The 68215-nt window shown below is 45.9% G+C and overlaps 3 protein-coding genes and 1 long non-coding RNA gene across 5 annotated transcripts; all 4 read left to right on the top strand.

Annotated features, from left to right (window-relative positions):
• Positions 1 to 19225: 19225 nt before the first annotated feature.
• LOC144136737 (neprilysin-1-like) lies at positions 19226 to 23926 on the top strand. Its single transcript, XM_077669313.1, has one exon. The coding sequence runs from the start codon at positions 19492 to 19494 to the stop codon at positions 23011 to 23013; it is 3522 nt and encodes a 1173-aa protein (XP_077525439.1). The 5' UTR covers positions 19226 to 19491; the 3' UTR covers positions 23014 to 23926.
• Positions 23927 to 25868: 1942 nt separating this feature from the next.
• LOC144136738 (sarcoplasmic calcium-binding proteins I, III, and IV-like) lies at positions 25869 to 49975 on the top strand. Of its 2 annotated transcripts, none has more exons than XM_077669315.1 (7): positions 25869 to 26082; positions 32541 to 32929; positions 34935 to 34987; positions 41142 to 41279; positions 44121 to 44232; positions 48513 to 48610; positions 49606 to 49975. In XM_077669315.1, the coding sequence occupies exons 2-7, from the start codon at positions 32833 to 32835 to the stop codon at positions 49723 to 49725; spliced, it is 618 nt and encodes a 205-aa protein (XP_077525441.1). In that variant the 5' UTR covers positions 25869 to 26082; positions 32541 to 32832; the 3' UTR covers positions 49726 to 49975. The 2 variants fall into 2 exon arrangements, with proteins under 2 accessions (XP_077525441.1, XP_077525440.1); XM_077669314.1 differs by lacking the exon at positions 25869 to 26082 and adding an exon at positions 31638 to 31793.
• Positions 49976 to 57887: 7912 nt separating this feature from the next.
• Positions 57888 to 59216, top strand: LOC144094682 (uncharacterized). Its single transcript, XR_013306542.1, has 2 exons — positions 57888 to 58081; positions 59026 to 59216. It is a non-coding gene; the product is annotated as an uncharacterized LOC144094682 (long non-coding RNA).
• Positions 59217 to 63982: 4766 nt separating this feature from the next.
• LOC144095236 (uncharacterized) lies at positions 63983 to 67340 on the top strand. The gene is made up of 2 exons (XM_077629022.1): positions 63983 to 64384; positions 67131 to 67340. The coding sequence occupies exons 1-2, from the start codon at positions 63995 to 63997 to the stop codon at positions 67338 to 67340; spliced, it is 600 nt and encodes a 199-aa protein (XP_077485148.1). The 5' UTR covers positions 63983 to 63994.
• Positions 67341 to 68215: the final 875 nt, after the last annotated feature.

Raw genomic sequence — 68215 nt, forward strand, 5'->3', positions numbered from 1 at the left:
AAGCGATGATTTTCCATGACTAACTGCCCCGTTGGTACCAACCGTTTTTATACATTTAGGTATAGTATGCTTCCTTGCAAAGCAGATGAGTGATATTACAAAACAAATAATGTTTATTTCAATTTTATTCACAACTAAACTTCAATGGGAACTTAATACATATTTCGTTTTTATCAGCCTTCTCTCCCGTAAAAGTTCGGTATTTGGTGATTCGTAAGCTACGGCAAAGTACTCCTCAAAAATTATTACATTTCTACCGGCTTTAAATGTGTTCTAGTGAGACTGCACATTAGATTAGCGTGAAGAAATCGATGTGGCCATTATTAAGACATTATTAAGGCCTTAGGTTACCTTCAACGCGAGTAATTAGAGCGACGTTTCTAACAGACCATGATTTAGTCAACAGTCGCATGATTTTGTGAACACATTAACAGTCGCATGATTTTGTGAACACATTATGGCGGAGAACACGACAACAGAGCACGTTGAATTATTAGGCATATCTATTCATTGTAAGTCGTATAAGTCATTGAGGTCATGAAGCATTTCTTCCAGTTTTTATCTGAGCTAGCTACGTTTGTTTTCATTTCGTTTGAAACAGCACCAGAGGAAGCTGAAGTGACGTCGTTTTTTTTTTATTGTATGTAGTATGTGTTTATGTTGTGTGCTTCATTCTTTTACGAGGTTGTAAGGAGAAACACCCCTAGCAGAAAGAAAGAACGCGGTGCGCTGAACGTCAAGACACATAAAATGTGAATGTGGGAAGAGGAAAGTTAACCCACATATAGGCCGTGTTCTTAGATCGCTTATATAAAGCCATCGAAATATGCAATCTTTTAGGTTTGGTGTAATATGGCTCGTCCTTTTTTGGTGGGATTTCCAGTAATTTTCAGCATTCCTCGCCGGAATCCAAAAACTCCTTAACCTACTGGCTTCTAAGCAGCCTCAATTTCCATCTGAATGAACCATTTCACGCTTATAAAGTATAATAGTCCAGGAAGTTTTTATTACTGTAATAACTTTTTTTACGACGACCGCCTTTGCGAAAAGAGATTTTTCGCACCTTTCGCTTGGATAGTTATAGTAAACAGTGGCACTTACCAAGTCAACATTTAGGGCTTACTTTGGGCTTACTGCCAGCCATGTCTGCTGGTTGAGGCTACTTTATGCTCACTGCACAATAGTAATTTTTATACTATCATTTTTATAATTTTTTAGGCACTGATGCGAAGTGCTCGTAAGCAGTGCTTATAAAGCATCGAAACCAAAACCGTGATCTTCACTTTTCGCAGGGGCACAATATAAGGCATGCAATCTCAACAATTCCTTCCTGATTTCCAAGAATGCATGCAATGGAGATGCTGATTTGTGCTCCTATGGTTCCTTTTTTCTTGCGTCTGGTACCTGTCTCTGGCTTATTCGCCAGCCTTGTTTCGCAATCACACGCTCCCAAATGGCTGCCGTTACTGGAGACGTTCTTTGTTTAGCTGCATTAAACTTCGCGAGCCGGCGTTTCGGGCCTGACCCATTGTACAGCGAATGTGCTCGAGCCTGCGCGGGCATCTCCTATACCAGCGGGCGATTCTGCAGACGCCTCTGTTCTAGAGCACCGTGGCGGGTGGCCGGCTAGCCCGCGCCATTAAGGTGCGCCTAATTAGCTCAGACAAAAACCAGGCTCAGACAGAAACTGCCGCGCCCACGGTGCGAGCCCGGCTTATTTGCGTCATGCAGGTCATTTGTCAGCACGTCCAGGACGACCTCCGACTATAAGGGCCCCTCCTCCCTCCACTCGCGGCTAAGCCCGCGCTTATAAAAATGATTGGGGACGTCAGAAATTCTGGCGAGGCAGTAACTTTTGTTCCGCGAACTTAACCTTCTCGAGAAAGGGTCATTCATCCCAGGCAAATGGAGTGAAGCATATGGCTATACAGAGCTGCAAGAAACTGGAGACGAAGTTTGATACGTTGAGGTCAATGTTCTTTCGTAAATGGGGTGCAAGAACGACTGAAAAAAAAAACAGCCTGCGGTTTCCAACTGATCGTATTAAGGAGAAAGCTGCCGTTACAGATCTCCTTAATACGAAACAAGGCAAGTGCAGCAATAGCGCCCTGCTTTTGACACACGTTGTGCTAGCTCACAGGTAAGAATGCCTGGAGGGTTATTTTTGTACGTCGTGCGCAGCGGGTCATGAGACATTACGTTTTCTGGAGAAGAATTTGCTTGTTGTTTTTATTTGCCCTGTGAAAGGCCGCTAGAATTTTCGGGGCAGCATTATCACCATTGCGTTGAGCGCTCGGCGAGTTTGAGAGGAGACAAGTGCAGCAGGCAGCAAGGCAGGTGTGGGGAAGAGAATAAGAATTTTCGCGGGGTAAAAGGGGCCGCAGTTGAGGTTTCGTGGGGTAAAGGGGGCCGCAGTTGAGCAGGGCGGGGTTAACTGGAGAACAGCGGGAGAAGAATTCATTTTGCAGGACACGTGTAAGGAATGGTACTGATTATGATAATGATGATGATGATTATGATAATGATTACTATGAAGGTACTGAATATTGCTAGAAATTCTCCAGAACGCAACAGTAGGGCTTAGACAAAGAACGGCGATGTCGCTCCTGACGATTGTGCTTACCATTTTGCGGATGTGTTGAAAAGTTGCAGTTTCCTAAGAGTTGCGAAGAAAGCTACCGTAATGGCCCTCTGGAAGTCATACCACAACGCTGTCTAAACCGAGCTTCAGATTTCCCAGCAGCGCGCCGTTTCTGCTGTTAATTCTAGAGAACTTTCCCCATAAGTGGAACAACTAATAGTAATTATTTAACCACTTTTGCTCTCACGCATGATTAAGGAAATCCTGGCCAGTGAGGCAATGCCACGGGGCGGAGTAATAGTGCGGGATAATGCCTGACACTGATTTTCTTGCTGATAGCCTCGGCGAGGGAAATGTGACAGCAGCGTTGGCGGCACGCTTTGCTGTTCACATAACGTGACAGATGTCCTGCCTGTGGCCTTAGCGATAGATTTGGCGGTATATCAGTTGAGCTAACTGGGGAGGCAGCTTCCGTAACGGAGTGCAGCTGGGGTATGGCAAACAGCTTTTCGTGTTTTGATTGTTGCCCTGTGAGGGGTTCTGTCGGCTTTTTTTTCTGGTTAACGGCTTGTGGAATGCACAATTTTCAAGCAGTGATTACCTTCAGGCCTGGCGTCCACAAGCAAAACAAGTGCAGCTGCACACCAATTTGGGAAAACAATCTTATCCTGGCAAATCACTCCGACCTGCTGACAAGAGAGGTAGTCGGAGCCTTCCACATAGCAAAGAGCGGCCAACCTTGAGCCTGTGTTTAAGCAAACCTTCGACTGAGCTATGGGCTAGTAAAGTTTAATTTCTCGAAAACGCTTTCGGATAGTAATGCTCTTCTCCATTTATACGTTTTTTAAGCGCCTTGGCTTGTTTTCGTTATTCATAATGTGCGTTTCTCTTTTGTTCACCCCTCATGATTTTATTTGAAGTATATATGTGTTGGTTTTGTCTGGTAAAGATTGTTGGGAGGCAGCGCTATCCTTTATGTATCCTAATTATTTGTAATGAGAATATGTTAGTGCTGAGGTCTTGGAAAATGAACTGATTTTCACGGTTAATTTCTTGTTCCTTGAATAAAGAAAGATGGCGGCACGAGTTTTCTGCTCTGCAGCCGTTTTACGTGTGAAAATAGAGATTCGAGCAATGTTTTTTTCTTTGCCTGCTTGGCCTTCACAAGGGCAAGAATGTTGTTGTGGATCGTGACATGAATTGTATTCCAGTTTTGTGCCTTCCTGCGGGTGAAAACGCCACCTTCTACATAATAAAATTGCAATAATGGAGTAATTACTTCCTTATTACAAGTCTTTCCCACCTCCTGGGATGCCCCTAAACATTTGACCAGAATAAAATTGTTTTAACGCTTTTTACGCATATAACATAGGGGATATTCGCTGTTGCCGACCAGAGAAAAGTTGTGAGCCAACAGTTTACACTTGTGTCTCGTTTGCTGCGAAGGCAGGCGCATTACATCGTGTCATTCAGATATTTCTAATATATATGTCTATAGCGCTAAAAACGGGATGCATATGAAACCATTGAAGCTTAGGAAAGCTATAATTTCCTGTGCTAACCCATACTCCGTGACCACTTTTCTTGGAAATGGAGGCAAGGCTACTGAGCCTAAACACGACATCTCTTCCTACGCATTGCACGTAGCTTCGGTTACAGTTATTACTTTCTTCTTAAAGCATAGTGTACGGCTTATAAAGGCATACTATGTGAATTTTCACTGTTAAAGGGCCACGAAATTTTCTTTCATTAAAACGAGTTGTTTAGTCGCGTCTGGTTCCAGGAAGCTTCCATAGATGGCGCCAGCTGCTCCAGTAACTGAACGAGAAATAGTGCAGAGAGCGGCGAAGAAGAGCTGCCGCTGAGTGTGGCATTAACAATTTCTCACGTGTGGATGGTGGATGGATAAAAGGTAGGAGTGCATGCCCTTTAAAACGCGGTGATGGCAGTTGCCATCATTCTCAGCTTTTTTTTTCCTTTATTTTTGTTTAACTGTGTTGTAAGTTATTAAATTTCGCCATTTTCTTTAAATATGTCTTCCTACACTTTTAACCTTATGTCACCCCTCTGTTCTTGAGCCACCACAGCTCCAATCGCTTTTTGCTAATTTCCACCGCAGATTTATTTACATGAGTATTGTTACCTCTAAACCCTAGGGCCTGAGGAATAGTGACTGTGCCTGCATCGACACCGGGATGGATACCATTACATTTTAGTATTGTTATATTGTTTTTACAGTACTACCACACACAGCACATGGGGCATCTTCTCCGTTAAATTTCTTTTTATAGCTGCGCGTTCTCAGACATCCTGACCTAGCTTCTAAGAGTAGGGCACTGCCTCTTGAGTTATCATAAAACGCTTCCTTCCTCATCTGCTGTTTCCAGTATCGATATAGTTCTACACTATGCTTCTTTTCCATTGAATTTATCCTATTTTTGCCTTCTGCGCTTTTAACCTCTCGTTTAATGCTCTTTCATTTTCCGTCCTCGTGTCTGCCATACTTACTAGTTAGCTTTCTAGTTCTTTTCCGTCACTGTGAGTCAACGCTCCTTCTGTATAGGTATTTAAATACCTTAGCTGCCCACCTGTTATCGTCCAATTTCGTCAGGCGTTCTTAGTATAGTATCTTACTCTGAGTTTCCCGTGCTTCGAACGATGCCCAGCCTATATCACCCTGTACTGCCTCGTTTGTGGTTTTCCCATGGCCACCTAATGCTAATCTTCCAACAGCTCTGCGATTTGCTTCTAATCTCGACTGAACTTCTACCTTTAAGCACAGAACCGCACTCCCAAAATAGGCCCCGACACCATTATTCCTTTCCAAATACCTCTCAGTACTTCATACCTGTTGTACCACCACACTGCCTTATATGTTTCATTATGCCGGCATCTCTTCGCCCTTTTGCTATGAGAGACTGCTCGTGCTTCTCCGTGTACATATGCCCTTTGTTTACCCATACCCCGAGATATTTGTATTCAGCCACTCGGGGTAATTCATGGCCGTGTATTGTAAGCTCCTGATCAGTTGTGCCGTAAAAAACCATCACACCGGACTTAGCTGCGTTAAAAGCTGAAACCTAGACTATTTCCTTCATCTCCACAGTAATTAATCAGTTTGCAAATCTTCCTGGATATCTGCTAACAGTACAATATCGTCCGCATGCATTAAACCCGGTAGTTGTTGAAGCTTTCTGCCTAATAATATGCGACAGATTATAACCTATACTGCTTCTCTGTAGCCTTCTTTCCGTACTTATCATATAAAGCATGAACAGCAGCGGTGATAGAGGACAACCTTGCCTTAATTCTTTGTGTACCTCGACAATTGTCGTGCTCCTAATTCCTTCCCGTGATATTTCACATTTATTTCCTTGATATATTTCCTGTAGCAAATCAATTACCTCATGACCGATGCCTTCATCTTTTAATATGTTCCACAGGAGTTCCCTGTTCACGTTGTAGTATGCACCGCTGATGTCCAGGAAGGCTAAATACAGAGGTCTGTTTTCCGGCTTAGCTATTTCTATGCACTGGGTAAGCACGAACAGGCTATCATCTAAGCGCCTACCACTTTCTGAACCCGTTCTGAAGTTCTCCGAGTATTCTATTACTTTCTACTCATGACTGCATTTTTATTTTCACCGCCTGCATCGCCAGCCTGTATGTAACTAATGTTATCGCAATCAGTCGGAAGGATTTTATGTTCGGCTCGTCGCCTTTCTCTCTATAAATCAAATTCATTTTACTCTGTTTCCAGCTGTGCGGAATTTGCTTATTTTTTTATGAATGCCTCCACTGCTTTTATTAGTGTTTCCTTGACTCTTGGGCCAAGTTCATTAATTAACTTGATTGTAATTTCGTCTATCCCTGCGGACGTATATTTTGGAATATTTGCTTCCGCCTTTTTCCAGTTAAGATTGGTCAGTTCTAAGCTGTTTTCTATTGTTCTGTCCGGTGTTTCTCTCTCAATTGAGGCGATTACCCTATCGTCTTTCCTAAATGACTCAGCTATAACTGACGCAATGTAGGTCACAGCGTCATCTCCCTCTAAACATTTTTCCTCGGCATCCTGAATCTGTTCCTGCTTTCTGTGATTCGCTTTACCCAGCCAGCTTATATGGTTCCAGAATTTTCTTGACCCCCCTTTAGTTGCATCGCGAACTTCAGCTAGCCAGCGATCAGAGGACTGCTTTATTTTAGTCTAGACGAGGACCTGCACTTGCTGTTTGTTCTGTCGAAAAGATTCCAATTTTTGGCCTTTTTCCTCTTCAGATAACTTCGCCTTCTTTGCTACTCTGTGTTCCCGTGATGCCAACCGTCGTTGTTCGATGGCCTCCCTAATTTCCTCATGGTCCAAAGAGACCTAGTGAGCCACGCATGCCGGATGGCTAGTCACAGTGGTGCCTTGGACTAGGGGCACCAACCACGCTCAGCCTAGAAGACATCGGCAATCTTCGGGCAAGCAGCAAGACTCCTTTATTAGAGCAATAAAGTTTATTCACTCACTCCCTAATTTCCTTATTCCACTAACTTCGTGGCTTCCTATGTCCTCTCCAGCGGTTTACACCTTTTACTTCTTTTATTTCTGTACTAATGAGTAGTTCTAACGTAGTAGTTCTAACGTGTGTAGGCCGCCCTCTAGCGCCGTCTGTTTACATGTTTGCAATAATTGAATTAATGAGGAATACATTTACTTGCGTGGGCTATGAGTCAGCTGTAGCGTTACGCTCCGGATTAATTTCGACCGCCTGGCGTTCCATAAAGTACGCCGAAACATTTTTCTTCGTGCACACAATGCTGAGAAAACCGAACGAAAATGGAATATAAAAGGATTGAGATAGTTAAAGGAGAAAGCACGAATTACAGGTAGGGGGGTCGACGAGTTTCGTTGCAGGTAAACACACATGTTGGGCAAACAGGCATCGTTCGTTATCATTGAGGGGATGTGCGCAGGTGTTTTATGCGGTAACACACACCCGAGCAAAAGTCGGCGGCCGCCTTCCGGCGTTGTCGAGAAAAAAATTCTGATTAGCTGGTGAGAAATGGCGTCATCGGTGACGTCACCAGAGAGGAGAAGTCTCATTGGCTGGAGGCACAGGACATTGCGGGACCGAAGAATGTCCATTGGCACAGCGAAGTGACGTCACCAGACCACGTGCATCTGTGTGAAGCATCCACATCGAGAGCTCTGGAAAAGGAAGCTGAGTCTCACCAGCCCCACCAGTACCTTTCAGGGAAGGCATCAACAGCTTCGAGTGCTGTGGCATTGCTAATAGATACTGGATTTAAATATCCCTGTATTTTTGGTATTTCGCCTGCATAGCAACGCAGCTGGAACGGCGGAAAACGAAGCAGCCAAGTCGCCGAACGCCCTAGTCAACTGATCTCCCGCCACGCCGGGTTGTTTCCATTAAACGCTCCGTCTACAAAACCCCGGGAAGACGAAAGGCACATGTTGCTACTCAGAGCCTTGCGTTGAGTACAATGCACGCAGAACAGAAGAGGAGGAGATTTTGGACCTGCTTCTGTGTTTTCCGATGCCGACGCGGGCTCTCATCGCAGTTTCCAGGACGCCTCCCAGAGCGCCCCAGCACCGCTCGCCCGGAAAGATACGTCATTCACGTTTTCTGTCAGCCCGAGCCAGAAATTTCCCCCGAGGTTTCTCTAACGCGGGACGCTGCGGAGAGAGCGGCGACGGAGTGCTCCGCAGAAAGCAGGGATGACGCTCTTCATACTTTCCTCGCCCTGATAGGCGATGCAAACATTGGCTTATTCTTGGTGGGCTTTCCCCCCTTTCAAAACTACTACTAAGGACAAAAAAAAATTGCTATTTTCAATCTTCTGCGCTGTCACACTTTTTCCGCAAAGAGAGAATTCGAGACTCTTCCCAGTTATTAGGATTGCTTTTTTTTTATTTTGAAACTGCTACTTTTTCTTTTACGCTTTTTAGCACCTGACTGCTCGGTAGGTTAAAGAGCAAGGGAGTGAACCTGGGGACGCTTCAGCGTTGTGAGGGTGTCTTCTACAAGTATTCAGGGAAGTTTGAAGGGCCTTATCATTTGCTGCAGTCTTGAGGAGCAGACACGACGATTTCTTTTTCCTTTTGTAGCGATAGCTACATTACGGTAGCATTTCGAGCCTTCAGCGTGGCGGCGCCGTGGTTGCGCCGCCACGCTGTCACGTGGTTGGTCACGTTGTGCGGAGCAGCTGCCGGCGGCGCGGCGCCGTGGTTTATCACGTGGTTCGTCACGTGCTCGATCACGTGACCAAGTTCCACTTGGCCAGCTGCAGCTATCGCGTCACTCCAGGTTTAACCAAAGCTAAACCACCGCCAATTTTTGTTTTTTGATGTCCATTGGCAAGGCGCTCCTACCACCACCTTAAGCGGATGCTAAAGGCGCAAATGGGCTGCTGGGCCCATAAAGTGGCTTTAAATTTAAAAAATCATTTGGTCAACGTTATCACTTTTTTAAAATCTTCGATGTGGACGCGTTATAGCGGCCACACGTTACTCAGGTGAATCGCGTCACTCAGGTAAACTTGAATGACGAAAAACGAAAAAAAAAACACAGTAGTCGGTTGGTCCTGGAAGAAGAGGGAGATGAAGAAAGCAGGAAAAATGAAGATAGTCTCATTAAAATGCCCGAGCAGCTAAGAAGAGGAAGAAGATATGCTCGATACAGTAGATAGGTTTTTTTTTTATTCGAGAAGTGTACCATGAGGCATAAGTTGAAAAGGGGGAAGGAATGCACGGGATTGAAAGTTAAAAGAAGGAGTGAAGAACCGTTGCGCTGAGGTATTCGCAGAGGCTGTTAATGAAACGGTTGTTCATTGTCCACTTCACGAAGTCACTTTCGCGATTCAACCGCAGGCCCACCTCCCTGAGGAGCCGTTTTCTGATAGCAGCCGTCGCTGGGCACGTCCACAACAAGTGCCACACATCACATATGTCCGGTGCAGCGCTACAGTGAGGGCACCTGTCAGGTAGTGGCAGATCTTTGGCACGCCACCGATGACGGACAGATGGTGTCAGAGCCGCCCCTGCCCGAATCCGGCGCACGGATACCTCCTCCTGCCGAGTAAGACTACGGGGGAGAGGGTGCGAACACGGAGGAATTAGAGCGCGTGTTCGCTGGCGCAGAACTTCGGAATCGGAAACGTGGGACAGGAACGGATCTGGGGGAAGAGGGGAAGGTGGCGGATCGTCTAATGTATGAAGGTGAGTCATAGCATCCGCTTGAATGTTATGTGGATCCTGGGCATGGCCGCGAATCCAGTGTATGCGCACAGGACATGGATACTTTGCGCAGAGCACATGAATAGATTGGGAAATCTGGAACGTTCATCGAACAGCCTTAAGCTGTGTAAGGGCGGCGCGGGAGTCGGTGTAAATGTGAACTGTATTGAATGTTGTAACGAGCGGAAGAGAAGCAATGGCATTGTAAATGGCTTGAAGTTCCAATGCCAGGGGAGTGCACGTATCCGCAGTATACGTCGCGCGAGAGTTGAGATGCGGATGAGATGGACTATACACAGCAGTATCTCCCCTCTCTGCAGAATGAGATGCATCCGTGTATAATATGCACCCTTCAGGCAGATACGCTGCTGATACCGACGGGGAAGCAGTGGGGCGATTGTCAGTGAGCTGGCAATAGGACCACGGTGGAAGTGTCTTTAAACGATGAAGTTTGAGAGACTGTTTTCCAGCTCTATTTGCCACCCGTTGGTCGATGATTTCACTGAGTGTATTAAGTTGGGCGAGCTCCTGTAGCACAGGTATGGGTGTTAAACGAGGCAGATATGCTATGACGCGCATAGCCTCACGATTGATAGCTTCAAGGGAGTCCCATTGTCTGCGGGTGAGACGTTGAAATTGAGCCTGATATACTATCCGTGGCTGAAGGATAGAGCGCACAAGCTGGCGGGCCGTATGAGCACGTGCGCCACCAGAGCGCATAGCTATGCGACGAATCAGACCTAGAGTAGCGTGAGCCGATTTACGGGTGGCTGTCAGCCACGGGGTGCCAGTCCCAGATGTATGGAGGAGAAGACCAAGAATACGAACAGTTTCTACCTGAGGAATCAGAGAATTATGTACCGTAAAATTTAAAGGGGGAGCTTTCCGTAAGGCGGCTTTATTTCCAATTCGAATGAAACATGATTTAGTAGGAGAGAGTGTTAGACCCAGAGGTGGGAGGCGAGATGTCAATACATCCAGCGCGTGTTGAAGGACCGACTGATGAATAGACGCATCTGGATGACAGCACCACAAGGTGATATCATCGGCATATGCAAGCACGCGGATAGAAGGGATGGTCTCTAGGGCTCGAACAAGAGGAATTAAAGCCACATTAAATAAGGTGGGGGCGAGAACGGAGCCCTGCGGCACTCCTCTATTGGAAGTGAAATTACCAAAGGGCTTTCCGTGGACACGCACGCTGAAGGTTCGATTTTCTAAAAAGGCGTGAATGGAGAGGAGGAACCGGTGAGGGAGACCAAGAGTTTGAAGGGAGGCAAGAATGGCAGAGTGAAGGATGTTATCATGTGCCTTTGTTATGTCTGTAGCGATTACGGTTCGTACAAGGTGACTCTGTGGAGAGTGGTCAAGCACGTCAGCAGCCAAAGTAGCAAGGCCGTCCTCCGTTCCAATTTGTGGGCGGAAACCAATTTGGGAATCTGGGTAACAATCATGGGATTCCAGCCATCATGATAAGCGTGCGGCTAGAATGTTTTCATAAAGCTTGCAGATGGTAGGAGTAAGGGAAATTGGACGAAGGGCCGAGAGAGATACTGGAGGCTGGCCTGACTTGGGTATAGGAACCACAATAGAATGCTTCCAGTCTCCCGGCATGACACCAGAAAGCCACACTTCGTTAAAAGTATCAAGTAGGGTTTCCAAAGCCCTCCCTTCCAAGTTACGGAATAATGAGTTAGGTATGCCGTCGTGCCCGGGAGTAGTAGTAGTTTTTAAACGGTCAATGGAGGCCAGCAGCTCTGCCATGGTGAGGTCAGAAGTAATCCCATCGGGGGGCTCTGTTACCGATAAGTCAGGTGGAGACGTAGCGGTGCAGTCATGGTTTGGAAAAAATTGACGGGCCGCTTGTTGTGCAAATGTGTCCTCATCCACATTTAGCGCGAGGCGAATGCTCTCTGTGTAATCTGCAACCTGAGAAGGGCGCTCCATGGCGTAGATAGGTTCCATGTTCTGTGCTGAACTGGAAACAATGATCATATCTCGTTGTCCTGCCGGTGCTTCGCCTGTTTACTGAGGCGCCTGCTAGGACACCTGTTTCAGCAGTTCGCTATAAGTTTGTCTACTAGGATTTTACTTTCTCTTAATGCTTGTACTGTTGGGCACAGAAACAGGATTGTGCTCTCCGCTGTTCAATGCTTTCTTTCAGACACGAAACGGATCCCATCTTGAAGTCTATCTGAGTTTCAACTTTTGGCTTGTCATGCACAAAATTCACTCGTAGTCAAACCATCCAAAACTCTATTCATACAGTCATCTTCTCATTCTCAGTCGCCCATCTCACAACTGCTGATTCGTTCTTAATTTTACTCTCTAAAACCTGCTTTTTTTTTCTCCTTGAAAAACGTTTTTGAGCACCTGCCAGTCGTCGCCTGTGTCTTGGCCGATCCCCCGCAGTGGGTACGCGCCATTTTTCTCTTAGGGTCTACAACAGCGGCAACAATGATGGGAGCTGCAGCTATAAAACTATATGCTAACAATAGTTCTCTTTTAAATGGCAATGCTGGTCGTACAGTTTCTCTTTAAGATGCACCTCCAGGGCACCCTGTAATTATTGAACATTTCAAACGCCTCTGGAATATGGACAGCCAGCTTTCATTTTGCCTACGCAAGAAAAAACTTTGAATATAAACTCGAATACAAACCTTGAAAAATAATTTGTGTGGTTAGGTTTCTAAGGTGCCTTACTGCGACTATCTTTAAGAAATTTTTTGTGGTCCTGTTTTTTAGGTGCCTTACTACCGCCGTAAAATTGTGTAAAGCATCCCCCCGATTTCCTGTTACCGAAGCGTCAAATAGTGTCTGTTGTGTGATTTAAAATTACTCTTGTTTAAACTGCAGCCGCAGACACCCGCTCGCTCACTTAGTTAATCTTACTGCCCACGTTAGCCACCACAACACCGCAGGTCACCCCCTTTGCATCAATCACGCCAAACTATCTCGCTTTCCTCCTTTAACCCCATGGCACATGTCCGAACGTCTTCCGAATCAATCCACCTTGAAGCGAATATTTGGCAAAATACGTACTTTCAATTCATCTGCATTGCTGTATGCCACTTTACTTTGGAGTGATCTTACCGATGCCATTGTCTCCAGATCTGATTGTGAGGTCTTTTATGAGCGCTTGTACGTCCATTTTGCTGCATAAAATGGCATTTTATTGAGATATCAGTAGTAGACTCATTTCTTCAAATTACTGAGTCAGCGTGTGAACACAAGGACTGAAGCCTTCACCCTAGGAAGCGTCACCTTCCACCCAATCACCACCCGCCAGAAGCCCGCCATTACAGCGTACCTCTTACCCAGAGGTTGGCATTTGAACTAAAAAAACTGGACCTCACGTCAACCTCAAAAAGAATGTGCCGACCTCACTTAACCTCAACCTCATCAGTTGAGGTTGAGGTCTCCATAGACGCCCTCGCCTCACTTTTCCTGAGGCCACTGCTGACCTCACTCAACCTCACGTGTTGCTCAAATTGTGAGGTCTAGGTCGGCTACTCGACCTCAGAAAGCAAACGAAAAACAAAACGAAAAGCGATTAAGAAATTTTTCAGTTAAAAACAATTCTGAGAATCCTGTGAGGCCGGAAAACCAAAATGATGATGGTATTATTTAATAAGGTGTGTACAGGCACTATTGATGTGCACGGAATAGGAGAAGCTTATAACCTGGGATGAACCCTCATTGAGTGGCCTGCGGGCAGGGGTGTCCCATACACGGTTACCACCAGTACATCGGTGAGTACTTTATATGTGTCAATATTCGACAACCTGCTTCGTGTATACTTGTTCGTATTGGAAGCCTCTCGCTCATTCACGCACGAACCGGCAAATGACAAACACAGCCCTTCTACACCATCTACCAGAAATTGGGAGCAGGGAGGAAGTATTCACGATACTCTTTTCAGACTTGAGAATAGTTACCGAATATAAAGAAACTGGCCGCCGATGTACTTTTCAATGCGACGGTTATGCAGGCGCATATCAGTATATTTCGATTTTTTAGCTCCATCCGGCATAGCGAGTATTCTCTTTTCAGTCCTCTGTACGCTGCCTTCGAAAACGCTTAACAACCTGCGACTGTAGTACACCAACAGAGGCACGTTGTATTTATGTCTGTATAGAAGCGAGCGGCTTCTTTTATTAATGCGATAGCATTAGATGGCTCACTTTCAAGCTCATATCCGCAAAAGTGTGTCCGCAAGAAACGGCGCCACGCGACGTCACGAGCCGATGAGTCACGTGACGAAGGTGATGACGGCACATAATTAATAATGCTAATTAATATGACTAGGTAAAGCTAAGACTAATTAGTATAATTAGTGATGCCATCGGGCGAGTGTGACGTCATACTAGGTCATGTGACAGCGATCTAATGTGCCATCAAACCTAGTCACGTGACGACGATGCAATATGACATCACACCTACTTACGTGACAACGATGTAATTTCTCCTCATACCAAGCCCCCATCCACTCCCCTTCCACCCCCATTTCAAGATCATATGAATGCCACATTACTACACATGCGCGCATGACGCGTTACAAAGAGTGCCCACAACCCGGTTCACATTAATGACATTCGGGTTGCCCAGCAGGTAAACGAGCCAGTTCTCATGTCTGACATACTGCAAAGATCATGCAACGACACTTGCCTTTGACTACCGAGACGATGGCGATGATGATGATGCTAACAGCGTATTCTTATGAGGCCGGGGAAGTCTGATATACCGCTATCAAATTAAAAGTTACCAGAATATTGATTAAATATTGTACCCAGCAACCAACGCAATTATTGTGCGGGAAAATAGGAATACCTGCCACTAATAATTAAGGATGATGACGTTGACGTTCCTGGGAGGTCAAGACCCTCCCCTAATTTCACCACTTCCCTCCAGGAGGCGATGGTAATGGTTTTGATATCCTGGGAATTCTCCGATGACTCGGTGAACCCGCGGCATTTTGAAAGAACGGTATAGATTACGTCTTAGAACACTGTGCCAACTATTAAAATCACACGGGTCAAAATAACTGGCCTTGAGTGAGCAGCGTGAACCGCTCTCTCTGTTAAAAGCACCATGGCTCTCCGCTCAAATTTCCCCGCAGCGGAATCTCTTTCCGAGCCCCGCCCTCTCCCCCCCCCCCCCCCCCCCCCCCCGGGGGAAAAAAAACGCCTAAGCACCCATACGCCTGAACACAATTCTGGGTACCATTTCGTCAACCAGTCTGAGACAAGTTGCTTTAAGTCAATCACTTGCTTTCCTTCAAAGCTGAACTAATCAATGGTACGCCAGCATCTTCGACGCTTTTTACCCACGAGCACCGCGCGAGCATTCTGCGAAGCCGTTTAGGAGAACGATGAGTCTCTGCAAAATAGATGAAGAAAAGATAACGTATAGGGCCTGGTCGTCTGCAAGGCAGGCCGCCAACCTAACTGATCCCATACGAGAAAAGAAAAAAAAAGAGAATGATTAGAAACATACATAACAAAAATCGCACACTAAAAACAGAAGTGAACAACGGTGTGCCCCATTAAACGTCATATTAGAAGGTTTGGAACAGCGACTCAGCAGCCCAGCGCGAGCATGTAATCCGTCCCATTCACACATCTTCATTAAAAAAGAAAGTAAAAGAATTAAGCTACCATATCACCATACATTCATTATAGTTTTGAATTTTTTCGCCGCTCTAACACCGCTATGCTGGTGCGTTCGCCTCGTGTTGCGGTGTTTCGGCATAATAAGCGAATTTTCCAGAAGGAACAAGGAACCGAAGACCAAAAGAGAGGTTATTTGAAAGAATAAAAAAGTTAAATTATATTGACATCTGCTTGCATTCCTAAACGGGAATTTAGAGAATTAGTCTCAGATTCGAAAGGTGGAAGTCACCTATCAAGAGCGTCGACGGTGTTATACAGGTTTTTTCTGGCTTCGTACTTTTTTAATCAAATCAGCAGGTGTCCTTGTTAGGAACCACCTGAATCACATTCTCTCGCCTGTGCCGACTACCCCCGTTTCTGATAAGTCAGTTTGCAACGTACACCAGGAACCTCTTTATTCGACTGCAAGGCAAGAGCCATGACTTCAGCGCCGGCAACGAACATGAACACGAAGCAGTCTTGCTTGGGGCCATCCGCGCTGCGACGAATTTATTGCGTGCTTGTTGGACTGAACCTATTTGTTTGCGGCGTCAAGCAAAGCTACCGCGGGTCAACGTGAGTTACGTGCATTGCGCGCTCCCGGGAGTTAAAGCCGACCGGCATGCAGCCGGGTGCTACGCCAGCGGGGCAAGGGGGAGGGAGAGTGGCGTGCTGTGACAGTAACCCTCCTTCCGGGAAGACCAGAGGGGTGCGTCTTCCTGTAGGCTCGGTCTGAACGGACATTACGGCGCAGCACCGGAGGCTAAGAAGGAACTGTGGCATCCGGTTGTCCAAACAGGGGAAACCGAACACCAAGCGTCACTGCACAAAGACTGCGGTGATGCGCTGCAACTCGTCGGAGTAAGACGTGGCAACTGCAAAAAGTCTCGACCTCAAAATTTCGACCTGACTGAATGACGACCTCAATGAACCTCAAACTCACGCGTGAGGTTGAGGTATGATTTGATGACCTCACTCACAGAATTTCGAGCCGTCGCCTACCTCACCTCAACCTCAACTCACGACGTGAGGTTGAGGTCATTTTGAGGTTGAGTTCGACCTCATGAGGTCGAAACCTCATCAGGTTGCCCACCTCTGCTCTTACCTCAGTGCGCAGAAAATAAGCAACAAACCTTTAACAGAGAGCTGTGCAAGGATTGGCTAGCAATTCAGAGACAGGAAACCATAGAATTATCTGGCGGATAGCGCCACTCGTGGGGCAAGGATTGTTTTCTTTATATTTCTCTTTTTAAAAATGAAGCGACGCAAGGTTTAACTTCCCTCTCCTGTAAGCCCCAGCAAGCCTCAGCCTGTGAGCTTACTCACGCTAGGCTAAGGCGATGCCGACCCCATATCAGAGATCTCTCCCGTATTCCCCGCTCATGATGACCAGGGGTCGTCTTCTCGCTTCAGCTCTTCGTGTCTGCTTGAGAGCGAGCGAAGTATCAATCTGGATTAAGGAGGGCAGCCTCTACAACACTGTGCACAACTACGAGGAATTGACCACCCGTGTGCGCACGTCCATTTCCGTCCCCGTTGCACAAGATAATACAAGAAGAAATGTGGCCCAAGGTGCCGCCCCGACCAGGGCTCTAATCCAGAGGGCCCAGAGTTTTGAGCTTATCTAGAATGGCGCAGTGGTCTACTAGCGCTCCGGTCATTTCTGCCGTAGCTGCGTGTTGAGGATCATGGTTTTTGGGCAGCTGACTGAGTGAATCCTCCTGGCCTCAGTGCTCTTGCGTACGTGTAAAATTTTTAGAATCTTCATTTCTTTTGAGGCTTTTCTCTGTAGTACGCACATTTGCGTCCGATTGTAAAGCGTGACCCGACCCGAGCAATCCCCAAATTGTGTGCTCCGCATCCATCTTCTCTCTGCAGTAGCTTCTATTTTTGTCTTTCACTTTTTTTTTCGCGGTGTCCGAAATATTTCTAGCCAAATCTCAAATTGCGAAGCGACCCCGTCCGTAACTTTTGGCTACTTTGAGGTCTGAGCTGTGTGCTGTTCGTTGAAAATTTTTGATTGTTTGAATACTAAGCTAGAAAACAAGCTCTGAGTTTTTCCTTCTGGTTTGATTTTTGATGCTAGGTACACTGAGAAAATCTGTTTTTATGTAAATGTACTGACGTTGACGCGCTGTCAAAATTATCTGTGAAAATTAAAAATAAATGTACGTCAACAGAACGCGAGTTTTCCTTAATACCGAATCCGCTCACCCGTGGTCGCTACGCTAAATATGACGTTCGTTTTCACTTTATTCTTAAAAACTTGTATGCTGTCTATTTCTGACCCAAGCATTGCCAAAACATTGTGCTAAGTTGTTTGGGCTGCGCACAGAAGCTCATTATCACCACCTACCAATTTTCTGCATACTGCAGGAAACCCCAGAAAACTGTTCTTGCAGTTATTTTTTAATAAGTATTCGCAACTGCGATACTTAATGCGTTTCTTTTTTTTTCTCACTACAATGGTAATACCGCTTTCCAAGCTGGTACAGGCTTGCAGAACCGGTTTTCATCCAAACCGACCCAAACATGTGGAAAACTGAACACCAATGGTGCAAACAATCAGATATCAGATCGTTCATGTATTAGTGAAAATTAGAGACAGCGAATGTTGCAGTCGCTAGCAGATAGTAGCAGCCCCATTTCCGGTAGGACAAAGAAAATAACTTTATTATACGAGGTAGAATCCGACATCCTAGAAATAACAGATTGGTAATCCATGTCCTGGACGAAAGTACTTTGCCAGGAGTGGGGAAAATTGATCTGACAGTGCTTCAATGGCAAATAGTTTATGAGGCTCACCGACGAATAATGCTGTATTCATTAGGAGGAGCGTGCAGGAGTGTCATCCTTTTCCGCTGCCAGTTCGGCCCCTGGCGCTTCTGTTGCTAATCGGCACACTCCTGCGAGCAATGCGGTCTCGAAGCACACGCAGGCGCAAGCGCAAGAAGCTGAGAGCACGCCGTCACTGTTTCAGCGGCGGAACAGGTTGTTCATGCGGCTATGTTGTGCACTTACGCTCGCAGACTTTCCAAGATCGAAATCTTTCTTCCTAGACTAGCTATCCAGCGCTGGCGGTCGAGTATGTTGTGTTCGCTCGTTTGGAAAGGGTGCATGGCGAACGAGCGCGAACAGGGGCAACACGTTCTTATGCAATTCGGGGCCCTGAAGCTCGGAAACGATCTCATACAGCACCTTTAACTCCCTATCGAAATTGCAATACACAACTAAGATGGTTCTTCCTCTGCCTTTCCACATCTTCGTAGAACGAACACATTCGGCAGCCACCCGCGATACTTCTATTACTGTGTCGCTGCGTTCACGCCGGCGACTTACGAGGCCCGCAATGGCGTCGAGTTCCGAGCGCGCCTGTGGCACCCGTCTGATCTCAAACGGAAGAACTGCGCGCTGTAAACGGTCTATATGTTACTCTCAAGTGAGGCTGTCATATGTAGCACCGCATTTCTAAAAAAACAACTATACAATATATGCAACTTCATCTCTCTGCCTTCAGCGGTAATCTTGAAAACAAAAAAAAAGACCGTGAACAGATTTAGCAGACAGCGCCTGCCAACTGTGATGATGGAGAATTACTTGTAAGTTTTGAGTTTCATTTAGTTAAAGAAATACACCTTCTATAATTCTATAAATTGCGGTGACTGCCTCTGTAGAAGCAAAGCGCTTTCACTGCTGGCACGCAGTTATTCAGTGCCCCGAGTTAACATTGAAGTCGATGAAGACGAAAAGAGGTGCGCGGATCGCTGCGCGCCAGCCGTTGTGTCCAGCTCGAGACCCCCCCTTCAGGCAAGCCTTTTCGTCAATTTCAAGATGGAGCCGCGCTGCAGAAAAGTAAAGCGGCCCCGATTCCCTTAGACGGCGCACAGCGCCGCGCCAGGGCCGGGTCCGTGCTCGCGCGGCGACCCATGTGCTTTCCGGCGGGGCGCCCACTCCCGCTCCACTCCGACAAACGGCCCCGCTGAACGCGCCGTCACGGCAGCTCCCCTTCGCTCGACGCCATGAGTTCGGAGCAGCAGAAGGACACGTGGAAGCAGAGGCCAACGCAGATGCTCGTCCCGCTGGACGAGAAGAGCCAGAGCGTCGAGCCGCCGCCTGTTTCGTTCGGCTCGGGCAGCGCACTGAGCAGCCAGACCGAGCAGAAAAGCCGCGAACCGCCCGAGCAGCCACTGGTCGAGTATGGTGACATCCGGAGACCCTCCGTCAGCGTCAACGAAGGTAGCAGTCAGCCCCCGGCCAACGAACCACCACGAAAGAGCATCGGCAGCGTCGATGGCGACCCGGGACCCGAAAAGGTGGAAGACATCTCGCCGATGCCCATTGCGGGGGACAACGTGGACATGGCCAAGGAATTTCTCGAGGGCATCTGGAGCTCGGAAGAGTCGCCTAAAGCCCCAGCCAGCGCTGCGCCCATGTCCACGGCACTGGTGCCCCTGGATGAGCGAGAAGAAGAGCAGCATCGCCCGATTCAGGAAGTTCTACCGCCGGAACCACTGCCACTGGTACCGGTCGAAGAGAAGCCTCCTCCAGCGGAAGTCGCCAAGGGCCAGAAAGAGAGTCGCTCTGGTACCGCCTCTGGTACCGCCAGTGGTTCTTCCACGGAGGGCTCCGAAAGTGAAACGTCGACTAGTGCCACGAGCAGCACGGGCTCTGGCAGTACCTCTGGCAGCAGTAGCTCCAGCAGCAGCGGAAGTAGTACTACCGGTAGCGGGAGTACGACTGGCAGCACGACTGCGTCGACAACGCGTACTCACAAAACGGGAGAGATCGACAAAGCGAAGCCAGCAGTGGAACCTGCAGTGGAGCCTAAAGCAGCGGCAGCACAGGCAGCGGCTCCGGCGATGCCTTCCGAAAAGCCACCAGGAGAGGCGTCATCGTCTTCATCCTCCGAGTCCACGTCAAGTTCTAGCTCTGGCAGCGAATCTGGAAGCAGCGAGTCTGGCAGCGAGTCCGCCGAAACTGCCCCTCCCAAAGATGACGAGAAGAAACCGCTTCTGCCCAAGCCTCCCGCAGGGGCGGCAGATGTGAAGGTGGAATCCATGAAGCCAGGAGGTGACATCAAGTCCAGCACTATTTCACCTAGTGGGGTTACGTCTGCAACGTCAGGACCGTCTTCTGAATCAAGGATGTCACCGTTACCTCCTAGACACCCACCAGTCCCGCCTGGTGGGCTGAGGCCCAACCGGCCGCCTCCGAAGCCACCTAAGCCCAAGGAACCACCCCCTCCCCCGCCATCCAAAGGCAGCGGAAAGCTCGGCAATGATCCATCTATGTACGGCATGTTGAACAACGAAATTCATCGAGATGCCGAATCTAAAAATCGGCGAATTCCTTGCTGTCTTCTTGCTGCGAATATTGTGGCAGTGCTGATACTCGTCATTGTTTCTCACGCACTAATTGTCTATGAACTTCAATGGCAATCTGAGATGCGGCCTCCTACGTCGCCTCCTGAGGAGAGAGGGGACGATCATGTGTGTCGCGATGTGCAGTGTAGTGCGGCAGGCACGCACCTGTTCTACGTGCTCAATGCAAGCGTTCGGCCGTGCGACAGCATCTACAACTATGTATGCAGAAGCTGGATTCATGAAGGACCACAAAACTACAGGAAAATTGTGCTTGGTGCCGAGCGAATCTTTGTTGACAGCATGTACACTGAAATGAAGACAACTATGCTTGGGTATCAGGGAGAAGCAAGCGAATCAGAAGCCGTGAGAAAAGCAACAGATCTCTTCAAGCTTTGCCTCGAGGAGCCCAAGAACAATCCTGGAAACACGCACTTGATAGATCGAATACTGAGTGAGTACGGTCTTCCTTCTTGGCCTTATCCGGAAGACGCTCCTGTGAGTACTTTTACACGTCCATATGTAAGCTTAGGGAAATTCCTCCGTGATTCTGGAGTTGGCGCCGTCGTAACTGTCAAGATGTTGCCTGACCCTGAAAGAAGTGAGTCCAGAATTTTTGGTATTGACTGCTCCACGTTTGTCGTACCGATGGGCACACTACTGTCCTTCGCCGAGCACAAAAGCGAGACTTTGCTAGGTTATAAGATATATATTGCTGATGTCATAAAGAAGCTGCGCCCAGAAAGACAAGACGTTGAAAAGATGGCAAACGCTATAATGGCATTTGAAGTTAACATGGCGCATCGCTGCAACGAAGCCTGTCGCAAAAAGAGGTTTAAAAGAACAAATCTGAGGGACTTAAAAGCTGAGCTAAACATTAACAGCGTGGACTGGGTTGAATTTTTAGAGACTGTGTCCCAGGACAGTCAGGGTAGCATCAGTGAAAGTACGACTGTGCTTGTACGTTCTGTGCTATACTTAAAGACAGTCGCCATGGTGTTTGAGAACCCACAAAAGTTGCGACGGGTGATGAACTACATTGGTTGGAGGGCTGTTCATCACTTCATGCGGCACGCCGGTGTTGACTTTCGAAATCTGACAGAATCTTTCATGTCGGCAAGACTCAAGGAAGAGAGATTTCCGTACGACAGAAGCTGCCTACGTGATGTCAATCAAGTGATGCCCTTTGCTGTCGGACGTATCTTCGCGGGCACCGTTCTCTCTCGAGACCATTTCGACCATGCCGTACGGACTGTGTCTGCTCTCATTGAAGGATTTCAGGTAGTGCTCAAGGAGTTCCAGTGGGCCCCTCTGGACTGGCAGTCAAAGTTCTCGAAGATGGTCTACCTGGTCAGCTACCCTACCTGGATTAAGAACTTCACTAAGCTCAACAGCTATTACGAGGGTGTGCCAAATGAGGGATCGTATTTCAACCGCTACGTGAGCGCCTCTCGAAACCGCTACCAGCGTTATCTGTCTCCTCCAGAGATGATGCCATACCAGCACCGCAGGCTAGCGGAATTTATTTTCCCGTCTCGCATTGTGGACCTGGAACGCCGCGTGGGGCCTCCACGCGAGACTTCGTTCTATGACGTCCGCGATAACACACTTATCGTTCCAGCGGGTGCCATGCAGCCACCGTACTATGACACCCGACGCCCGTGGGGCCTAACCTTTGGAGGTCTTGGAACCATGGTCGCCCGGGATCTCGTAAATGAGATGTTCCACACGCCCGAAGGAATCCTTAAGGACGACAAGGAGAAGAAAATTTTCAAGGAAAGAATTCAGTGTCTGCTGGACCATCTCAAGAAGGGACTCGGCTCCAGCACGAACCCAGACTGCACAAGCATAATCACAGACATCTTCTCTCTCCGTGTCGCCTACGAGGCGTACCAGATCTTTCTTGATGGCAGAGACGACGACACGCTCCAGGGCGTCGCGCAGATGACCCCGGAACAGCTGTTCTTCATTTCGGCCGTGCGGACGCTCTGCACCAGCATTAGGGAGCAGCATTTCGCCCAAGTCGTGCTTCTGGGCAAGTCTGTCATGGAAATTGATCTTATCGACCCTGCTGTGATGGGTATGCGAGAGTTTGAGGACGCTTTCCACTGCAAGCGAAGCAACGTGACTGAGTCGCAGAACGTGTTCAACAAGTGCTTCTACCCTGCTCAAAGCTCGTAACTGCAGGGGTTGCAGGGGAAAACAAGAAAAACGTGAGACACTACTAAGGAAAGCTTCTGTGCCCTTCAGCCGATGACCCAGAAGTTCTTTGCGTCGTCATATCGGCTGCATAGCAAAAGCTGGTCCGTAGGAGCTCGAACAAAAAACACCGCGCCCACTTGTTTTCTTGACTTTTCGTAATGACAGCGGGGCAAAGGTAGCGCTGTAAATACGTGAATAGAAAAGCTTGCAGGAGGCCCTCATCACATGTTATTTTTCTGCTTTGCATTCTAGCGGACTTGTTTGCAGGAAGAGTTTTTTTTTTTTGTTCACCCGCTTTTCGAGACTGGCTAAACTTTTTATGCACCTTGTTTTGCGGAAGTGCGTGAGATGAATCATTCATACATCATTAAAGTGACTTTACTGTTTTGCCGAGAACTCAGCATTTCGTGGTACACACTGTGCACCATCTCCAGATACTCCGCATGGTTTTTCTGAAGGGAAGAGAAGACCTTATCGGCCATGCCTTAAGCGCAGTTGTGTCTCCTCAAGTGATGCAAGGTGACAACGAGCAGGACTTCAGCAGCACTTAGGGAGTGCAAGACTCACTATTTTCAGTGGCTCTAAAAGTGCCTTGGAGTAATGTGTGCTTTGGAAGTTAGTATTTATTACGCAGCGGCCCCCTCATCTAACGTGGAGTTGGTTAGAGGCTGGCTTCGGCTTCTACTTGCAGTCAGAATGAGCACAGTGAGCTGAGAACATTTTTCACATTATTAAGTACACATCGGTGTACTCTTGATTGGCCGTTTCTTATTTTTTAGCTTCTGGAGTGGCATTCGAAGAACAGTTCTTTCTTAAACGCTAGGGAGAAATTGTTAATTTTGCTGAAACAACCATGTGCCCTCGCGCTGTTCCCGTAGAAGTGCGTTATTCCAAAATTGCAAATAAAAATACACACTGGATTTGCTTTCACTGTTAATGATGAGTTTAGCAAAGAGCTTCAAAAAGTTCTGTGGACCAAGCTTGCGTCTTTCAATAGGAATACGGGTTCTAATGATTTTAGAAAAGCATCCACGCCTCGGGAGCACCTAAATTATCACAGTACGCTAAAATAGTTAGCCTGACACAATATGAGACGCACACGGTACCTTACGATTCCTTTCGCACCGCTATGATGCACAGGACTCCATGCCTGCTGTAGGAGTCTCCGGTCTCTCGGAGTCGAATGAACAACGATTAGACAAAATAAGGAATTTAGGACCATGTCACCCTATAGTTTGCAAGTTACATTTTTTCCTTAAAGAGGATTTTCAAATGTTCTCCAACGTCATAATGTCCCTGCAGTATTGCTCACCGTAAGTGTAGGCATTTCCTGATCGTTTGGGCCCATTTTTATTAGACAGCCCAAACATTCCTGTTGCATTCCAACGTATTTTCTGCCTCACCACACAGAGGAATTGAAACTTTGATGGAGATTTAGAAAAATAGAGGATGCTCTGTTCAGTTAAACAGCTACTTGAGATTGATAATGCGCTGTGCACTTGTACATCTGTCGTGGCGGACAAGTGCAAGCCGTAGAAGTGACTCCTAAATTAACAAGGTTTCAGGAAAATGCGATTCCGGGATAATCTATTCTCACCCGTGAACGTAGCAGTGCTACAGTTGTACGTGCACGTATTCTACACCGCCGAACTTCTGCGAGCTCATGCCTGCGACATTTTTGTTAGTTTACAACAGCGTTTTTCGCTTAATTTAGTTTCCGAATTTAAACGTTATCAATCAGACGGGCATAAATATCGGCTACATTGCCTACACTTTTCATTTCCGTGACTAATCTCAAGAATCACGGTAGTTCTCTGCTCCATACTGTACTAAAATTTCAAACAGCGACAGTTATGATTTACGTCTCTGATGTGTTGTACAATATCTTCAGAGAAAGTTGATGTGGTGGTTCAGTGGTTATGGTGCTCGGATGCTGAACCGAAAGACGCGGTTTCGATCCCGGCCGCGGCGGTCGCATTTCGACGGAGGCGAGACGCTATAGAGGCCGGTGTGCTGTGCGATTTCAATGCACGCTAAAGAACCCCAGGCGGTCTAAATTAACCTCAGCCCTCCACTACGGCGTCCCTCATAGCTTGAGCCGCGTTGGTACGTTAAGCACCACAGAGCGACAGATACCTTCACGTGAAATCTGTGATGACTGTGGCATAAAATGGTATGAACAAAACCGCTTTTTTCCTTGGGAGTACGCTGCTTCCAACAACATGCTTCCCGCAAGTCATGGTTTTCAAATGTTATGTGTGGGTGTTGAACGAATATGCACTTTCGTTTTACCGACATCGAGTTATTAGAGGAGCTCTAAAAGATTAAAAACGGGTTTATTACTGCAATATGTAACAAAAAAAAAGCACTCACCCTAGGGAAAGCTTTCTATCGAGGGTTAACGGGGACTTTTTCTGAAATTCTGGCGCCTGTAATACTGAACCCATTTGTCTATGAGGTTTGTCAAATCAGTCCAAACTGTTTGAAAATGTAGAAGATGTGTTGGCGGCTCCCTTTAACCACTTTCTTCAAAGGGGACCTTTGAACGGCAATAGGCAAAACCGTTTATAGGGCTAAATACCACGAATGCTCTGCCATTGACTTCATCAAGCCGTGGCTAACGACTCGTTTTCCACTCATCCAAACTTCCTACGTTCATCGAAGCATCAGGACGAGCCCCAGGACAATCGGATCGCGTATTTAGCATCGAGCACAGCGCGACGACCCGCACCGCATCCCGCAGCGGCCGCCATCGCCGACGACGCCATCGACTCGAAGTGTCGCCGTATAAGCTGCAGGTTCTCGGCGCGCGTCGCCGTGAATGCGGTCTCTTCGTAAATCAGCCGCGCGTCGGCAGCGGCGGCCAACTGGAAATAGAGACCACCTGCGCCGCACCTGGGTCTCGCGACGACCGGGCCGGCGCGGCTGCTTGCGTTCCAAGCAGCGAACGTGGCCGAGAAGGAGCCCGTCGACGAGAGGAGCCGGCATTGCCCGCGAGACGCAGGTTGTTTATTTCCGAGCGCTGCCATCCGCCGTGCGCGTAACGAGGTGAGTGTGCGTCTCTGTTCACTCGCGTACGTGCTTTATTGTGGCGGCGACCACCGAGTCGCGCGAATTTGTATACGTGGACCACGCTGTGTACACGACAGACTTGGCGTTTCTTTCACCGTGATCTAGGTTTTCCTTGCTTTTATAGTCGCACTATAGTAGTAGGAAAGTAAGTGATGAGTCGCCAACCTTTTCACGAAGAAAGCAGTACGACACGTTGTTTCCCTGATCTGCGAAGCAACGTTCACGACAGGAAGAAATGCACACACGGTCAGGGTTTTTTGAAGTCCTGATCGCTATTGGATTGCCATGCGTGGCGCTTTGGAAGTCATGAGAATGGTAGGCCATCCAGCCTAGCAACAAGCTCTCCGTGACGCGTTGTGTTGTAACCTCGGATCAGTGATTAAACTGTGCGAGCGTTCATGCCGTGACGACTAGTATGGCATCGTGGATCAGCGATGGGGGAGTTTGGACAAGCCTACTTGCTGATGTAGGCCTTGGGGAATAAAAAAAACGAAATGGCAAGTTTTTTTGCAATCCTAATTTCAATTGTTTTATTTTTACGCTAAATTTTTTGGCAGTATATTAGTCTTCCAACTGCTCCAGATAGACGTTGCTAAACTTAGCTTTCGCTGCAACTTTAGCAGCGAGTAACATAACAGGTGACTTGTCAGACTGCTAATAATGGTTGGTCATGATGGGACCAGGTACGGAATAAACTAAGTTAGTCTGTTCTTTTTCCTGACAGGGGGTTTAAGTTCTTACCATTCGTTTATAATGTAACTCAGCGCGCATGAGGAATGCTGCAACAGAAAGGTATGAAATATTCTCTGAGTTTAGTTAGTATAAAGCACTTCAGATTTCAAAGAAACGGTCTCGTTTCTAGGTGCAGGTCAGTGCAGGCTTTTCGCATCGACCACGACGAATGGCGGTGAGCCTAACCATTAGGTGTAAACTTTAAGTAAAGCCGGGTTACTGTTGAGTTAGGAGCACTACATGTCGAGCCGTCCACGGGAATCTACAACACAGAGGAGGTTAGCTTAGCGTTTAGTGTTTTTTAGCATGAACTCTGCGAAAAGTCAGAAGTTGATGTGGTTATCAAACGAGCACATTCTCTCTCATGCTTGTCATTGGTACCGTCAAGATACGTATCGGCTGTTGACAGTACGCATTAAGATTACACTTCCCAGTTCGCTCTATTTTGTTAGACGAAATACACAAAAAATACCGCCTAACGTTCACGTACGCTGTCATTCTTGGGGATGTAAAGGTTGGGGGTGGGAATGATGATGTTACTGTACAGGTGAGAAGAGACTTTCAGTGGTCAGTTTTTCTGCTGCTAATCAATTACTTGGGAACATCTAGCCTATAAGGTTTTGCTTGGCTGCTACCTATGAAAGAGGTAAGCAAATAGATGATTAAAATTATAATTTAAAAACAAATTCGTATGGTTGGCTTTGCTTAATATTGACACCTCTGCAGGGCAGTGGGAGTTTGGCGGGAGCGGTTGGGGGGGGGGGGGGGGGGGGAGTGCTTTCATTTTGTTCATCCAAGTACCGAATGCATTGTCAGACGCCTGATTAATGACGCAAGAAGAACAGTGCGGCAATGCATTTGACACAATGGCTGAATTGCGAAAGTTCGCTGACTCGCGGTGGAAAATATGTCTGACTCACGTAACCGAAACGCGTAAGGAGGAATGTTATTGGGAAGGACTCAGGTGGTGCAATTTTGAGACTACTCACAGTACTCCATATAAATGGGACGCTCTGAAAATTAGCCAGAATGGCCAGCTGGAATCGTCATAAGCATTTGTACAGTTATTGAGCTTTGCGCCTGAAATGAACCCCGCGGAAGGTACGATGGATCAGAAGAGTAACTGCGCCTTTAATCGATGGAACAAAATATGAGCATGTGTGCATACCGACTGCACCCTCCCTCTCCTGGCCCTAACGGCAAGCCATGTGTACCGCCACTGCGCTGGGTAAGGTAGGTGTAAATATAACGGCATGGTTGAATTCTATTCAATTCATTTATTTCGTAATTGGAGCTCTTGGGCAAAAAGCTGATCGGGGCAGCTTGAAGAGGCCTATTTAGTGGTGTATTTCACTACTTAGACGTAACCACCTCCAGCACTTTGAATGGGAGTATGCGGCCAGAAACTGGCGCAGGGAAAGCTGTGCACATAATTCTTCCAACAGTATGGAGAAAGAGAATTCTTTGAAGAAAAGATGCGTTGAACAAACCATTAAAGACGTACCTGCATTAAACGGATCAGAGGCATCCGTGCATTTAAAGTGCGGTTTGTTCATTACCAAAGTAGGCAATACAAAGCGTTGCTCTAAAATATCAATGAAGAATTGACTGTCTCTCGCCTTCTTGAATGGAATTTAAAACTTGGGCTGCGGCCTCTGGTAATTGCAGAAGAAATACTCGACATTTGCGAATTATTTAGATTGACTCAGAAGCAGTTTAAGATGTGTTAAGTATTGACAAAGGGAGGTGCGGGTACGGCGTTTAGTATATTTATATTTTTTTCAATAGCGCAAAGAGTGTAAGCGATCACAGAAGAGAGGGCTTTGTAAGACTACTGTAAACCTATTGTATTATAAACCGACAGATTCCAAACCAGGCAGTGGTTTTGGATTGTCTAGGCGATAGGTACGGTGGCTTATGACAGCTGCATTGTTCACTAGCTCCATTTCTACGAAGGCGGTGCGTTTTGAGACCCGAGCGTCGGGGTGAAATCGATGCGCACTCAAGCAGTGCCTATCGCAGCACAATGTGGTGAGAACAATAAAGTCTACTGCCTTGAGACACGGAAAGTAACAATCGCACTCTATCCACAGCTATCTGGATTCTGTCAGTTTCTAACAGGCATACTGGTTCAGTCAGCGGAAACACGTGAAAGCAGAAACATTTGTAGTAAAGGATAGCATTCAACCAAGCGCGCGTTATCTCCTGCCCCAGCACAAGTAAGGGTACTGTAGTCTGCTCATTAGTTAACGGCACTATAAGTTAACCATTTACTGCAGGGAATGCAGGTGGTCAGTAGTATTGGGTGTTAGAAATCTTCAATTACAAATATATAGGAAGTAAAAGAGGGCTTAGTAGTTTTAAAAATATTACCACGGATTTCCCAGCTTTCCTGGAGCTCTTTACAAGTATCATGTGATTGTTCAAAGGCCTAAAAACAAAGGTTTCTCTGCTGGTTCGCGAAAGCAAGGTCTGCGGCTGTACGCGCTTGAGGTGAGTGTATATAGATTTCTGCTGCAGTTCGACATATTGTCTTGCTATCGACGGCTTCAAGAAATGGCCAAAATAATAAAAAAGAAATTACCCCATTCTTCTTATCGCTCAGAGAAATTGAGAACACAAAGTACGCATTTACGCCACAGTTGTGTTAGAAATCCACGAAAATAACTGCCTTCACTATCGCGACGCTGAAATCAATGGCAAGTGAGCGTGATAGCGGACTACACGCTGGCAAGATAGAGCTGTAAAAAATGTGAAATGCACAAGACAATGCAGTTTATTAAATAACGCCGTCGCTTTTCTGGCACGTGCTCCATGACTTGTCCAGCACTCCGAGGTGGTCTTATATGCTTTTTTACGTCGTCACGCACACAGAATTACTGATGTGGACCGCCGTGCTGCGATTGCTGCCGTTCCACAGCTGTTCCATTTGTGAACGCGAAGGAAGTGCCGCTTTTGAGCTTAAATTTCTTCCCCATCAAAAAGAACATACAAAAAAGCACAAAAGTGAAATATAACAAAATCTTTCTTAAAGAAAAAGAACAGTTATTTTTGGTTTATGGAATTTAAAGTCTCATAGCGACTTAGCGTGTGAGGGACGCCACATTGCAGGGCCTCGGATAATTTCGACCACCTGGGGTTATTCAGTGCATGGGCCTCATTCATTAGCACTCTATGAGAATGCAACCGCTGCGGCCAAGATCGAACCCGCGTCCTTCGGGTTAGCGGCCGGGCATCATAACCAATCAGTCACCGCGGCGGCTTAGAGTGTATTTATTAAGAGCTATTAGGTGTACCGTTATATACAAGTAAGTCGTCGATCCACACATTGTGTAACGTGCCCTTCGCATAGATACATTTTGCACTAATTCCCGGTTCGCTACTGGGTGGAAGACCACTTTTTATGGTCTTCATATAGTGCACTGCTCTTAGGACAAAACCGTAGTGTATAAGTCTCGCGGTTACTGCGTGACTAATTTTTCGCAGCTACACTTCATGCGATCTCCTGTAACGAAAACTCACTGCATAGCCCTTCCTTCTGTCGGAAATTGGGCGCTGCGGCAATACAACGTGCAGATGTTCGTGACAACAGCGCAGGTGCCGCGTTTTGTGACATTTCATTATAATATAGACATTCTTAAGTTTTTTGGTAAAGAAGACCGACTGCGAACTTGACTTTTTCCGCTGTAGGTTTTAGGGGTTTTTTCTCCTCTATTTGCATAATATTTTTTACGCGAATAGTTAAAAAATGTTTTCATTGCTCATTACAGGCCTAAATGCGGCATAACTGCTCTAGTACCAGTTTCGGTGCGATATATGAGAAACTCGTACGCCACAGATACTTAAGCAATTTTTCAAGCACGCGGTAAACGTTCCGCCGGTGGGCCACTACCTGCGAATTCGGAGGTCGTAGGTTCGGATCCCACCGGTGTCATGAAGAGCGTTCATCGATATAGTTGAAAGCGGAAAACAAAGCAGGTGAGATAGTCAGGCAGCGTTTTTTTTTTTTCGTGACAGTAGATGTTCAAGCTTAGTCGGGCCAAACAAATCCGAAGTGATTTACATTAGTTTGTTTAGAAAAGATCGGCTCTAAAATGACGGTCTCGTCCTTGCCACCCGCAATGACATGGTAACTAATGTGCACAAAGTTTCAGTGTCAGAAATTCAAATTCAGTGCCGAACGAAGCATTGCCAACACATACTGGTGTACAATGAGAACGTTTTTCAATTTAGAATCCACCGCTTCCCATGACAACTCACGAGAAAAAAAGAAATCGAATTCGTCCCTTCTTGTGAATGCTTGAAACTCTCCGCTGCAGAGATTAAGTTTGTGTTCCTGCAATTCTTCCTTCCTTATCACCCCCCCCCCCCCCCTTTCACCCTCCTTCCATCTTTCCTTCATGACGCGGTTCACGTCTCCACACAGGCCTCCTCATTGCCTCTTGAGCATACTCGTTAAACACCAGTATATGTAGCTAGTATACGTGCACATATGATGCGTGTGCGGGCGCGTACGAGCTTGACTTCGTGTCATTCAATGGGAGGCACTTTTACGGGCACGCTTTGTAAAGACACGTTTGGTTGCCTTTTGGGTGCACTTACAGCAGCCGCGTCGCGGTCTACATTCTGGAGCGAAAAGTCAAGGGAACGTCGCCAATGGCATCTCGTCGGGTCTCGAACGACGCACGGGCCGTCTGACGCAGCGGCGAAAAAATAAAAAAAAAACGAAACAGGCGAATGCCATCAGCAGCGAAAGGCAGAAAAAAGAAAATGGCGGTTTCCGCTCACGCGTCGCGTCTGTATTCTTCCGCACGCGCATTCTCTGCCGTCTATACGTCAGCAACGCCTTGTCGCTGAGTCTGGGAAGCACTGCCGCTACAACTGATCACCGACAGAGCCACTGTTAGCGAGTGTGTACCTTCACTGCAAATTGGTCCTGAATCTCCTGCAGCCTTGTGAGTGGTGCTTCGTTCTTGTGTACAGCGCGCGGCAACCTGTGTCGAGCGTGGCGGGCGGGCCATTTCCTGTTAGATACTCTTGCGCCCGTAGCACTTCGGGTCTCGGAAGATACGCCCACCGAGCGCCATTTCTCCATCTTGCAGTTCTCGTTGCCCGCAGCTAGAAGGCACGTACTTCCTGGCTTTATATTTTTTCTTCGCGAATGCACTGTGGTAGATGGCTCTGTGAGCCAAGAAAACTGACAACGTATCCTTTTTTTCTTTGCTACTTTCTTCCTCGGATTCCCATAGCTGCTAACGCGCGCTTCGCTTCGCTTGAAGCAACACCTGCTTATTTCATGCAGCACGCGTAATCGCTGGGAAGCGCATGCGCTGTGTGACGTTCGAGTCAGATCTCATTAGCGACAACGACGGAAGCGAATTGATTTCTTCCGGTTTTTTGATGTCACAACTTTGTGGCAAGAGCATCACACTGGAAAATGTTAGCTAACAGCTGGCGGTAATATAACAGCGACGCAAAGCTAGAAACACCATAAAGAGCGATTTCGTTTCTCTCAACACAAGTGAATTTTTGATGGCTTGTGACTTGAGTTAAGCGGGTTTTTTTCGCGTCATCAATCAGCCATTTCCATCTCATGCTCCTCCTTTGTGACGTGCAAAATGATTGGCAATAGGAGACTCGGAACTAACCCGGCTTTGTCTCCGAAGCGCGCATTTTCAGCTTCGTTTTGCATTCCGTTGCAGCGCGACTGACACGTGCCACGATGACACTGGACGCGTCGTGAGTGAGGCCTGCGCGCCTTCGGCGGTGTGCCAGGCCACGTCGCCGTTACAGAGGACCGCTGCGAGCCGGGCTGTTGGCCGTTTGCCGAGTCGTCTCTCGCCCCCATCGTATTTCATCTGCGGTCGGCGCACGACACACACTGTCCACATGACGGCCGCCGGGCCTTGATTATTCCCGGCGCCTCCTTGTACGCACCGACACGAACTGCACTGATTGCCGTGAAGCGAGGTTGTGCCGCTGCTCCGTGACGTCATGGGCCAGGTGCTTGTCAAGATACACGGCTGCAAGGAGCCCAAGGTGTCTCCTTTTCGCCGCAAGAAGCTCCTGTGCGAGTTCAACACTTTCTATGGTAAGAAGCAACGCCCTTTATTCCTCCTTTTCTTCTATTTTGTCTTCTCGCAAATGTTTGATTCGGAAGCCCCACTGAAGTGTATTCTCTTATTAATTCAGACTACATTTGATGTTCGCTGAGCCGGAAGTGCAATGCGGCTGTATTCCAACTCTTGCGTCGCAGCGAGCGCATCGAGAATTCCAGGACATGACACATGCTAGCGATCCGCCGCGGTGGCTCAGTAGCTTTCGCGTTAGGCGGCCCACCCTAAGGTCGCTGGTTTGATCCCGGCCGCAGCGGGCGTATTAATCTCTCGTTAAAGAACGCCAGGTGGTCAAAATTAATCCGGAGCTCTCCACACTAGCATCCCTCCTAGCTTGAATTGCTTCGCGATGTTAAAACCCCATGATACTCATATTTTGTTTAAGATGCTCATTTGCCCTATGCCGCCGTCTTCGGGATTACACTGCCGTCACTATCGCAAAGAAGTTGCTGGTCGCCGATTTGCCATTGGCTGCAGGGTATAAGTTGGTGCGAAATAGAACAAACATGTATAGGCGGCACCTCCGATGTCGTGGTCAATGATGCTACCTATTTTTCAGAATTTGCGATAAATATGACCAGTGGTAACACTTACATTTAGCGCCCGTTGTTTCTTATCCGATGACTTAAACAGTCTCCGAGGCTATGCCACTGCAGACACAGGCGCGTGTTGTCACTGGACTTTACGGCTGCTGCATTGCTTTTTATTCTTTTTTTACGCTAAACAACTAAGGACGTACGTACGATGCATAGCACCCGGTCTTGCAGCAACCTAAGGCATTAACGTGGCCGTAAATGAGAGCAATCGCGCTGCCAGAGTCAGTATTGAAATCTCCTAATAAATGTACAAAATTCTCTGACCTTTGATCTCCTAAAGAACCTTTGGCGCTTAAATTTGCCTATTTTTCTTTTGCCCGATGTCTTTCAGCCGCTGCAATTCTAAAATATTCATAATTAGGACTTATAGCCAGGAGACATGCTTAGCATTTATTTAGATATTGCCTTGATATTTCTATAAGGCATAATAGGGAGTGACGACTGACACATATGCGGCGGCTCTTTTTATGTGGGCGTCTTATTTCTGTTTCGAAAGTATACAGGGCTTGTCGTCCAGCACGAAAAGACCACTTCGTAATAGGCCCTGATTGGCCTACAAAGAGACTCCATCGGGGAGGGAGGATTGCAAGGAAGGGGGCGGCTTAAGTGACGGAGATTGTGACTTATACAATAACGTCTTTCTTCGACTTTCACGAACTCAGCCCCAGTAAACTAAGCTATGTTTTCTTGGGTTAATAGTGGAATTTTTGTTATATTGTGACGGTTGATACGTGTTGCTCATGCTGTACAAGAGCGACTTCATGTGGTATGAAATTAAATATACGGGATCAGTTCAAAAATTTGTTTCCTCCCTTTAATATTCATCATCATGCAGTATTAACCTGTCCTTGTTTTGAAATTCATGCCATTCTGTTACTGCTCTGTCATATATTGTTTCTGGTTACGTGCCATTAAAATGTACTGAATGGAACGTGTTTGCAAAAACGGCTTTTTTTAAAGTACAAACGATCTTGTTACCGAACTTTCTTGGTAATTTTTACTGCTTATTGTCAAGGCTAACAATTTTTTCTATAATTGGGAAGGCTGAGCTAGGTCTATCCTCTAAAGCTATTTAATGTATCCGTTACCGGGGAATCCGTCCGGGCAATTTGCTCAAGTGCCAATATTCTGCACGAGCTACAAGCATTTAGCGCACAGTATTACTCGAAGGTTCTTGTCACTGCGGACAGTAAACCTTAATGTGCGGCAGCGCAAACAACAAAACTCCAACAGCTTTAATATATCGTAGCTGTTTGTAGTTTGCCTCCGGATTAACATAACATTTCTTGGTGAATCCCAACTTTCAGTCTGGTGCACCCCACGAGGAGCACGCCAATCATGCGAAATTTAATCGCCACTGCGCTGTTTTCTTTTTCATTTTCAGACCTTAATAAGGACGGCGTTATAACCATAGATGATTTCAACAAGGCCAGACTGGTGAGTCTAAATTTAGGAATATGTAAAATTTTTAATTAAGCAGAACACTGTCCTTCTAGAGGCTTAATCATAACATGAGAAGCAGGTCTTCGCAAGTCCAGAAAGGCCATTATCGCAGATTATCGCAGCCCATTAACTAAACTAGTCGAGTTGGGAAGGTACAAGGAGTTCCTTTTTTTTTTGTTCATAATTGCAGTGAGAAATTTTGAGAGAGTTGGGAAAATATGCAGCCAATATCAAACTCACGCTACTCCGTGCTACTCCTCGAAAGCACGCGTCGAAATCCTTGTCCAAGATAAGCCATAGTATCACGTTTTGTGTGACCTTTGAGGTTGTTGTCCATTAACTTCCTTATATCGACTAAAGAGTTGCTGTTGAAATGTGTGCGGGGTTTAACAAATGTGCAGAAGGAGCTCCTTGGTCTCAAACTGTGATATTCGTACTCACAGCTTAATTCATTGGGTATTAATATTGAGTCAATACGACGAGTCTGTACATGCTTGGACTTAGTCATTTTTATCATAAACCACTTCCTGCGCTGTTTAGGAACAACAGTTTGTGTTCCTGCTTTTTAGACATCACCTGTTCAGAACACGTGGCAGTCGATGAGATAGCCTTAGTTGCGCAGTGAAATAAATAAATGCCCCATGTGATGATGACAACATCAGGACGGCGGACGCTCGGACAACGGTCTCACCACATCCGACGACTTCGCTTAGCCTGCGTGGATCAGTATTTCTCGTAAAAACCGATTACAGACATTTACAGAAGCACTGAACGCTTTTCTCGGCATCTGGAGTTTTTTTTTTTTTTCAGTCAAAATTTTGTTTTTGAAAGGCTCTTTCTCTGACAGAAAGACTTGTAAGAAAATGAGGGCGGTGATGTTTCTGTACTAATGTTCAAGGGCCGAGGGCCCTAAACGTAGTTTGTGTAATGCGTGACGGAAGCTATTTGAGGTTTTATGGGAAGACCAACCACTGTTTTGACGAGGCAGACAGGAAGCTGGAAGTAGATTAGGGTCTCTGAAAAGCCAGAGTGCACTGCGATAACCTTTTTTTGGCTAAGATGTCGAGCCTGGCTTTGTTAAGAACGCCACGTTTTCAGTGGATACCCCGGGACTGAATACTACATCATGTCACTCAACTTACTATGCAGCTAGATTCACACTGCGTAGTTCTTGTTTACTACGTTGGTACCATCTCCATTAGTGCCGACCTTCTACCCTATCTTTGTTTGTTTGTTTCAGTCTGACAAATCTTGACCTTTTTGAGCGCTTCTTGCTCACAAAGGAACAAATTTTAAAGATTTCGTATTAGGCATTTCGCATGTTCTCCGAAGCCTCTCCGTTCCCTGACTTTATATAGCTTGCTCATAGCCATGAATGCTAATATATAGGAATTTTTTTATGCTTACGAACACTAAGCCATCGGAGCTGACAAATACTAAAATAATGAACACAGGGAGAGTGTTATTATATCGCGAGCTCTTGGACTGCGTTATCGTTTTCATAGTTATCGAATTACATTCTTATGTTCGTACATGAACTTCGTTTTACGGCACGTTCTCACTGTACCCGCGTTGCTCCGCTCTATATCAGTTATTCTGAGCTCTTCGTTCTAAAGCCACATGGACTTTGCAAGTTGGTGGTCAGCATAAAACGGTCTATGAAGGCATTCGTTCTGCAGCGCCGAGGGCGAAACGCACTTCATTGAACGAGTGGTTCGCAGCGCCATCTCTTGCCAGCAGGCGGAGAAATGAATTTGCGCGCGAAAATGAAAACAAAAGCTCCGCGTGACGCAGGGATGAAGCGGTACCAAAAGCATAGCGCCATTAATTACCTAAGCGACAGTGAGCTGATTTTCCAAGAGGTAGCTGCCCTGCTCGGCAAACAAGTTGAAGCTTTATTTCATACGACATTGCAAGGAGAGACTGTAACATGCGCGCCGTCTTCCTGATTCAAATTTTCAGACGCTAGCAGGAGAGGGTGACGCCTATGAGTTTTATCATCAGTTACGTCAGCAGCGTCGTGTTACCTATAAACTGTGGCCCAGGCAGCTCGCCAGTCTAGAACTTTTGTGCCAATCATTGTGCGAATTCTAAAATTTGAAAGCCATGAAGAGTTTCGCTGTTTGCTCTGGTGTTGGTTAACCCATTGTCCTGTGACGCACGAAGCACTCGTATTCCGAACAATGCTTGGCCAACATCGTTGTTTACGAAGGTCCTGAAAACTTCTATTACCTGAGCACGTGGCCACGCCTCCAAGCAGGAGAGGGCAGGAGACGCACGCCTAGTGTGCTGACATTGTGGAGATAATGAAGAATATTGCAGGCATGTTTATAACAAATCACCATAACGCTAACCACGGCAATAGACGTGTGTAGGAACATTTGTTGTTAGAGAGGTTTAGTTCAGTACTCACCAGCCTAAAGTGCCTGTAGCTTTTGGGCGCCTATAGCGTCTCGCTTTAGACCTCTAGAGTGGGTTAAAAGCACTGATGAAAAGGTGGTAGCCGCGTGGTTCTTTCCGCCTTGCTTTCTTGCTATATTTGTGTTTCTACTCATTTCTTGCTTCTTTGCTTCCATTATTTATTTTCATTTTCGCAGAGTGAAATAGAAATCGGCTACTTTGAGCACTCCTGGTTTAAATGAAACATTGTCCCAAACTCTGCGTTTCTAACGTGACCTAGCCAGGGTGGTGGCTTATCGCTGCTGTTCTCTAGTAACACGCTAGATTCCAGGACGCTCAAGCGCGCGTAGCATGCCGGGTATTGTGCACTTTTTCCTGAAGTGGCGCTCTGTAGAGACAGGGCTTGAGAAAAAAAGTGTGATTCATAGCAGCACGCCGACTTTTATCATTGAACAGAATAAATGATGTGCGCGCAGGTATTCTTATTCAGCACTCTACCAAGAGTGCAAGCGGGGGAAAGGGTACCCGGAGATTAATGACTTAGAAAGTTAATTTGCAGCTTAGTAAAGCATGTTGCCGGGCTAGTGGGTTTAGCATATTGAAACCTGTCCGTCCTCCTCTCTTCTCTTTCGCGTATGTGTATTTCTTCGCGTCAATGTGTTCATACCAGTTTCAAGAAATTTAGTTTCAGTACTCAGCATGTCCTTTGTCAGATAACTTTACTATTTCGTTAGCTCTCCTTGGCAATTTGGCCCAGCGACCAGATGCTTGAATACAATTTGTTGGTCGCAACCTCCAGAGGAGTTCTTTGAACTCCATCTTTCCTCTGAAATTGTTAGAGGATAAGAATAAAATAAAATTGAGAATGAGGAAACAATCTAGCCAGCGCACGCTGTGCCTCTAGCTAGCGCAATCTTGCAATCTAGCCAGCGCTCGCTCAGAACAACAACAAACCTTAACAAAAGAAACACACACGCAGCGTTCGTGACTGGCAGCCACAGCTGCTGCGATGAAGACCCGCGACGTGATAACACACCTGCTCTCTTCATTACAGCACAAAAAAAAGGGGGGGGGGGGGGGGCTGGCTCGAAGTAGGTTGACAAGTAATACGATTTTTGTGCGGCCTCAGAATGCGAGACAGTTCTCATCCTTCATATGTCACTTATATCTACCACACAGCGAAAGTAACAGAGGCTTTCATCTCTGCCCTGTCAGTTCTTTTAATGAAATGATCGTACGAACTATGACATTTGTTGTCGTCTTATTTTCTCCGAAAGTATCATATCTCCCAGGTAATATAGAGCACTTCCATCTTTATTTTTAATTCATTATTTCTTTTTTAATATAGTATGCATAACTTACATTGGGCCATGCTTGTTTTGGAGAGGTGTAATTATGCACTCCAAAACTGAAACAGCCTGTAAGAGCCGCCAATGCATATTTGCAAGTTTCCCTTAATTCCATTAGCGATTTGTTCCTAACGCCGCTACAGCGATCTCTCAGAATGGCTCAGGCTTCTCTCAGGCTTCCGTGAATACGATGCAAAGAGGAAACATTCATAAGAGCAGCGTTGCAAAAAGGGAGCAAAGAAGGAACATGGTGTCCTATTATTGATAGAGCGCCGTCCGAATTGCAGTCTCTCATCGACGTCGTTGCATTTGCAGCACCGAGCGGGCGTTCAAAGCTATCTCGCAACTACACAAGGGGGGAAGCGCATAAAAATAATAAACGCCTCTTCCGAGAAGCTTTCAAGAGCCATTTAAAAGCTGCTTCACTTCTGAATAAGTTAATACGGAGCAGATGAAAAGTCCTGTCCTATGGAAACAAAATGTCAGATATAAAGTTGCTGTATGTCCTTGCAGGTTTACAGTAGCGATGAGAATTCGAACGTTGGCACAGTAACTTTGAAAGGACATTTAGTCAAACTAGGCTGATAGGTTAGCGTTGCGGAATAGCAAAGAACCCATTTTTTTTTTTACCGAGAAACAAAGCTTCGATAAGCTAGAAATTGCGCAAAAGCGAAGTACACGTGGCGACACCTTTTGCAGGTTCTTGCACCTGCGCCTCGTAACGTTAAAGAGGCTTTGAAAGGCGCTCTGATTAACGGCGCGATATTCCCGGGATGTTAAAGGACGCCGCGTAGCGAATGTCCTACAGCAAGAATTTTTTTCAATGCGTTTTGTAGAGGCCGAGTTATATGTAGTCAAAAATTTGAATTTCAGCGTCTTTCCATTTCCTCTCGTCACTTTTTGCACGCTCAAAGGTCGGCGCTCCTCCGCCGGCTGCCGACGAGCGCGGGAATTCCCCGGCGAGGGGCTGGAGTTCCCTGCCTCGTTAGTGCGGTTGACTGGCCGCGGCCATCGTAGCTGCGTGAGGAGAATGTAACCAATGGCCATCTCTCAATAGAAATACGTAGGTGAGGCCAACGGAGGACGGCGCAAGCGTGAAAAAGTCGCCGGAAAGGACTCGTCAACATTCGCGCGCGATTGTAGGTTCTCTGCTGCGTGTAGAAATGCACTGTTTGGCTTAGGTTTTCATGACGAGAGAATGTAGTGATTGAGTGAGTTTATGTAATCCACTCAGAAGGTGTTTCAGAGCCCCTTTAATTCTTCGCCAGCCGCGACTGGTTCATCCTTTTATTGTGCATCGCTACTTCGCCTTCAATGGGCAAGCACCGTCGAGACACGAGGAAAGCAGCGCGCCGAACATAGCCGAAAATACGCATAGTTTCGTAATCAGAACAGCGCAAACCAGACGGTGAACCGACGACGAATAGATATCCGGGTCACAAACAGGAGTGCTGAGTCATTCGCCTCGCATTATGCGCACTCAACGTGTGTATAGCCGTTGTACGCAGCAAGTTCAGAGCCGCAAGCTCTCTGCGATGGTGGTGATGAAGAGCTTTTATTTTTAAAAGTGGTGCCTGGGAAACGGGTAGGGTACTCGTGGGCAACGTCCTCAGTCCAGCACTTCGATACCTTCTGATACCCAGTGGGCTCGCGCGATCAGCCGCTGCTGACTGCTTAGACTTGAGCTGGGCAGTGCAGCTTTCCATGAGGAGGAAGTACTGGTCTATTATAGGTAGTTGCCGGAAGGGGGTAAGGGGAGAAGACTTCTTTGTGGAACGGTCAGGTTGTATTTGGCGCAGCGGCATCCACACCCGGAAGTGGCTCCTTTGATAGGCCGAATAGCTCCGGGGAACATACTTCACTAAAATGACGCAACGTTCCCTGTGTTCGGGTGCCTCTGAAAGTGCGAGGATATCAGGAATTCCATTTGTGATATTCTCAGCAATGAAGCCACCTTTCCTAGCAGAAAAAAAGTGCTGTGCTTCGGAAGGATATTCCATCCGCCTATCCTAGTTTTGTGTTTAGTTTCTTATTCCCCTTTCGTCTCCTCTCAACTTTTCTTTTTGATGTGTATCGCGTAATTTAGTTTCACCTAGGCGCATATTTTAGAGGCTGAGTAATCAATAATTCAGAAGTGCGTCACTGCTCACAGCCTATTCAGGTAGCCCTAAAGGTACCGGCCCTAGTCCAGTGCAGCACATAGCGGCGCCCATTCGCTATGCACAAATCAATAATTTTACCCTTAGTGAAGTTTTCGTCCCTTTTTGGTGAAGTTGTGTGTGTAAAACATTTATGTTCTTTGTAAGGTATATGACCTACCGCCTGTCTCACGCCAGATGATCGAAAACATTTCTGGCAACGCTGACAAACTGCTCTCGACACCCGTCTTTTCTTTCAAGCACATATGTAAACTGAATGGATGGAAAGAGGGCACCTGTAAATTCGACAAGACCAAGGAGCTTTTCGACGAAATATGGACGCTGCTTAGAGCTGACGCTGACAGCGACGCCGACGAGAAGATCACCGCTGAGGAGTGGGTAAGTGGGCTAAGATGGAAATCAATGTCAACCAATCTGAAAAGCCTGGCTGTGACCGCAATATGGGCGCATTGCGACGCTTGCTTTGATGTCTCGACTCTCCTCTGTGATATTGCCTACCATTCTAATACGCTGGATAGAGGTAGCAATGGTTACAGTAATGAAGGCGTGAGGGTGCATCAGTGGTCTGGGGGAACAAAATATTAGAGGAGCCATTTATAGCGACGGAATGATTCAAACAATACTAACACAAGTAAGGGCCCAGGATGAATTCCTCTTCAAGACTAGAAGTCTGAAAAGGGTGTACGAGCTTCCCGGGACCGGTATGGCTAATCTTACTCAGATGGAGCAATCCCGGTATCCTGCAGGCTGTAGAGTGTTAGGTTTTTTACTCACGCTGGCTCAACTAGGTACACTTTTGTATTATAGTTTGTTGTTACTAAAATGGTGACTTCAATGAGTGAATTCTGAATGAAGTGTAAACGCTAGGCAATAAGAAGCTGAATTTTTACTGCTCTCGCGTTGTAGCAGAGCATGGTGTGCAGCAATTTTTGCTATCGTATGACGAAGTATTACGATCGGCAAATTGGCCTGCGCTAGCCACTCACGAGCCGTCCACAAGTTCACAGAGCTTTTATAGGCCGCCCTTTGAACTGCTGGTGCTGGATTACGCAGAGTGCACAGCGGTAATATTGAAAGCGAAATAAAAAAAGCACTGAAGACAATGGCGGCATGTTTCCATCGAATCTTCACTCATATAGCGCACTCCCGGCCGTCAAGATCAAGTGTGTAACATTCTTCAGATGGGATGACTCCACGAGTGTTATAAATGTTTACGAGTGGATCTTTGGGCGCGAAGATTTAGCTGTTCTGCAGGAGTGTTCTTTGTTCTGAACAAAACAGTATTACGTTCCAGATCCACTATGAAGCAAAAAAGAGTTCACTAAATGAAGAAACTGCTGCTGGGAATAAGTTAAGTGTTTCAAGACGCACAGGAATGATTTGAGGCTTAGTGGAATTCAAGTAAGACGCACGTCAATTTTTAATTACAAGAAACTTGTTAGAACGTGAATATTACCTACTGCAGTATTAAAATTATTGGGCACTTCGAAGACAACAGAACCTTCGTGAAGGTATTGTTGTCGATTCGATAAACTTGTCAACAAAATGGAGCCGCAAAGATGCTTTGCCTTTTCACTGCCGAGAAAAAAAAAAATTCAGGTTCTCGCTGTGGTAAAGTACTGCCCTCTTCAGTGCTGCGTGCGGGATTTTTCATCGCTTACAGCGCCGTTGTGGAGTCAGTAGGCAGTTAATTTCGGGAAAAAAGTTTTCGAATCTCGCAAAAGAATAAAAACATGTCAGGATCAAAAGGATAATCTCCGAGGAGCTGAATACACTGGGCCTTCAACATTACACCGGCAATTTCTGCTCCGGTAACATTAGACGCGTTTTATAATCACAAGGCTAGCCATGCCAGCAGCCAGCTATCAACTACTACAAGCTCTGACCTCGCCACCTCTGTCAGGTGATGCTGTTAGCTGAAGTTATGAATCTAGTATGAAGTTACGTTGAAATCTGCTTTTAATAAACTGCACATCTCCAACCAAAATTTTAACTTTAACCCAACGTTTCGAAGCCCACTCGGCACCTTCATCAGGGGTGACTGAGGGCAGTAGCTAGCGTCTTTTAAGTATGGGAGGGAAGTACTTCTTGGCAAGCTGCATAGCTTCTAGCCCGAAGTCTGCACGGATAGATTGAAAACTAAACATTCTGACAGATTTGCCTGTCTGGTTGGGTTTGAAGACTTATAATAAACTGCACATCTGCTAAACTGCACGCTAGCTGCTGCCCTCAGTCACCCCTGATGAAGGAGCCGAGTGGGCTTCGAAACATTGGGTTAAAGTTAAAATTTTTGGTTGGAGATGTGCAGTTTATTATAAGTCTTCAAACCCAACCAGACAGGCAAATCTGTGAAAATGTTTAGTTTTAAATCTGCTTTTGTACTGGTGGCTCGGGAGGCCCCTTCTTATTGCAGTAAAAAAAATGCTTTTGAGGTATTGGGGATCTAAAGACACATATAGTTCTCATCTGCATTTGAGTTCTTACATTTTTTATGAAAGAAATAAGTGCGTCTGGCACCTTGATGAGCGCTATCGTACTGCTACATCGCAAGCATCCGTGTTTCGCAGCGTCGACAACATTACTGAGCCCGACGTGTGCCCAGAGTCTGGCTTAAGTAAAAACAGCGCAATTAGGAAGTTGGTCAAACAAATTCGACATTTCAGCTTTTGCCTTTGCAGTTTCCCCTTTGATTGTTTTGTGATTTCTGGCACGACACATGTCCTTGTAAAAGGCCCTTTCATAAGCATCAGCTTCATAACATAGCTTGCACAGACTAAGCGCATTAGCTTTGATAGCCTTTGGTCAAGTTGTTTGTGCACCACTGAAAAAAAATAAAATTGTCTTCCATCATCATTAAGCCTAACCTTCCAAACTCCTTTGCGCGCCAAGCGTTCAACTCGAAGGATCAATTTGGCGCAGTTCATTTTTTGTAATGCATGTCATTCCCAGGCTAAATTTTATTGAGAGAATAGAGAAAGCAAGGTCCTCAAGGTGTTTCGTACAGTACGTCTCTGAGTGTCTCGAAATTACTATCAATCAATCATAAACTACGCTCTAAAGCTGCGATGTGTTCAGTGTATAAAACCAATGTCGAAAAATGTGCCCAAATTAAGAAAGAGTAGTCATCTACTCTGGTCCATGGGATCCGGAAAACATCAGCGGCGCCTCATTAATTTGGGGAACAGTATTGCTTGTAACGATGATTCTTTTTGCCTCCAGTTAAAACTTTGGGAGCGACGCTCTGACTTGGAAAGCCAGGATGAGGAGGAGGGTGCACCGAAGTGGCTGGTCACTTACCTTTGGTTCCGCTTCAATATGTACGACCGGACAGGTGAGGTGCACTTTGTTCGGGATAGAGGTCCCTCATTTACAGTGTTTATATACTTAATGTTTCAAAACCAGGTAATCTGGACACGTGCTTCTAGTTTGTGCAGCTGCCACGGCGTAGTACACCGCTCTGAGCATAAAATATTATCTCAGGAGCCGGGAATGTTTAGTACACCCCACAGACCTGCTATGGCCGCCAGAACTTTATTTTATTTGTACTTATTTAGAACATACTGAATTCATTGAATACCAAGCAAGAGAGCTATACACGATAAAATACACAAATACAATACAGCACTACTATGAGCTAGCAACAAAACAAAAACAAAACAAGCAGAAGTGCACTAGAACAAGAACATAGCAAAAAGAGTAAGCAATCATCAAACGGGCCATTCAAAACTATTCTTTCTGTGTACTTTCTTCAAGTGAATCTGCATCAACAGGAGCAAGGACTTCTATTGTGAGCGTATTTCACAGGGAAATAGGGCGGGGGAAAAACGACTTCATAAAACTATTAGTACGTTCAAAGTATGGCTAATAATAATAATGATAATAATTGGTTCTTAGGGAAAGGAAATGTCGCAGTATCTGTCTCATATATCGGCGGACACCTGAACCGCGCCGTAAGGGAAGGGAGGGAATGAAAGAAGAAAGGAAGAGAGAGGTGCCGTAGTAGAGGGCTCCGGAATAACTTCGACCACCTGGGGATCTTTAACGTGCACTGAAATCGCACAGCACACGGGCGCCTTAGCGTTTTGCCTCCATAAAAACGCAGCCGCCGCGGTCGGGTTCGAACCCGGGAACTCCGGCTCAGTAGCCGAGCGCCCTAAGCACTGAGCCACCGCAGCGGGTCAAAGTATGTCTCGAGGTTGTAAATATGGGCGTATCGAGTTTTACGAACTACACGCGGATGAATGAATAGTTCCGAATCGACGCTTAGTTGGTGCCTGTACAGCAGAAAGAGGAACCGTAGTCTGGCAACAATTCTTCTCCTGTCTAATGCTTTCCTACCATTTATATGTGTGTCACTGAAACGTGCACACATTTACATTTCGTGCACATTTACATTTCTTTGGTCCATAAAAGTGTCCCGTGCGCTCAAATGGAATTCTCTGATAGTGAAACTGAATTGGTTGTTTGCAAAGTACGACTGCCGAACGGGAAAGCAATGGTTCTTGGGTCATTTTATAGGCCTCCTGGTCCTTCTGTAAAGCCGCTAGTTGGCTTATCTCATTTTCTTGAAACCATTAACACTGAATGCCTTGTTTTAGGGGGGGACTTTAACCTTCCAGACATTGACTGGTCAGCTAACGAACCAAGAGATATAGCTCGAGGGAATCTATACTCAACTTTTTTTGACATTTTAGATTCCAACACCTTTTGTCAGTATGTGCATGAGCCATCACGAACGGACGGAACTGGTCACGTACTCGACCTCTTGCTGTGTAACGTGCCTGATGTTGTATGCAATGTACAAGTGTTGCCTGGTTTGAGCGACCACAATATTATTCTAGCAGATTTATTAGTTCACTACGTGAAGGTTGCAAAACCACCTAGGCGAAAGATTTATGTCTACAGCAGGGCCAACTACGAGGCGATTAGCGCTGCTTTCGATTCGTTCTTTCCAACTTTTGATGAACTCGCGGATAACTTAAATATCGAACAGCTATGGAGTACATTCAAACAGAAATTGTTCGAATTACGTGAAGCTTTTGTTCCATTAAGCGTTATATCAAGTAAGAGAGCTCGAGATAAACCCTGGTTTAACACCGAGTTACGTGCCCTTGTTCGCAGACAGCGACGAATGTATCGAAGATACAAGTTGTCTAAATCGCCAGAGTGTTTGGCCTTGCTGAAAACAATAAAAAATGAATTCAGACAGAAGTCTCACATCGCTAAAGACTTGTATTTTTCGAATTTAGGAGAAAAACTTGTCAAAGATACCAAAGAATTTTGGAGATATGTGAAGCGTAATGGTAAGGATGACAGCTCAGTACCTGCTCTGAAAAATGATGAGTTAATCATTCATGATGATGAGGCTAAAGTTGAAATGTTTAGCCGTTATTTTTCATCTGTGTTTTTGCCACCTAGTTCACGTTCTGTCTGTTTTGCATTACCTCTTGAAATAGATTGCATGCCGGAAGTTACTTTTTGTGTTGACGGTGTGCGTAAATTATTGAAGGATTTGAATCAGGCTAAGGCTTGTGGCCCTGATGACATTCCTGCCGCAATTTTAAGGAATTGTGCGGATACATTATGTCTGTATTTCACCCGGCTGTTCCAGAAGTCTCTTAATGAAACCGACTTGCCTGCTGATTGGAAGGTAGCGCGTGTCGTGCCCATACATAAGAGTGGTATGCGAAACTCCGTTCAGAACTACAGACCCGTTTCCTTAACCAGCATAACCTGTAAAATTATGGAGCATGTAATATATAGTTGCGTTATGGCCCATCTCACCAAACACAATCTCTTATGCACTAGTCAACATGGTTTCAGGCGTGGATTTTCCTGCAATACGCAGCTGGTGGAGTTCGTTCATGATTTGGCATCGGCAATCGATAAGCAACAAATTGTGGACTGCGTTTTCTTGGATTTCCGCAAGGCATTTGATGTTGTCGCGCACAGTCTTCTTCTCTCCAAATTGAAAGCGTATAACCTGGATTGTAAAATAATTGCGTGGATTGCAGAATATCTGTCGTTACGAAGGCAGGCTGTTGTTCTGAACGGTATTTCTTCACAGTATGCACCAGTTACGTCGGGAGTTCCCCAAGGCTCAGTATTGGGACCACTTTTGTTTTTGCTGTATATTAATGATATTTCAGTTGGCATACAGTCTTCATTCAGGATGTTTGCCGATGATTGTGTTGTTTACAGAGTAGTAAATTCCACTTCTGATTCACAAATCCTGCAAACTGATTTAGATACGGTGGCAGACTGGTGTGTACGTTGGGACATGTCCTTAAATATAAACAAAACTGTTCACGTCACCTTCACAAGAAAACGTGCTAATCATCCGTATAGGTATAGAATTAATGATCTTACTCTCAACATAAGCAAGTCATTTAAATATCTAGGCGTCTTTTTTACATCGGACTTACGATGGAATAAGCACATTAATTATATTGCGAATAAGGCAGCGTCACGTTTGGGTTTTCTACGGCGGAATTTTAGCCATTTACCAAGTAACTTAAAAACACAGCTGTATTTCAGTTACGTACGCTCCATACTTGAATATGGATGTGTTTGCTGGGACCCACACACATCTGAGTGTGTAGGAAAATTAGAGAAAATTCAGAATAGGGCAGTTAGATTTGTTCTTGGTAATTATAATTGGCAAGTTAGTATGACGGAAAGCAAACGAAAACTTAACTGGCAAGAGTTGAAGGACCGTAGAAGGTACATCAGATTGAAATTTTTCCATGAGATTTATTATTCAAAAACTGGCATAAACCGCGAACAATATATCCAGGCACCTCATTATATATCAAAGCGACTAGACCACTGTTTGAAGGTCAGATAATTTTCTTGCAAGGGTGACGTCTTGCGTTATTCTTTTTTTGTTAGAACTGTTCGGGACTGGAACAGTTTGCCATCGAGCATTGTATGTATTACATCTAACGAAGCATTTTTCCATGCACTGCAATAATTGCTTTATACCTATAAATGAAGTCTGTACCCCCCTGCTGTAATGCCCTGCGGGGCGATGCAGGTAACTAATAAATAAATAAATAAATGAATTGTAATATTTAAACGTCTACTGTTAATGAAGACAGGGCGCGTGTTCTCGAAGCCTGTCAATAGTACGATGGAAATGCACTATTCGCGCGGGAGATCTAATAAAACCACAGCTGAAAGTTTGCGTGCATATTTTTAGTTTGTGTTTTTCTGTGTGTTGGTTGGAACCAAGTTAAAGATATACATAGTGTTACTGCAGTATAGACTTAGTGACGGCAGATAATTATTCTCTTGGCAGCAATAATATAAGATCTTGCATAACGTTTTGGAGAGCTTTGTTAAACAAGATTGCAATAAAATATGCGGCGTTTACTCTTGGGCTTGGTGTGCTTTGCATAGTTGCCTGCTTTACATTTCTCCTCATGCAAATGAAGATATGAGCGCCCGTAAGGGCTGCTTCGTGTGCCGCATTGTGGAAAACGGCAGCATCATTTGCCACACAACCGATGGCTTTTCTATCTGCTTATATGTTTTCTGTTCTCTTTATGTCGTTCCTGCTTTAATCTTTGAAAGTACTACTCTTCATTTTATCATTTGTTTCTGTTGCAGGGGACGGTGTCATAGACAGCGACGAATTTAGCTACGTACTGGAGGACTTTGGCATTCCCCAAAAGCAATCGAGGCAGTGTTACTTGATTATGACGGAGGTTTGTTGGCATTTGCAGAATTTTACTGCACCGTTGGCCCCAGCTGTCTCTTAATAATGATGCATGTGATATACAAAACGCTTTATTCAGGCTGAGTAAGCAAGTCTATGTTTATTTCGGCATCAAACGAAAAAAAAAAGAGTTATCGGCATCTTTCGTCCGCGGAAAAATTCTTAAAAGAGAGTTAGTTGTGTGCATAAGTTAAAGGGACATAGTTGGCTGCGTGCTAACACCATGTTTTATTTCGAACTGGCCGTATCCTGAACGGTATTTTCACAGTAATAGGCCATTGAAATGAATTCTGAGGAGAGCTCCTCAACCCATAATGTATATACGTATAAATCAGGGGCACTGTTTTTGTACCTGCTAGAAAACTTGAACAGGCATATTTGACCTATTTTCCGCTGCTGGCGAACTCACAAACTGTGAAGTGCGAACATTTCCGTGAGGAGTTATTTTTCCGCGGTGTAGTAGTAATAGTAGCGGTTCATTTAAACTAACAATAGAAAGGAAGAAAAAAAAATTTTTTTGCTAACCCCGGCATCTGCATCGCTGCGGGAAGCACCTGAGCTGGGGCAGCGGAAATAAAGGGATAGCAGGCAGCCTGGAGAAATGAAATTAAAGAGGTGTGGGGGCAGGCGGATAGGATAAGGGGGAGAGAAGTGCTATATACAGGTGTGCTATTTACGCAATAACATATGTACAGGTCGAGCGCGTGTGATGTCCATATTCAAAAAGGAAGGATTTTCTGCGAAGTCAAAAGCGTAAATACCAGAAAATCAGAAATATTCGGAAGAAAACTACAGCTCTCGTACACAGGATAGAATTCCTGCATGCACGTCTCATAGCGACTTATGGGTTTAGACTTAGCTTAGCAGAAGGAAATCTAATTTCAAAATAGACCTTAATTGCTGATTAAGACTAATTGCCCTGACTTGAAGTTCCAAAGCTTGATCACGTCACCCAATTGTTTACTTTCTTTTTCTGCTGTTTAGAATGACACGAAGAGGCTGGACTACGACTATTTCTGCGAGCTAGCCGAAGAGTATCTGACTTCTGAAGATGAGTGCGCACTCGGTAATTTCATCACAGGGCGGCTCGATTTTCGGCATTGACTGCGTAGAGACGTCTGTGTGTACGCTTGTGCGTGAATGTCCAGTCGTCAACCTCGCTTCAAGCGCGTTATCCAATGGCACACAAGTCAGTGGCGTAAAGATTTCTTCAGCTCGCTGCCTGCAAGCCTCGCATGCCTTCGAATGGACCAATGTATACGTACCATGTTCTTCGCCTATGACAATGTAAATCATTTAGTGCCTTAGTATTGAGCGTTGTTTAATAAAATAAAAAGGACAGTTTCTGTACATACCTCATGCAACTTCAAATATTCCTTCAATTTCCTGTCACAGATGAGAGGATAGTCAAAGCGAATTCGAAAAAAAAGAAAAAAAGCATTTTTTTAGATTAATTAAAAGGTCAGTTAAGTTAAAATGGAAGTATTGAAGTCAAAGTGAATTCTACAAGTTATTAGCACACAGACAGCAAATACTATTAGCTGCTGGGGGCGCTAGAAAGGAAAACCCAAGAGCATTTACAAGTAATGTCAGAAGTTTAAAGACTCGGTATAATAAACACTAGTATGTTACCCCGGCATGTGACATGCAGACGCCATAAAATAGCTGTTTATTTATACTCTTATGGTACGAAAACAATACTATGGGAAGGACAAAAGGCAACTGCATAATTTACTAACAGCATGTATCTTTATACAGTAATCACATTACACGAATTTTACAATAATTGCACCTAAAAAGTCCCAAGGCCTATATTAGTACTCTCACGAAAATAACCAAATGAAAATAGTATGCATAAGTGCAACCACACATGTGATGGCTTTCCAGAAACACGTTAGACCGTGGAAGTAAAAATATAAAGAAAACCTTCACTTCATGACGCAACACTACAACACTGCAGTTAAAGAGATTTTTAAGAGACTGGAGTCATCTTTATTTGTTGGAGACGCTGGTAAGCTAGTTCTCTCATTTTGTATTATTGTATGCACACATTTTTTGAGGCGGAACAATGTGATACAGCTGTCATTCTTGTTGCTGTTTTCCCAGCAAGATTGGGTATATGCATGTCAAGCGCTTTCTTCTCCAATCGAAAGATCCCAAGCTATTTTGGCATGTCATCCCTTGTGCCTCCGGCGTCTTCGCAGACACGCCTGCACTCGCGAAGTGTCCGAAATCGGTTCGCATTTCCCCCGCATCCTCCGTAGACGAACCTTCTGCACCGACCGAACAGGCCGTCGTAGAAGTAGAGCACGTAGTGGCCGAAGCAGTTCCCGGAACTTGCGGGCAGCGAGCACAGCCTTCGCCCGCTTTGCGCACCGGCAACTGCATGAGGAGGGATCGGAGCTCGTGTTATATGCTTTTGAAACGAAGGTGCCAGATTTTCCGCCCTGTCCCAAAATTAACTAGCGGCAGCGACAGCAGTATCATTCCTCTTTCAGTGGGAGCGCGCTCCAAGGGCCACAATGTTCAAGTCCAGTTTGATCATAATAGTAAACAGGCCACATTAGTAAGAGAAATTAAACTTCGTTAAAAAGTTTAGCATTCAAATGTGGTCTTCTTATACCAGGAACCATCGCTGGATGCATCGTTACGTGCGCGGTGGACCAGCAGAGCTGATCCGCCACACTCATTACACAGCAGGTGAACGCGCGTGCTTTTAGGTTACGACAAAAGTATAGGGCCAAATACTTTTAATTTGGTTTAAGTGTCATATATATATATATATATATATATATATATATATATATATATATATATATATATATATATATATATATATATATATATATATATATATATATATATATATATATATATATATATATATATATATATATATATATATATATATATATATATATATATATATATATATATATATATATATATATATATATATTGCGCTACATATTTTTAAAACTGTGCACCTCAAACCAACCAAGCGTTCTGGGTTATCGTAAGAATTCAGTTATTACGTACAATTAATTATTGGTCTTATCTCGTGTGAAGTTGAATGTTTGCACCTCATGTTCTTTTGAAAAATATAGTAGCAAAACGCACGTGGGGTAAAACGCGACGTTGTGGGGATCTGCAGGGCCTGAAGTAACGGCTACTGAGCCAGAGGACCCGAGTTCGATACCAGCCGCGGAGAAGAAAGCTATAGAGAACATGAACCACCGCTGATGCCACCAAGCTTTTTGGTTTCCCTAAAGACCCCCACCACCAAACATCAAATATACTGAAACAATGTAAGGGGAGGAAGATGCACAACGTTTATGTGGAATCTATGCCCCACGCGCTATCCGGAGTGGAAGGGCGGCCACTTTATAGCACACTGTCAGTGGAACAAGCTGAGTTCGGTAGGGTTTGAAATCTCGTCGAAAAGCTCGTCTTCGCGTTCTGGGAATCGAACCAAATCGAATGTCGATTAGACAGGAAGTAGGCGAAAGGGAAACACCATGACACTGAAACGGGAAAAAAAAGGTTGCGAAGAAAGCAGAGAGATGAAAGATAATCGCGCAGCCTGTTTATAGAAGAGGGTCAAAGAGAACTGTAATGGGTTTGGTCTGGATCCAGTCTGTAGCGGGCCAAAAAGAACAGCGTTGGGTTTTGTCTGGATCCATTGCTCGTCCTGCGGTTAGACTCAAAATTATTGTGTTGGTGCCTATCGAACCAACTTCGTGCGCATTCACTGCAAAGCAGTATAATACGTTATTTTTGAAGGGCGTCTCTTTTTGCCGCATGAACCAGCTCTCTGATCTTGCCCCGCGAGGTGGGGTGAAAGGCAACATGTTCAAGTTTGCAGCAACGTTCAATTTTAGTGTTCACCTTACGCTGACTTTTTCATAATTGGTGAGCGTGAGGCCTGCATGGCTGGAGGTAATTATGCGCACATTTATTTGTTAGCTCCTTCAAATATCAAAAAATAAGACAATTATCTACAAATATGCATCGCCTTCTGTCCCACCGCCCCCTAATTTCGTCAAGAAGCGTTCAGCTCCATCTTAAGGCTAGCGCCTACTTTCATGCAGTTGAAGTGGTTTCTGTCCCACTGATAAGCATGGTTCGATCCCGGCCGCGGCTGTCGAATTTCGATGAAGGCGAAATTCTAGGGGCCCCTGTACTGTGCGATGTCAGTGCACGTTAAACAACCCCAGGCGGTCGAAATTCCCGGAGCCCCTCACTACGGCGTCCCTCATAGCCTGAGTGGCTGTGGGACGTTAAGCCCTCCTAAACCAAACTAAACCAAACTGATAAACATGGTCTGCAGTCGCTGTCATTCAGAAAATTATATTCCAGTATTCAGCAGCAACTGGGGCATACATGGTCAAGGGGTAATTTCTGCAGTCAACTAAATGTCGTAAAGTTTACTTACTTGCTATACCACGTACAAACACAAGCAAGGCCAGCAAGCCAACTAGGCGCGCCATCCTGTGTCTGGCATCTGTGTTAAAACAGGTGTGCAGTCTCTTCAAGCGAAGCATGCCCAAGATGCCTTAGGGGCTCCGTTTGTACCCGTCTCTGGGGACGGTGTGCCGGAGCTTGAAACGCGCACGCTTTCCAGGATATCTGTGTAACGGTGTCATTGAAAGCGACCAAGCGACCTGCAGGGACGCCAATGTTCGCGTGCCGGGATGCATTACCGATGGCTACTCCACTCTGACACAATGAGCGCCGGTCATGAAGCGTACACAAATTTCGCCGTGACTCTCGCCGGGTACAAACAGGGCGCTGTTCACTTCCTCGTAATGGGCTTTATTGTAAACGTCGGACTACCTGACAAAAGACCGGTGAGGGCACATTCGTATTTCGCTATGTAATATATATTTGCTGAGAACAGCATCGCCTCTCTTTGGCCTGTAATCTTTCAGTAAGGTACGGCTGCAGGCACCGCGCGGTATAAAGTCAAGTTCGTCCCTGTTTTAAAGAAATTCTCCGTAACACAACTGCGACACGTAAAATACAAATCAATTGAGAAATATACATATATAGGTGAAATTAAATGTACTATTGTGGATACTATCCATAGGACGTACGAAGGGCAACCTGGGCGCATAGAGGTGATGTTCGCTGGTGACTGCGATTTCACTACCGCATATGAGACTATAGGCAAGTCGGACTTGCCTTCCACAAGTTTGGTCTTGAACTATTGGCAGATAGGCACTCTCAAGGCTCAGTTGCCGCTTGGGTGTACTGGAGACTTTTGTTTCCGTTAATACACATATGAGCACCGAGGCTTCATTGGTGCTGACCTTCTCACCATTAATAAAACATCACCTCCTTTATGCATCGTCTAGCCTATAGTTACGTTCTTTTATGGTTGTGTTGCCAAAAGAAAGATTGAGTTGACGACGCCAAACAGCTGGCAAACTTTCAATCGGTCAAACATATTTCTAACGTCGCAAAATGCCCTGTGTAAGTAAAACCTTCCTCGTTTGTTTGACAGTTAATTTCAAACTGTATTCTTAGCCTGAGTCACCCAAAAGAATTCACGCCTTTCCTGGACGTCGCAGTGACTTGGCGCTTTTTCCTTCGCTAGCGTAGCGCGGCAGGGGCGCAATAGCCGAAACGGCGGCTTGACTGTCGCGAGGTCCCGGGGGTAGTATCACTTGCTTTCCGATTCAGACACGACACTTCTTTTGCGTAGCTGAAGACTTTTGGGACGTACGTACAAGGAACGAAATTTCGCTACAGCCACACAAAAAGCACAGTCAGATGGCAACACGGGGGCTTCCACGCCGCAAAACCGGACTGCGGGACTCTACCAGAATCAGCGAGAGCCTTGACTAGGGCGTGTGCAGTGCGCACGTGCGCAAGCTCACGTTTTCAGTAGCAACAAAAGTGGGTCTCTTCGCGCGGCGGAGCTTCGGGGCCACGGCGTGGCTCCCAGACGTAACTGATCGCGCGCTAGAGGTTACGGAATGCTCAAATCGGTGCTTTTTTTTTCTCATTGCCGCTGCCGCAGCTCCAAAACCGTGCAACTCAATTTCCATTACGTGTTGCATGGTTAACGGAAGGTCAGCGATCCTGCGCAAGAAATACTGACATTTCTGAGCCGAACGCTCAACTTCGCCGCTGCAACCACCACTAGCTGGAGTCCAGTATAATGCCCCTTAAACAAACGCTTCCTTTAGCTTGCAAGAGAAATTGCACGCTCTACGCCAATGCTGATGTTAAATATACCCAGACAAGGCTCGGAAACCTTGAAGGAGAACGTGCTATGGTGGGCGGTAGTTTTTCTGCCGTCCGTGGACATATATATGGCTCGCACTTCCACGAAGCGTGACGAGCTCGTGAGCAAGTTAAGGAACGCGCCAGAGCGAGTCGGTGTACTCACTACGACGTAAATATTTGCCTTTTGGAGCTTGTTTACGGAGTTGAAAAAGAGTGCCTCCGCAGCTGTCGCGCGCGACGCAGGCTCGTTGAGTATTGAACTTCCTGGAGAGTCGGAGCATAGACAGATAAGCAGCCATGCTGCTGTTAGCTACACGAGTTCGGAGCCTCATAGAGTATCCAACAGCTTTCCTGCTATTGTGAAATTTTAAAGGAGTTGCTGCAGATCGATAAGTAGGCGCGTGCTGCTAAACGCGTCGCACTGCAAGGTTTCTGCCGCAAGTTTTCATTGAGCAGACTTTTTGCATGTCTTTCTTTCTTTCCTTCTTTTCTTCCTTTCTTTCTTCCTTCCCTTTTTTATTTCTTTCTTCCTTTTTTCCTTCTTTCTTTCTCTTTTTCTTTTTCTTTCTTTCTTTCTTTCCTCCTCCCTCTCTCTCTTCCTTCCTTCCTTCCTTCCTTCCTTCCTTCCTTCCTTCCTTCCTTCCTTCCTTCCTTCCTTCCTTCCTTCCTTCCTTCCTTCCTTCCTTTCTGTCGGTCTGTCTGCTTTTCTTTATTTCCTTCTTTCTTTCTTTCTTTCTTTCTTTCCTGATCGACAGTCCAAAGTTGTTACTCTCCAATATCCGAACAGTACAGCGAGCATATAGGTAAATTTTATATTTCTAGTAGCACCAGCCGGATTTGGATTTATTTTGCCTGCGTGATGGCGTTCGGCACAAGCTGTCAACGTCGAGATAAGGTGGAAACATTGGTTGGCAGGGCGGAAAGGGGCGGGATGTCCGGAGGATGTCGTCCGAGACACTTCTTCCCTCGTCTAGGCTCAATCCTGTCGTAGATTCTTTCCTTACTTACTTTTCCTTGCTATCTTTGTCTCCTTGTCTGAAATGCGCCGCTACTCTCGAGCAGTAAGTCGCTCTGACTTCCTTTGCAACTTTCTCATGCTTCCGGCAATTTTTGCTGCCCATCAATAAGCAAACGCTGTGTAGCCTGGAGAAAGTCTCCATGCAGATACCACAGCAAAATAAAACTTGAGCCGATAATTGCACACCCAGCAGCTAAAATAGATACAAGCGTCTCCATTTCCAGCGCCCCGTTTTCACAACAGTGTGCGCTGGGAAGAGGCGCGCTAAACCCACAGTGCGTCTTCGAAACCGTGCAAATTCAGCTTCGAACGACCCCACGATAGTGGGCCTTGCAGAAAAATCACTACTCCTGCGGTGTGAAGTCCCATCGCACCAAATACTACAGGAATGACCACAAATTGGTTTTGCCGTGCATGCAGCTTAAGAGCTTATACGCATCAACGATCTGCTGAAGAAGGGCTAAGCCAAAAATCATTTCCTCAACATTACATACCAGAGAAAGCCGAGCACCAGGACATGAGAAAGCTTGTACTCATTGAAGATCGGTGAGTATTCAACGAAACTGGGGATCGAACCGAGCACCTCCCGTATACAAAGTGGTTTCTCTGATTACTAGTAGCAGTTTTTAATTCCACAGTATTAGGACAGCCACGAAGTTGAAAACTGAAAAACTGTCCGGCGTTGCTGGCGGAGGCGGCGGCTCCAGCATCCGTGTTGAGGGGAATTTTCCTCTCTCCAATTGCCACCTGCCAACCTTGCCCCTCTTTTACCTCCCTCCTGTTTGTAGGAGAGAGGAGGAAGACGCCACACAAAGAATGACGAAGCAAAAATGATAATGGCTGATAATGACTAAGCAGAAAATAATAAAAAATTGGTTACGAATAGAAATATAATAATAATATAAAAATAATAAAATCAGCATCGAAATATGATCACAATGTGAATAGAATTGAAGTTTGAATAGAATCAGAATTGGAATAGATTGGCCAGTGAAAGAAAAATGCTTTCGCGTTTCCTCGGCGTCTATCCAATTAGAGGCGATCAGTCAGTGCAACAACGTAGTGCTCTCTGATGTCACTGAGAAGCAACCGCGGAAAAATCAGGATGCGCATTACGCACACGCTGAGCCTTAGAAAATACGTCCTCTTATAAGCACATCTCCTCTTGTAAATTCACGGAAGGCGCACCGACTGCTTCGTTTCAGAGGATCGTACTCCTTTCTTCCTTCTTGAGTGCTTATTATACGCAGAGTTAAATAAGAGCAATATGAACTGCAACAGTATATACTAAAAAAATAAAATTATTTTTACTCCTGCAGGTCACCTGAGAAGCATTTAAGGGGGTTCCACTTCGACAGCCAGACGACTTAAAAACAGAAAGTGTGCCCCTCACTTTGGGAGCAAAACGCTGATTGAGTGGAGACGCAGTTTTACTTTTCACATTACTCTGTGAAAAAAGAAGTAGCAGGAAAGTGCATTAAAATTGCCCATAAATTATCAAACAAAAAGAAAATGCTTAGTAACAGCCGTTTGTATTCAGCTCTAGCTGTTTTAAGAACGAGGTTTGAGGGAGAAAGGCTCTGAAGTAAGCAGTCAGAAAGCAGAAAAGAAAAAATATTTCAAAAATTACCAATTTGCTTATAGAGCTGGCTCTTGAGACCGCTTAGATGCTGGTACAAACTTATTCTTAACCTTGTTTACGAGGCTAATGCCCGCAAAACAAAACAAGAAGGTCTAACCTGGAGTTTCTGTGGCTGCATAGGCCATGGCACCATAAAGCAAACATGTTTCTTTCTGTTTTAGGGTTAGTAGCGCTTGGTTAAAGGCTACTTTTTAACCAGGCAGCGAGTTGTCATAGCTATACGCTGTAGGAACTCCAATAGAGAAAAGCCGGGGCAGAAATAACAGTTGTGCGCGGTCAGGCCGCGCATGCAATAAACCGGCAATTTTTCTCTTCGCCCCGCGTTTTCCCACTCGCGCGTAACGCGGCGACGCGGAGACCAGGCCGCCCGTCTCCGCGCCCTTCGACACGTGCGCAGCAGCGCGCCAAGGAAACCGGAACCTTGGGCAGGATGGGGTGGCGTATATATTTAAACGCAGCCGGGATGTCTGCCACTGAACTCCACCGGCGTCCGCGACCATCTCAGGTGTCGACGATGCTTCGATTGACTGTGCTGGCGGCTGTGCTTTTGGCCATCTCGTTCAATGGTATGTTTCAACTATTTATCAGGCACCACAGGTAGAGTAATTAGAGGGCGGTGTGGTTGCAAGCGTAAAAGTACAGTACTGCGTATTGAAATTAAAAGTTGTTACAACAGTTTCCTGTTATGCGATGTTACCTAAGGTTTCGCGAAACAAAAGATTATCAATTATACTTAGTAGTTCTACCGAAAGAGGAATACTCTCATTCAAGTCTCTCTTTTCCTAGTTGTGTTTGGCTTAAGAGCATAGAGAGATCCCTCTTCAATGTTTTAGTCTCGTTTGTTTTGAACTTGTGATGTTCATTGGAGGAAATAATTTACCATATCGCCGTCTGTGTCCACCAAATGTTCTACTGAAGGGAAATATTGACCTTAATTTAGTCGCCGTGGCGCTGGGATTTTCATCCGTAAGAGGATTATTCATGATAGACTACCTGAAGTCTGACAGTAATTAATTCGACGCTGAAAATGTTTAAAAAGCTCCAGATAAGCAAAGCCCAGGCACAGACTGGGTTTAGAACAATGTTGCATTAGCAATCGCGTAAGTTGAGAGAGAGGAAAAAAATTAAACTTAGGGTTTCCCACAAGATTTGCCAGTAAAGCAGGCGTGAAGGCGTGACTTGATACCTCGCATATTGCATGTGGTACCTGGCACATTCAAAAAGTAATACCAGTGCATTTTTCTTATTCACGAAGGCTAACAGTAAAACAATATTCCCGAAGCTTCTGCCCCAAACTTAGCACAGGAAAAAGGGCCGAACTGAAAATAAAATGAGAGGGAGGGGGGATTGACAGGTTGAGTAAGTATTTATGATAGCGACAGGTGTAGTTTCACAGAACGGGTGTTTCTATCTGCAACATTTTTTTTTGTGCCAGTGCACATGTTCCGAGTTGCTTGTGTAAGATTTTTTATTGATCGATAATTCTTACCGTTTTTTTCCTTGTTTACAGGTGCCAATGCTCAGAGAAGGCCCAGATTTTGCAGCCTGCCGCCTAGTCCCGGAGTCTGCTTCGCCTACTTCCGCTCGTTCTATTATGACATTTCATCCGGGACGTGCCGAGAGTTCGTTTACGGCGGATGCCAAGGAAACCAGAATCGCTTTGTTTCATATGAGGAATGCCTCCGCGTCTGCGGCTGACATCACTTCTGGATCGGAAGTACCAATGACAGCAATAGCATCGCATTACGCTACGTACCTTATGTTCCTGACTGAAACACCTAAGTGAGACCTGCTGTCCCACTTACAAAGTTATGGCACAGTAAAAAACTAGTCTGCAACAACCGAGTCTCATGAATATTTCCTTTTCATAACAGCTCCATACCACGTTGCTGTTGCGATTCAACTCGCCCGCTGAGCTCATGAGTGTTCGAAACATCTTTTTTTTCCCAATTTTATTGTCTTTGGAAGAAATAAGTCTGTAAGAAGATATTTCGAACATTGCGTAAGACAGACGCAAAAACAGTTTTCGTTTTCATCGAAAACCAAAGTTCCAAGAAAGCATACAGACCAAAGTCACGTCAAGGTGGGGACGTGTGACCTAAAGGGATTGCCAACGCGAAATCATTGCCTCCACAAAACGAAGTTACGGGCATAGTGACCGTAAAAGATGTACTTGAGAATATTCTCCTGTTGCTTTATGCTGCAACGGCTGTACAAAGGATTCTACTATTACCGTCCAGTTATTGCTGAACACACTAGTGTTGTTGAGTCGTACAATCTTGGTTTAGTCAGTGGTGCATGAAATTCACTCTCGGAGCCAGGTATGACCAACCATCTTATATGTACTAACAGTGCAGCCACGAAACGTACATCGAACAAGCACAGAAAAAATCTTACAAATGAACTGCTAACTGACTCTCTCTTCATCCCAGGTACTGGGTGCACTACGTGTATCATTATTGGAAGCCATGTCGCAATTTACGACTTAAAACAGCTTGGCCAAAATAAATATGAATAGTGGCGCGTCTGTGTTGTTTTGACTGGAACAACAAAAATGGCTTATCTATTTCATTTCTTAAATTGTAATTTTTTGAAGAAAAAAAACAGGGGAAATTTTAGATAGGAAATCTCGTCACCACGACCCGTTATTGTTAGATGTTGCAAAAAGTTCTGACAACGTGGATTACAGATAGTGTTATTACTAGGACCGCTACAGTACAAAAGGTGGAAAGTCTTACTGTCAACACTGCTAGCACATCGAAGACTCTGAATATGTCTGGCATATGTCTATGCATATGTCTGGCGTGACCAGCATTGTTATTCGTGACTAATCCTTCTAGAACGACATGACTCTTAGCTCGGCCATAAAAGCACTCATATGCCGGAGGTGAAACTAACATTGTCTGGTCGGCTTTCTTCGTTCTTTCCGCGCTATGCCTCCCGAGTTAAAACAAAACTAACATATCAGGATTACGAGTGGAACTTACCTAGAGCATGTGCCAACTTTTTCGAGTTTAATATCTATCAAACATTCCTGTGTAGAGGAAGGTAAATTTGCATATTGCCAGTAATAACCTAAGGGGAGGAAACTCGAAGGTGAACGAAAAGGCTCGAAATTAAATGGAGCATCAAGCAGCGAGTTATGCAAAGGCAAACTATAGCGGTAAACGTTAAGAGACATGAAGAGAGCAGAGATGGCCAGGGAACCAACAGGAGTTAATGATATCGTAGCTGAAATTAAGAGCACGGCATGTAATGCAGAAAGCGCATAACTAGAGTTAGGATTGGGCCACGAAAAGAAAGATAAACGCAGCAGGATTGGGGGGGAGGGGGGAGGCTTAGAGTCAGCTGGACAGATGTAATTACACAGTTAGCGGGGAAAGTGTGAGCACAGCTGGTACAGGGCAGTGTTAATTGGAGATTTATGGGTGAAGCTTTTGTACTACGGTGTACGTAGTCAGGATGATGATGGTAAGGAGGAGGAGGATGGTTCCTGTGCTAATTTCGATGCACATGCTTTTTTCTGGGGCTGCGGAGACGTTCACTATCGTTCTTATTCAGACTTTCCAAGCAGAAATAGTGGTGCCAGGTACCGTGGACCAGCCATTAGGTGACAACAAATTCGAGCGAGAGGGAAATGAAAATATTTATTTTTAAGACAGCATGCAAACATTCGAAGTTCTTTTTATTTTCTTAGGGTAATGAAGCGGCGGCTATCAGCCATCGTGTCTATACACTCCTTTGTTTTCACCCCTTAAGACGTTTGGGAGTCAACTGCAACCAGGTGGAATGCAAATGCTATACATGGCGCAATACGTGCGATTTTACATGACACCGCTGAAAAACAGAAACACTGTCAACGAAGCTTCAAGCGATCACAAAACGAGTGCGAACGATTGTACTGCACAGAACACGTGGAAGGGCTCACGTTATTATTATTTTTTTTTGCCAGGGCTTGGACTCTGGATTTCCTTCTACCTTTCTGACGCTCGTTGCACATGTGTCTGGGTATCTGGCTTACGTTCATCTTCCCTCTTGCGGGTGTCAGAATTTAGAACTCGCTCTCATTAGCCTTTAGTGCCTGCCATATTCCCAGTCTCGACAGGATTTTCTACCGGCCTGCGTTGTTGTTAGGTGCCGTTTTTGACCCTCCAGGACCGCCTCCCTGAGCTCCTCGAAGGTGTTGTGTACTCCAAGTGCCCAAAGACGTTCCGTTGACGTAGTTGGTGGGATGTATAGGGCACTTTTATAGGCTCCCCTTACGATGATATTAATGGCTCTTCTATCAACGATTCTGATCTTTTGATATGGGAACTCGTAGGTAATCCTGCTTACGACTAGGGCTAGGACTAGGCGGAGGGTGTCTTCCTACATCATCCCTTTCCAATGCCAGGTTACCCTTCTAATCACTCTTAAAATTTGGTTGACAGTTGCCTTGACGCTCTTTTGGTCGCATAATCCGCTCTCATATTGCTTTGTAACCACAGCCCCAAGACTCTGATATTGTCACTTTCTTGAATTTTCTGGTCTTCCGGGTACAGTTAAATTTCTCCCGGGGACTTTTAATTTTACGTGTACAGATCGATAAGATCGGATTTCGGCGGGCAGCATTGAAAACCGCTCTCTTCGGTGAATTCCTCGACCAGGTCTAAAGCTGCTTGCAGAGCTTCTTTCTTCTGCTCCGAGAAGCCTTGCGTAGCCAATAAGGTAATGTCCGTGGAAGGAAGAATATAAGGCGCAATGCGCAAGGGCTGTCAAAAAATTATTCTACCTCCTCGCGGCACAAAAGCGATGGGCACGAAGTTAGCAAAAAAGAAAAGAATACACAACCTGCTGCTTTTATTAATTTTCATCCCTTTCATATTTACGAAGAACAACGTAGCAAAAATCCAGTGGCACAATGTCGTGACGGTGGTACACACACGCAATGGGAGGGCTGAACGTCTCGAGCCTTTTCTAACTAGCGGTCAGAGGACGACGAAGAAGAGGATAATCCCGTGCCCCACTGCAGTCGGATGTTAGCGGAGCGCTGCGACAGCTCATTCCTCTGGGCACTTCAGCTACGCCGCCTGGGGACACGCAAGAATACAAGCCCTACTGCCATCCATGTCTCAAAGGTACGCTATAAGAACCGAGTGCGTGTGGGCAGGCTGCCACAAGGCTTACTTCCACGCTGTACTGAGCTGCCGTGCTTCGACCCGCTGAACTGGCTGGTGTTCACCGTGCGAGTAGCATGCAAAGGTCTGCATTCATGCATGTTCCTTATGAAAGCCGCCACGGTGGCTCAGTGGTTATGGCGCTCGGCTGCTGAGTCGAAGGACGCGGGTTCGATCCGAGCCGCGGAGGTGGCATTTCCATGGAGGTGATATCCTAGATGCCCGCCTGCTCTGCGATGTCAGAGCAGGTTAAAAAACCTCCGGTGGTAGAAATTATCCGACCCGCCACGGTAATTCGGTGGTTAGGGCGCTCGACTACTGATCCGGACTTCCCGGGTTCGAACCCGACCGCGGCGGCTCCGTTTTTATGGAGGAAAAACGCTAAGGCGCCCGTGTGCAGTGCGATGTCAGTGCACGTTAAAGATCCCCAGGTGGTGGAAATTATTCCGGAGCCCTCCACTACGGCACCTCTTTCTTCCTTTCTTCTTTCAATTTCTCCTTTAATCCTTCTCTTACGGCACGGTTCAGGTGTCCAATGATATATGAGACAGATACTGCGCCAGTTCCTTTGGCTAAAAACCAATTATTATTATTAGAAATTATCCGCAGCCGTCCACTACGCTGTCCCTCTAGCCTTGGTCGTTTTTCGACTTCAAACGCCATAAAACCAAGCATGTTCCTTGTGCATTAACTACGCCTCTGATGCTATTGCCCATCTAAATCAGGTACACCGCTAGGTACCACCGCTTGGTTCCACCGCTAGGTACTACAATGCACAAAGCGCAGGCAACTTCGGACACACGCTGAGGTAGGCCGGATGTTAATGCCTCACTTAGCATCAGTGCTTTCAATAAACACTTATTAGTAACAGTCGTACAATGAGTAAGGACCCAGATGGCTCCACTTCGAGATGCGGCTGTTCGATCCGGATAACAAAGTGCAAATAATTCCGCGTCAACAGGCCGCTGTAATGGTATTCATATAGAATCAGGAGGACTTCATTTCCGACAGCAGAATAATGCTGCCCTCCCGAAAGGCTTGTGGACATAAGAGTTCAACATAATTTGCAACTGGGAACGCATCGGCTGATCACTCACTCCATTGTCATCACCCCTAACAGTTGCTCATTATTTCTAACTGCAAATCATTGTAGGATTAGAATCGGAGATTGTTTGTGATTTTGAAGGAGGTTAGAAAAATTAAGCGCGAGAGGAGGTCACATAATAGATGACTGTAAGGAAACCTACTGAACAAAAAAAAAACATGGAAAGCTCACCAGCTGAGTTCATTTTCACGACACAATTCAGCGCAGATAAGCGCTCAATGAAGTCGAGGAAGGCCTCCCATCGCAAGGCTGTCCACTCCTCGCCGCGCAAGTCTGGCCGTGCAAGGACCACTCTGCGTCTCGCCCAGAAAGATCTTGCGGCCCTGCTGTACGCGACACCCAGAACAATACAGGCCTCCGCGAATGAAGCGTCGGAGCTACCGGCGAGGAGGAGCGACAGGCGGCCGCTTCAACTGCAAGTGTATTCCGCGCCGTTCTTTGGGCACCTGCCATTGAGCCAGGCGTACCTGGCGTCGCCTGCCTGCGTGGTCGCTGGCCGCCGTCCTGGCCGTGGGTTGGAGAGCGAGCCAGTCTCTGAAGGGGGCGAGACCAACCTCGTTTCACGGAGCACGCGTACCCATCGGACCAGGGTGGACAAGACGTCTCAGGTTTGTGTACGGTCGCACTTTAGCCTCCTCAAACAAACTGAAAAACTCACCAGTGCGCCGACATCATTAAATGGCGATATCGATACCGCGAGCCTTTATTTGAAATTTTTTGTTATCATAGGAAACTTTCTCTTCGGTTGCAGAACAAGACGTATCTTTTTTTTTGGTAGCAGCTGCTTCTGCACGCCCGTGGTATTACGCTTACTTTTGCACAATAAAGGAATTGGAACAGACCTAAACGCAGTTTACAGCGAATGCTCGTTTCTGCCCTTGGTTATTTGAAAAGATAGTGTGCATAATTAAACTAGTATTTCTGAGCTTTTTGTTGATCGCGCTGCGACACTAATTCCTTTAGGCCATTTATATATTCAGAATCAAACGGCACAAAAAGTACTCTATATAAACGTAATAAACTATACCAACACTTGCGAAAGTGCAGACACAAGTTTGAGGCCAGCATTTATTTTGCTACGTTGACACTTTATCAGTTTTTACAGCAAATCTGTCTGGGACTAGTAATTAAGAAGGCTATATGAAATTCTTAAATGTGAAGCGCACAAAAAAAAGCTGATCTTCGGAACATGCTGCTGTACAGGATGGCAGATATGTCGTTTTACAAAAGCTTGGCATTTCGTAGCTAAAAACGAAAGTATTGCGGGAACGAATTAAATTCCGTAGCAAGAAACTTACCGGCCAATGAGACGCAGTCCACTACATTGGCTCGAATGGGTCAAGTATGACTGATAACTGGGCGGGTTGGCTGCGGATTACATTCACAGCACTGCGAAACGGGAATAGTATTCATAAAGAAGTTTACAAGAGTTGAGGTCCGTCCTCTTTTGTATGTCATCCTCCTTTGCGCTGTTTCATCAGTAAAAAATAAATTGGCAGTGGTTTAAATTGGCTAACCTTGGAATTCAGCGAAAAGCAAGGACGCTTGCTAAGCGTCTGAGGCTCGTCCATGGCAGCTCCGCTACACTTTCGCGACAGCCGTTCTATATATACCCACATGACCATGTGGCTATGACGTGGCATCACATGGTCTTGCGACACCCCCAACGGATGTCATCACGTGGCTTCACATCACCCCACCGGATGCTCTTAAGGTAAAAGGTCAACACAAAGGTCACCAAATGTCAAAGGTCAGAGGTCAACGAAAGGTCATGGGTAAAGTCAGCGGTCAAGGGTTCTACACCATAACTGTACCACATATAGTCATACACGGCTAACATGGTTGGGCTGACGGTCATTCAAGGTCATTCTCCGGCCTACGCGACGACTGCTTTACTTAGCCTAGTGAAGCTTTTCGCTTCGAAAGAACACTGCAAGGCAAGGACACTATACGAGGGCTCGGCTAGGCTGCGCCGAGGACTCCTCTTTGGTGTTTTAACGCGGCCGTGGGCCTTTCAGGCGGTCATTAGTCCTTGAGCGCCACAGACAACTACGGCGGAGAAATTGTGAAAGTGTGCACGTGCCTCACGGCAGCGTGTCTGTCGAAATCTAGGCTTTAATTTTCATGAGTAGACAGCAGTGGTGGCCACGCACAGCCAAGCGATTTGTGCGCGACTCGTCAAACCAGGAACCACCGCTTACTATTCGGCCTTGTTACGGCACCGTAAGAATATATGTGCACAAGATGGTAGACAGAATTCCTAGCGGATAAGCCACAGATATCTTGAAAACGGACAAGAGAAAATTAAAAACGTAAAGCGTGGAGTTGTGGCTTGCAGCTGTATGGCGGTCGGGGGTGAGTATGAAATCGTTTGCTCTATTCTCGGCTGCAGCGTCTGTCAGACATATTTATTTAAAAAAAAACTTTTTAGCTGTGCGGGCGCGTCAGTTTTCTCTTGATCGCCGGAAACGCGCTGCGTAGCGAAAGTAGTGAAGCCTGGCAGTAACTGCTGCAGCGTTCGTAGGCAATGGCTGCCGTCAAGAGCGGCCGACGTATCCCTGAGAACCGTTAAGGCACAGGCATCCTACTTCGATACCAAGCATTTTTTTGTTCTGAAGTGCAACGCTCCAGCGCTCATTTTTTTACGAATAGAGAGAGAGAGGGTTTATTGATAGGAAAGGCAGAGAGGTTGGCCTGAAAAATAAATATCTGGCCTGCTACTCTGCTCTGGGGGACGGGAAGAGGAGATAAAAGAAGGTCACGATGGGGGACGATGATTATGGGAGGAGGCAGATGAAAAACTACTTTAAAAAAAAGGCACACTTTCTGACATCACAAACGCGAGACAAGGTCCGTGTCGCTTTTGACGAATAGGCTTGCTGTTGGGCTAGTTGAAGAGCAATACTACCAAACACTGGTGCAGGGAAATTCAACGGAAAAGTATAGGAGAACGACCGGGTAAATGTGCTGAACTATTGGCTTTCATTTTCGAACAGCAGTGACCACATTTTTGAGGTATCTCAAGGAAGACATGTCACCAAGATAAACGAAAAATTTTAAATGCATTTTCTAGCCATAAAGCTCTTTGTGAGTCGTACGGCTTATAAAGCGCTATTTTTTGACGTGAGCCTTGCTCACGTGTCCTTTTCTGCAATATAAAATGCGGCCGCCTTCATTCAGAAAGGGAGTCGAAAGTTGAACTCTTATGTCTGTTCGTCCTTCTCTTTACTTGCACGCTGCGCTACCCTGCACTGGTTTGTGTGGATTTACTAGCGCTGCATAGATACCGGGCCCTGTTTGCTCTCTATCCCATTTGTCCCTGAATCTCACCGGCCTGGGCAAACATCAATGCAGCCGGCCGGGCAGCGGGCGAAATTCGCGCCCTATGACCCAAGGCGTTCTCACTCCTGGCGACGGCGCAAGGTGGCGCCGCTGACTTCGGAACCACGCTCCGACACCACGGCCGCCACTGCCACAAGCAGCAGTGACCAGCCGGAGCATCAGAACCTAGCTCCGGACGCCCAGAGCATCATGCCACGTAAGGTCACGCTCACGGAGCTTTGAGCTGAGCGTAGCTATAAAGACGTCCTAATAACTTCACTGAGCTTTTCATTACTGCTTCCTGAGACCACATCCGGTCTTTTAGCTGCAGGTTTCATAACTTTATTGACGCAACTCGTTTTGCTTAATTTTTTGTGTGTGTTACGCCCTAGAAAAACACAGTCCAATGCAAGTGCTCCGACACCGCTGGCTTGATGCGGGGTGTTCCAATGAGACCAAAAGCCGGCACTTGTATTGCTCCATATCCTTAACTCTGTAGTAGATCGGAAAATGTGGCAGTTACTATTTGGAAAAAATAGTTCTGATAAGGGGCTAACCTAGTGAACGTAAAGCGCGTCAAAGACGGGGACGTAAGAAAGACGATGGACACGCGCTAATAAAATTGAGTTGGAAGTAGCGCTTGTCCATCGTTTTTCTTACGTCCTTGTGTTTGCCGCATTTTACGTTCATATGCTATGGGTTACAATTAGCCCGCACCCACACCTTGCTAGGCTCAGCTGGGTTTCAGTATACTCTAATCAGAAAGATGGAGGAGTAAAAAGAAAGTAAGCTGTCCTCTAGTACGCTCCCTTTTATAAAAGGGAGTGAGCTTATGACAGCTTATAGTCCCTTTTTACTCTCATATAGGCGTATTCGTGTTTAGAGTGTAAAACTCTCGCAGAACCTTTTCTAAAGACTGATCGTGTGCGATGTCAGTGCACGTTAAAGATCCCCAGGTGGTCGAAATTACTCCGGAGCCCTCCACTACAACACCTTTTTCTTCCTTTCTTCTTTCACTTTCCCTTCCCTTACGGCGCGGGTCAGGTGTCCGCCGATATGTGAGACAGATACTGCGCCATTTCCTTTTCCCCAAAACCAATTTTCATTTCATTTTCAAG

The sequence above is a fragment of the Amblyomma americanum genome, chromosome 6 (assembly GCF_052857255.1).
Source record: "Amblyomma americanum isolate KBUSLIRL-KWMA chromosome 6, ASM5285725v1, whole genome shotgun sequence".
Taxonomy (NCBI): domain Eukaryota; kingdom Metazoa; phylum Arthropoda; class Arachnida; order Ixodida; family Ixodidae; genus Amblyomma; species Amblyomma americanum.

Bases quoted from the DNA above. Each gene is read 5' to 3' on its own strand.
- LOC144136737 (XM_077669313.1), top strand. From the start codon at position 19,492: ATGAGTTCGGAGCAGCAGAAGGACACGTGGAAGCAGAGGCCAACGCAG.
- LOC144136738 (XM_077669315.1), top strand. From the start codon at position 32,833: ATGGGCCAGGTGCTTGTCAAGATACACGGCTGCAAGGAGCCCAAGGTG. The intron at 44,233-48,512 runs GTGAGGTGCACT...TTTCTGTTGCAG, and splicing joins CAATATGTACGACCGGACAG to GGGACGGTGTCATAGACAGC. The intron at 48,611-49,605 runs GTTTGTTGGCAT...TCTGCTGTTTAG, and splicing joins GTTACTTGATTATGACGGAG to AATGACACGAAGAGGCTGGA.
- LOC144095236 (XM_077629022.1), top strand. From the start codon at position 63,995: ATGAAGTCGAGGAAGGCCTCCCATCGCAAGGCTGTCCACTCCTCGCCG. The intron at 64,385-67,130 runs GTTTGTGTACGG...ACATCAATGCAG, and splicing joins GGGTGGACAAGACGTCTCAG to CCGGCCGGGCAGCGGGCGAA.